The 72089-nt window shown below is 45.0% G+C and overlaps 2 protein-coding genes across 7 annotated transcripts; both read left to right on the forward strand.

Moving 5' to 3' along the window:
- The first annotated feature begins 9228 nt into the window (after window positions 1-9228).
- On the forward strand, window positions 9229-13532 carry LOC146302812 (uncharacterized). The gene is made up of 12 exons (XM_084698442.1): window positions 9229-9408; window positions 9504-9575; window positions 10125-10214; window positions 10488-10586; window positions 10740-10787; window positions 10913-10996; window positions 11187-11809; window positions 12404-12488; window positions 12624-12722; window positions 12871-12957; window positions 13130-13231; window positions 13347-13532. The coding sequence occupies exons 1-12, from the start codon at window positions 9343-9345 to the stop codon at window positions 13530-13532; spliced, it is 1641 nt and encodes a 546-aa protein (XP_084554568.1). The 5' UTR covers window positions 9229-9342.
- A 25388-nt stretch (window positions 13533-38920) lies between these two features.
- On the forward strand, window positions 38921-48601 carry ccdc142 (coiled-coil domain containing 142). 6 transcript variants are annotated; one of them, XM_084697280.1, is made up of 14 exons: window positions 38921-39749; window positions 40781-40843; window positions 41013-41068; window positions 41176-41239; window positions 41736-43242; window positions 43390-43667; window positions 43776-43862; window positions 43956-44123; window positions 45005-45174; window positions 45568-45708; window positions 46572-46740; window positions 46864-47041; window positions 47337-47548; window positions 47696-48601. In XM_084697280.1, exons 2-14 carry the CDS (start codon window positions 40804-40806, stop codon window positions 47950-47952), a joined length of 3327 nt encoding a protein of 1108 aa, XP_084553406.1. In that variant the 5' UTR covers window positions 38921-39749; window positions 40781-40803; the 3' UTR covers window positions 47953-48601. The 6 variants fall into 6 exon arrangements, with proteins under 6 accessions (XP_084553406.1, XP_084553401.1, XP_084553400.1 ...); XM_084697275.1 differs by having other exon boundaries at window positions 38923-39682; window positions 40609-40843; XM_084697274.1 differs by having other exon boundaries at window positions 38923-39682; window positions 40628-40843.
- The last annotated feature ends 23488 nt before the right edge of the window (window positions 48602-72089 follow it).

A 72089-nucleotide genomic window follows, 5' to 3' on the forward strand; every position in this document is an offset into this window, starting at 1 on the left:
ACATTCGTTCAGAAGGACAGGGGGTCACACTGCCTTGTGTTAGTTACACTGTTGACCCTGCTGGGACTTCTTGGAGAACACCTTACGGGACAATTAAAGCAGACATTCCATCCAAGAGCCCACCTCAGACCTCCAGCCCCAGGCCCCAGAGAAGAGGGGAGATGTACATGATGGATGGAAGAGAGAACACCAACTACTCCTTGGTCATCCCATCACTGGAGCTCAACCACTCAGGATTGTATTCATGCAAAACATATGTAACCTCTTTATCCTATATACTGCTGGTCTGCCCAGAGTCTACCTCTGTCACTGTGTTCTTCTCAGAGGGGTCAGAGGTCAGTCTCAGCTGTGACCCAGACTCAGTGGAAGGACACATTGAGTGGTTCAGAAACACTGATGAATATATCATACTGGACTCAGAATATGACGATGATATCACCATGAGGAACTTGGACCAGAGATACGTTTCTCCCAGTTTCACCTCTGTGACGATCTCCAACCTCTCCCAAGAGGACAGTGGGGAGTACTGGTGCGTGAGATACACAGACAGGGGTAACAATACTTCTACATGTGAATCTTTAGCCAAGACTAACTTAGTCTATCAGGGGAAACCCTCTCCTGGCTCTGTGTCCCATGCAGTGAGAGATGCAGTGGGGAGCTGTGCTCTCATTGGAACAGTCTGTGCTGGGGTCACTGTCATTCTGAGGAGCTGGAGAAGAGAGCGGGACTCACTGTAGACCCTAAAAGAGAGAGAGGGAGGGAGGGCGGGAGGGAGGCAGGGAGGGGGAGGGGGAGGGGGAGGGGGAGAGAGACAGGGAGGGGGACAGGGAGAGAGAGAGGGCCCTATTATGACCCCCATCCTACTATAGGGAAGTAGTGAGATATAGGGACAACAATGACCCACAACAACAAAAAAATCCAAAATGACATTGAGAACTTACAAACGGATGTCAGAAAATATGTAGTTGCATTTTCCTACATCAGAACACAATAAATAATGCCAGCAGGGGTTGACTGTGTTTCTTCTTAAAGCACATCTAGTTACAAAAAACAGTGAAATCCTGATTTAATAATTATTTCAAATATTAAGCACTGGTGAGCAACAAGAGATCCCTAGAGAAGGCTTTCCAAGGATCTCCACATGTTCATATTGAGGTAAAAGGCCAAATTACAGTTGTTGCCTTCATAAAAAAGTCAACATATAAACCTTCATCCATTGGACAGTGACCATTTTCAATAGAATTGCAATTTGTGAGAAAGTATAAGTTTCCTTGTAATTGTAACTTTCCTGGAATGGTTACAAGTACTTCTTTAATAAAAAAATATATGTTTTGTCTACAGAAAAAGAAACGTGTCTGATAAAATAATTAAAGGTTGAGTTTTAAACATAAATACTATTTTCAAGTGTTTACTTTAGAAAGATGTATTTCTCCTGTAATGTTAAATGAGAATTGTTTGTGTGTCTGTGACATCCTGTTCAGTTAGAGATGCTGTAGATTTGACAGTCATGTGTTTAGCTGTGCTGGCATCTGGTGAAGCATCGCTAGATGTGAAATAGTACAACGATTTTAATTAACTCTACGTATGATATGTAGATCTGTTATTAAACTATTTGAAATTGTTGCCGTGTCCGATATCCATGTTGGTGATTGTGTGGGTTTGTGCATGTGTGATGTGTGCAGTTCAAATTGAAAGTGCTGTTGTCATCACAAGGTGGTACCCTAACACCATTTATGATTCACAGCAAAGAGAAGTGACCTAAAGATACATTCACATTCCCTTTTACCAAAAGAAACAATTTCAGTATATCCGGGGGCCTGTTCCTTAAATATAGTTGACCAAATAAGCCAGTCTATTGTCAGGGAAAGTAACTGACATAAGCCTGGCTTATTTGGTAAACTCACTTCATGGAACAGGCCCCAGCTCTCAAGTTTAGTTCTCAAGTTGAGCTGGTTATTGATTCTGGTTACTAACACATTATCCCTAAGATGTGTGACTACAGTTACAAACACAATGTCCCTTAATCAGTTTTACCCTGGTAATAACATAACTACATCACAAAACTCTGGTTATACCATAACTACACCACAGTTCTCTGGCTATTTCATAACTACGTATACTATAGTACTCTGGTTATACTATAACTACACTAGATTACTATGGTTATAACATACGTGAATTACAGTGCTTGGTGATATCACAACTACACTAAAATACTCTGATTATAACATAACTACCTTAGTACTCTGGTCATATCATAACTACATTACAGTATTATGGTTTAAACCTACATGTTTCCGGTACAAACACATTGTGATGGACCAAACAGTGAAGCACGAGGAACTGTAGGTAGAATGATCACTTTATTGCTTCCAAAACAGGCACATGCCTGGACGCACAACCAAACTGAATGAACCGACCCCTCTACTGAGACCAGGAAGGATATATTTATCAACAGGTTCAACCAAAACAGACACGTGGGGGAAGACGAACGTCAAAACCCTTCAGGTGTATCAAGCATTTCTCTAACTAAACAAATACTATAGTATAACCCACCTCTGCCCTTCTTAGGGGCCTGGTACATTCCCATCCCCTCCCCCTGCTCATTAGGCCCACCCATTCACACCACTAGTCCCTTGATCCAAACCAGGAAGGGTGCCATGCTCAGACCAACAAACAAACACGCAAGACAAAGAAAATAAAGAAACAGATCTAAGCCTGTGTCATGTCATTACATGATTTGTGTGTGCGTGCATTATGTATGCAAATGCATAAGGCCAAAATAATAACAGAAAGTTACATTTGGGAAAGGTTAAAGTAGTGTTGGGGTTATCAATGTCAATGCTGCTGTGCTGCATGAGGAGCGGCTGTCACACACATTATCCTTGTAACATCATGTAAAGATGAACGTTTCCATTCTTCCATCTTTGTTTGTGTTTATACTGTGTGGACCTGAAGGGCTCTGAAGAGTGATGCAAAACAATTCTGCTAACGTTGCTAAAATCAAAACAATGTACGTCCAAATGTGACAGATGTAACACACTGATGAACATATTATACTGAACTCAGGATGTGACAGATACTGTCCTGAGGATTCAGATAAATCTTCAATATCCTTATAGTATCTCCCCCTTACTACCTGTCTCCACCCCACGTCAGGAAGACCCTGGAAGGGCTAGTGCTCTCACACCTCAGGCCCCTGGCCAGCACCTTCAAGGGCCCCTGTCATTACCAGCCAGTCACTGGAGTGTACAACACCGTCATTGACCTGCTCAGGAGGGCCTACTCCCTCCTGGATGGAGCTGGGTGAACAGTGAGAATCCTGTGGTTTGACTTCTCCAGTGTCTTCAACAGCATTCAGCCTTGGATGCTGGGGGAGAAGATGAGGCAGGTGGAAGCCCCCTTGGTCTGCTGGGTGGTCGACTGTCTGAAAGACCACAGTGTGAGTGGTTGTAGAGGTGTGTCTAACCTTGTGAAGATCAGCACAGAGGTTCCCCAAGGGATGGTACTGTGCCCTTTGCTGTTCACTGTCTATTCTAACCATCTTTTTCCCACCTCCTTGTACCTCAAATAAACCATGAACATCAAACCGTTGCAATTTTTACTGTACAATTCAAATGAAGATGTAACTGGAATGAAATAGGGACATGTGTTTGTATCACGTGTTTGTATCTGTGTGTCTGTGTAAACTTGTGTATATTATCTTTTTCTGAGAGGAGTGTGGTGAGTGAAATCAACCCATCAGCCATTTTATCTTCTTAGTGCAGCATGAGCTACTATCTATTATGGTGGTTGTAGTCTTGTCATGACAACATCCTTCATTCCAGGCCATTCATTACTAACCTGTTTGGTTAACAACTAATGAGCCTCAAGATATTTCCTAACATTCAAGAATAACTGTGTTAACAACAACAAAACATTTGAATCCACAGATGGACATCTGAAACTCATAACACTTTGTTTACAGACAAAAGCAATCAGTATCTTTAATCAAGACATTATGCAACTTCTTTGCTACTAATGTTGCTTGGTTGTTGTGCAATTCTTGTCACGATATAAGATACCTCAAAATGTTAAACCATAAGTTGACAGGGAACATTTTTACTTCTGACATAGCTGGATAACAGTCGTGTAACATCCATCCAGAAATGGCTTCAGCCCCAAAACTCATCATTCTGCTGACTTTTCTCATGCAAAATATCAATGGAGAACAAGAGACCCACAAATTACAAATTCAAGGAGACACGTATGAAATACATGTCCTTTCTCTTACCCAGAATGCAGACTTCTGTTTGGTGTCCAGATCCATGGCTGATGGAGAACTGCTCCTGTGGAACACGTCTGACTCTTCCCCTGTCAACTCTACTCTGCATGGAGAACTGACAGATAGGCTGAGAGTAAGGAACATTTCTAAAGACTTATATTTAGACATCATCCAAGTATCTCTGTCAGACTCTGGACGTTACAGGATTGAATGCAGGACAGGCAGCAAAGTGACATACCAGAAGAACTTCACTCTTACAGTGTGCGATTGGAATTCTAAGGGCATATTTGTAAATGGCATAAACGCTGAGCTGCCATGTGATATTGCAGCAGAAGCAGGCCTCAGCCCAACTATCACCTGGTTCAGGTTAACAGGAGGAACGTGGAGGACAGTGTTTGTAGATGGGAGTGAAACCCTGGATTCAGGGATGAAAGACCTTCAGGGCCGAGTTCAGGTGACACAGAACAACTCTCTTCTGATCTCCAACTTCACTGAAATGGATGGCTTTTTATTTGTCTGTGTGGCCCTGCAGAAATGTGGCAGTATTGTCGAAGGTTCAACAGACATGCCGTTTTATTATTTCCGATTTGAGAAACAGGATATCACACTGCCTTGTGTTAGTTTCACTGTTGACCCTGCAGGGACTTTTTGGAGCACACCTTACGGGACAATTAAAGCAGACATTCCATCCAAGAACCCATCTGAGACCTCAAGCCCCAGGCCCCAGAGAAGAGGGGAGATGTACATGATGGATGGAAGAGAGAACAAAAACTACTCCTTGGTCATCCCATTACTGGAGCTCAACCACTCAGGATTGTATTGGTGCGAGACAGATGAACTCTCTATATCCCATAGACTGCTGGTCTGCCCAGAGTCGACCTCTCTCACTGTGTTCTTCTCAGAGGGGTCAGAGGTCAGTCTCAGCTGTGACCCAGACTCAGTGGATGGATACATTGTGTGGGTCAGAAACACAGATAAACAAATTATACTGGAATCAGATTATATCATAATTAAGAACTTGGACCAGAGATACAATGTTTCTCTCAGTTTCACCTCTTTGACAATTTCTAACCTCTCCCAAGAGGACAGTGGGGAGTACTGGTGCGTGAGATACACAGACAGAGGTAACGATACCTTAGTATGTGAATCTTTAGCCAAGACTAACTTAGTCTATCAGGGGAAACCCTCTCTTGGCTCTGTGTTCCATGCAGTGAGAGATGCAGTGGGGAGCTGTGCTGTCGTTGGAACAGTCTGTGCTGTGGTCACTGTCATTCTGAGGAGCTGGAAAAGAGACCAGGACTCACTGTAGACCCTAAAAGAAAGAGAGAGAGAGAGAGAGCAAGAGAGAGCGAGATAAAGAGAGAGGGGGAGAGAGAGGGCCCTATTATGACCCCCATCCTATTACTGTCAAGTGAAATATAGGGACCACAATGACCCACAACGAAATTAGTTTCCAAAAATGACATTGAGAAATTACAAATGGAGAAAATACCTAGTTGCAGTTTCATACATCAGAACACAGTAAATAATGCCAGCAGGGTATGACTTCCTAAACCACATCCGGTTACAAAAAACAGTGATATTCTGATTTAATATCCAACAGGGTGACCAACATTCTTTCAAATATGAAGCACTGGTGAGCTACAAGAGATCACTAGAAAAGGCTTTCCTAGTACATCTTGTTTTACTCCACTGGTGGCTCTCCTTACGTTCATAATGAGGTAGAAGGCCAAATTACAATTGTTGCCGAAACAAAGAAGTTGACATATAAACCTCCATCCATTGGACAGCGACCATTTTCCATTGACTTCCCATTTTTGGGACTGAGAAAGTATGTAATTTTCCTTGTAAGTGTAACTTTCCTGGAATGGTTAGAAATGTTTCTGTAATTAGAAAATATATGTTTTGTCTACATAAAAAAAAAAACATTAAAAAGTAATAGAAAGGTTAAGAGTTTTATACATAAATACTATTTTAAAGTGTTGACTTAGAAAGACCCATTTCTTCTGTAATGGTAAATGAGAATTGTTTGTGTGCCTTTGACTTCCTGTTCTGTAGAGATGCTGTAGATTTGACAGTCATGTGTTTAGCTGTGCTCGGAATCTGGTGAAGCATTGCTGGACGTGAAATAGGACAAAGATTTTAATGAATTGTTTGTATGATATGTAGATCTATTATTTCACATAAACCATTTAAAGATGTTGTTGTGTCAGAAAGCTATGTTTGTGATTGCGTGGGTTTATGCATGTGTGTGATGTGTGCATTTCAAATTGAAATTGCTGTTGTCAGCACTAGGTGACGACCTAACACCATTTATGATTCACAGCAAAGAGAATGGCCCTAAAGAATCAGAATCAGAATCAGAAAGGGATTGATTTGCCATGAAAGTTTGCACAGACAAGGAATTTGCTTTGGCAGGAAGGTGCATACAATAAACATATAGGAATCTTAAATTTAAATATGTGGTCTAACTATACTAAGGATACATAACTAGCAATACTAAGTGGAATACAATTAAAATAAAATATACAATAAAATAAAATATAAGTTGCCATAAAATATAAGTTGCCAATTTACAATATAAAATACAAATATTACAGGAATTGAATGTAGTGCAAATTGCAAATAGTTTTAGACATGAAGTCATTAAAGTCAGAGTGAACTCTTGGCCTTGTTGAGGAGACCAACAGCAGAAGGGAAGAAACTGTTTGTGTGGCGTGAGGTTTTGGTCCTGATGGACCGCAGCCTTCTGCCGGAGGGGAGTGGCTGAAACAGGGAGTGTCCAGGGTGGGAGGAGTCCGCCACAATCTTCTTCGCTCGTCTCAGGGTCCTCGAGGTGTGCAGGTCTTCGAGGGAAGGCAGATTGCTACCAATCACCTTCTCCGCAGTGCGGATGATATGCTGCAGTCTGCTCTTGTCCTTGGCAGTGGCAGCAGTGTACCAGATGGTGATGGAGGAGGTGAAGATGGACTCAATGATGGCTGTGTAGAAGTGCACCATCATTGTCTTTGGCAGGTTGAATTTCTTCAGCTGCCGCAGGAAGTACATCCTCTGTTGTGCTTTCTTGGTGAGGGAGCTGATGTTCAGTTCCCACTTGAGGTCCTGGGAGAGGATAGTGCCCAGGAAGCGGAAGGACTCCACATTGTTGACTGGGGAGGGTGGTGTCGTCCTCAAACTTCAGGAGTTTGACGGACGGATGACTGGAGGTGCAGCTGTTGGTGTACAGGGAGAAGAGCAGAGGAGAAAGGACGCAGCCCTGGGGAGATCCAGTGCTGATGGACCGGGAATCAGAGACTTGTGTTCCCAGCTTAACGCACTGCTTCCTGTCAGACAGGAAGTCTGTGATCCACCTGCAGGTGAAATCAGGCACATTCAGCTGGGAGAGCTTGTCCTGAAGCAGAGCGGGGATGATGGTATTAAAGGCAGAGCTGAAGTCCACAAACAGGATCCTGGCGTAGGATGCTGGGGAGTCAAGGTGCTGTAGGGTGAAGTGGAGGGCCATATTAACTGCATCGTCCAGAGACCTGTTGGCTCTGTAGGCAAACTGCAGGGGGTCCAGTAGAGGGTCTGTACTTGGATGTCTGGCTGTGAATGTCTGGCTACAAATTCATCAGGAACCAGGAAATCCAATTTCCAATGCCTCTCTCATATGAGAGGAGGTTCCTACACCATATATTGTCTTTTTATGGCCCTTTTCACCGGCTTCCTTTCATTCTTCCTCTCTCCCTCTACCCTTTTTCATAACTGCCCTTGAGTCATGTGTGTAGTACTCTACATTAAGACTTCATCAGAGCTGTCGTGGAGCTCATTCATTCATCTCCTGGTCGTGGAAAAGGGGGAGCGTGGCAAAAGAAAGAACTGCATAGGGGACAGTGAAGGGAAGGGAAGTGTGTGTATGTGTGCGTTTGTGTCCAAGTGTGTGTACTGGGGTCTGGAGCAACATGAACTTAGTTCATGGGGCATGCAAAATTCATTGAACTTCATGTTGATCTACAATACAGTATAGGTATACATGATTGCAACATCCTGTTTCCAGAAGATGGTTCTAGATAGATAAAAACATATAGTTATATTGTGGAATTACAGCAGCGCAGTGAAAAACAAGACCGGAACATCACAAGAATAGCACACCGCATTGTGACATCACGGCGCCGTGGTTACCCCGTGATGTCACAGTGACCCCGGAGGGTGTTCTAGCAGGTGAACACAGCCGCGCAATTTAGAAGAAGCTGGACGTTGAATGAAGAAAGCAGCACTAAAGATATCTAACAAAGACAAGAAAAAGACCTAGCTTAGCTGAGGGAGATGAGCTCTCTGTGGGGGAGCCGTGCGGGGGTCTGCAGGCTGCAGGCCTCCACCTGCCTGGCCGGAGGAGTGGTTGGCCTCGCCACCATGACCGCTGGGTACTACCTGTACAACAGGTACCAGGCGTCTGACCCAACGCCCTCTAATCACCTACAAGGTAGGGAGGAGAATATGTATGAGGCCAGTCCAGCCACTTATATGGTGAGCACACACTTTAATTGAAGTTTGGAGTGAATGTAATTTCTGGTGGTCCTGTTGGATTGGTTGTTTTTTGTGTTGGCGCTTGGGACATATCTCAAGATATTTGGGGCTTTTTAGAAACAAAGAAAATAGATTAGTTTGGACTTTTTAGACACTTTAACAAAAATCAAGTTTCTAATATAAAGTCAAACAATATAAAAACGGGCGCAATCAACACAGAGAATATGAATATAATAATGCATAAATTGAGTTACGAATGTAAAGTATTTTGAGTAGTAGAGGATAGTGTGGATGGACAAGTCTGACTAGGTGGAGATCAATAGTTCAACAGGTACATGCCCTAGGGGGGAACAAACTGTCCAGAAACCTGTTGGTTTTGGTCCAGATACTCCTGTACTGTCGCCTCAGAGGGGTAGCATGACAAACACATGTTGATTAAACATGTTTACAGACCCTGCCCTTCAGGGAAATAGGAGCCAAGGGTTGACTCTGGAAAGAGGGACTCTTTCTGCTCCAGCCTCTGATCTGGGCCTGGGCCTGGGCCTGGGCCTGGGCCTGGGCCTGGGCTGGGCATGGCCTCATTTATCCTGAACGCAGACCTGGAGCTTGTGGCTGTGCAGGCCCTGGACCCTGCTGAGGTAACCCACCCACACTCTCTCTAGGCCCCTTGGAGAGCCTTCATTTTGACAGACCTTCATGGTCATTGTGGTTCTCTGTGTGTTATGTGTTGCAGGTGTTCAGTGGACCCTTGCTACCTTGGGAATACAGCCCCCTTTACTGTGGTCCTGTGGCCGTTTGGACCTGGGTAAAAGCAACAACTTCACACACATATGAACACACACAGTTTATCTTTAATCCAATACACTATTAGGCTTGGTGGACGTTTTTGCTGGAATTGTGGTTTGCTGCAAATTTGCCTCAAAATTCCAGATTGTTCAGACTTGATAATTTGATGATGTCATAAACTGGGGGTGAAGTGGGTGTGTTCTGTTTTGAGTTGGTTTCCATGGAAACACAGTGGTGTGCAGAGGCTAATTTAATTCAATTGAAGGTAGTTTTACTCATAGATATATATCTATGGTTTTACTTAAAACATGATAAGTGTTCCATGTTCTTGAGTCCATTTACCTTCTCTCATAATTATGATTATGAGTTGCATGTCAGGCAGCCATGCAAAGTGTGCTTTTTCAAGTGAATAAAATAAATTATGCTGTTATACATTATATCAGAACTATTTTTCTCAGTTTAACCCATAAAACATTGGTAAAGTCAAGTCAAGTTAGGGTTTGGCTCCACGAGTCTTGAAGCGGTTGTAGAACACTCCTTCTCTCCCTTTTCCTCCTGACGTTGTTAGACAAGCTACTGTGGAGAAGCTCTGATGAGCTCTGAGAGAAACCACACCTTCAAGTTCTCCTGGACCTCCACCAGAGGATCTGCTTCTAAGGTAACTGAGACAACCTGCACACAAACACCTACACAAACTGTCCCAGCGCAGAGAAAACACTTCACAGAGTCGGGGCTGAGGGAAGTCTTGCACGTCATTTACACTTCTACATCCGGGGTCTAATCAACCCTCGCTGGGTCATCCTGGACAGTTTGCTGCCAGGCTATCAAGTGTCAACCACATGGCACGTGGATTCTATCTATTATTGCTTATCATTATTGTTATGTATGACCTGACCTGGTTGCCCTACCCCACACCCACCCCCCTCCCCAGAAGACAGAGATCCAGATGCGCAGCATCTGTATGGTGAGGGGGACTGACACCAGGCTGTGGTGGGCCATGTCACAGCAGAAATCCAGGCTCACTCCAAATGTAAGCTAACACACACACACACACACAGGTGCACGCCCACTCACTTATACACACACACACACACACAGGTGCACGCCCACTCACTTATACACACTCACTCACTCACACACACAAGGTTTGTCTGACAAAGTGCTGTCCTGTGTTGGTCTGCAGGGATTCCCTTATGTGGTTACCACCTTTATGGCAGTGAGCGGAGTTCAGGTGAGATGAATCTTGTGAGATAACCAGTGGGAAGTCCTGTCCGGGTGCACATGAAGCTGGACCAGATCAGTTATTCAGCGCTCTGTTGCTCATCCTTTTCCCTGTCTCTCCTCCTGTCCTCGCAGCTCATTGGCGGCCGGGTGAGGCAGTTCCAGTCTCACGTGTGCACCAAGACGGATGTGGACATCCCGTTTTTCGCTGAGCGCAGGGTAAGAGCTGATGACAGATCACAACCTCCACGTTCTTCATGAAGCTGATTCAGGCGTATATGAAGACTGCGAACCTCCTGGTGTTTCAGTCCTTGTTCATTTCAATGGAAGCGTGTGTGAACGGGTGTGTGTGTGTGTGTTAACGTGTGTGAGTGTGTGTTAACGTGTGTGTGTGTCTCCTCTCCACCAGCAAACTGATGTCTCAGGCATGGAGGCCAGCCTGGTGGTGGGTCCAGACGGCATCTTGCGCACCACGGCTAGAACCTTCTGGATCGCGAAGAACACCCGGACCCGCGGGGAGGAGTCCTCCCAGGACGACGACTCCTCTGATGATGACGATGATGAGGACGATGATGACTATGATGAGGATGAGGAGGAGGAATGGGATGAGGACCGCCACCGAAACTGGGCCCAGGACCAGGACAATGTCAACAATGAGGATGTTGACAATGATGAGGATGATATCTGCAATGATGAGGATGATATCTGCAATGACAATGAGGTTGTTGCCCATGATGATGACGTTGATAACGAGGAAGATGACATCGACAACGATGATGTCAGCAATGATGATGATGATGTCGCCAATGATAATAATGGCGTTGGCAGTGATTATGATGATGTCGCCAATGATGACCCAAACGTTGGCAATAATGATGTCAGCAATGATGATGATGACGTCGGCAATGATAATGATGACGTCGGCAGCGATTATGATGATATTGCCAGTGATGACAACGATGTCGACAATGACGATGATGAAGACGGCATAGCCGATTTGACTGCTGAGGAACTTGAGATTCCGTGTCTGAAGTTAGTCCTGACCTTGATTGGATAACTGAAATCGTTCCATTTGACACCAAACCATCCTGTATTCCGTGTAAAGTGAATGTGCTTTAGCAAGCTTTCCCTCATTGCTCCAGGAACTGTCCAGGTTATTCACTTGACTGAGGTATCTCTTTCTCCACAGCTACCACTTCACCAGCAGAGGCTTCATTGACCTCCCTTACAGGTTGACTGCCCTAAGACAGGCCTTCACTGTGAGTACCCATTAGCTACCAACCTACTTAACTAGCTCAAGGGAGTCAGGTGGCTGAGCGGTGAGGGAATCGGGCTAGTATTCAGAAGGTTGCCAGTACGATTCCCGGCTGTGCCAAATGACGTTGTGTCCTTGGGCAAGGCACTTCACCCACTCCACTTGCCTCAGGGGAATGTCCCTGTACTTACTGTAAGTCGCTCTGGATAAGAGCGTCTGCTAAATGACTAAATGTAAGCTAGCCTGACAGTGTACTGTGGGCACCTCTCGGTGTTAGAGCTCGCAGTGCTACCGGGCACCTCTGTTCTCTGTGTGAAGTGGCTAACTAGCTATGTTGATGTCCTCTCGTTTTCCTCCCTGTTTGTCACCAGACGCTCCTCGCCAACCCCGTCAGCAGGAGCTCCCTTTGTGAGGCAGGGCCTCCTGCTGGGAGGACTGGCAACAGCAGCAAACAAGGTGACCGATCGATTCCACTTGAGAGTTTCCAGTGTTTTGGGCTACGTATGTGAGCTCGCGTGGGACTGTACTCTGGGTGAGCTTGTTTTGACGTCACCGTGAGACGGGTGTCGTGACTCTGTTGTCGTTCTCCAGGAGGAGGAGCAGCTGTATCTCCGTTACGACGGACTGTTGGCCTACGTCTCAGAGCACGCTCGTCGAAGCTCCATCGCCCAGGAGCTGGCACTGGAGGAGGTGAGGGGAGGGGGAGGAAAACGCGCCTGACTGACTTTGTCGTCGAAACGGAGCACAGGCTTGAAGCCTCTCCTTAGGTCTCAAATGACATCCTTAGACTCCGACTTCCTAGATCCTGAAAGGCGACTGTTGTGGTGAATGTTTTCAGATCCGTCACCTGAACGTCATAGATGTGGTATATGAGCTGGTCTTGCTGGGCATGATGGAGGAGGGTCGTCGCCGGCCAGCCGTCACTGTGAGTGCCCCCCCCCCTCGGCATCTCCGTGTTGCGGTGACATTGTGATCTGTAGACACTGTAGATAAGGACATTAAAGTCAATGCTATCGTTTGACCCAGCGGTCCTCTCCTCCTGCTCCCGCCTCCCTCCCAACTGCCTCTCCCACACCCCCACACTTCCCCCCCCACAGGTTTCAGGAGGGTTCATGGCCCAGCTGTATGGCCTGCTGGAAGCCGTCCTCCCCCGGGACGCAGAGGAAGCCCGGGGCCAGACATACCGGAAGAATCTAAAGGTGAGGAGCTCTCTCTCTCGCTCTCTTTCTCCCACTCTGTCCTCCTCCTCCCCTCCTCCTTTCAGTGTACGTGTGGGGCCTCAGCATTGGGGTCTGTGCTGTCCTCTCCTTCCAGAAAATGCTCATGGACTTTCTGGAAGCCGTATTCAGCCTGCCTGCCGACCTCTACTCCTCCCAGCATCACCTGGTGGCCGGTGGAGCGCCACCTACAGGTCATGATCACCAGCCTGCTCAACGTCTAGGAGGACCGCGCCACCCCCCCGGGGGGGACGTTCCGTATCCCTCCGCCTTCCCTTTTTAAGGACGGACGTACCTCTCGTTTCTCCTCCCTCTTCCTCTCTGCTCTCTTTTCATCATAAAAGAAATTAAAAGAGAGAGGAAACGTTTGTTTTTAGACGGCATGTTTTCTCCGGGGTTTGATGCCTGGATGTAGGTAGAGGTGTGGACGATACAGTATCTAGACAGACGATTGGCTTAGAGAGCTTCCTGCTGAACTGACTCACGTGAGCCATGTAGCCTTGCAGGTCTCCCCCACGCACCCAGGGAGAGCCGCGTGTTTGTTGTCATTCTGGAGATTCTTTGACACATTTTACAGTTTTTTACAGTCGCTAGGACCCATTTCTCAATACTTAAGTCACTTTTTCAAAACTCTTCACACAGTTCTCCTAACCAACTTTCAACTCGGCACAGCAGTTAATTTCACATTCAAAATGCACTAAAACTTCCAAATCAATTCATACAAATCTCAAATCAACTCATTCTTCCATAACACTAGCCAAGGTTGACAGTCAACAAACATACTTTGTCACCCACAAAACAATGACCTAAAAATCACTAACACCAGGTAGCATTATACAATGTTGTCTTATGCAAAACAAGGACACCTCTCTACTGTTTAGAATTCACTGCAATATATGTTACTGGAATGAATCAGACATGATGCAGTATGCTTCAATATGTTGTATATCTTTTTTCTCACTAATTCCAGAATTCAACAATGTGTATACACTAGTGCTGTCAAACGATTAAAATATTTAATCGCGATTAATCGCATTAATGTCATAGTTAACTCGCGATTAATCACAATTAATCGCACATATTTATCTATTCTAAATGTCCCTGAATTCTTTTTGTCCCATTCTTTTTTCAAATTTTAATGCTCTTATCAACATAGAAAAGTGGTTCGGATTGCTTTGTGCAAATATTTTTTTTATTGAAAACAACATTGCAATCGCCTGGCTTTGACGAGGGGACAGAGAATTCGCATCAGCTGTGTGCTTGGCCATCAAGTGGTATTTCAGACTGGACGTGCTGCGATGATAGCTCAGTTTACAACGACAAAACACACAGATCACTGGTCTTGTCTATAGAACCATTTGGCAACTTTTTAAAAGCAAACTTTCCATTCAGAATCTTATTGGCATCCATTTCGGCATCTCGCGCTCGTCATCCACTCAAAACGTAACGTTAGCCTACTACCAGAGAATGTCTAATATCCGTAAACGGGCTCTGCTACTACTCTTTAGCCAGCTCGCAAGCCAAACGAGTGTTTGGCGTGCATTTTGTTTTGTTTCCGGTCTAGCTAGATCCGGTGTGGTGTTGTAGTTTTTCTAACGTCGGTAGTTGTTGCAACAGCATGTGAAAAAAACTACAAAGTTTGCTAGGCCAAATCGCGCGATAAAATAATTGACGCCGTTAATTGGGGTGTGCTTGCCTTCGGCGAGCACAAACCATTGTTATCTCACATATATATTATTTATTATTTATTGTTTCTTTTCGCCCCCCTAAGGATGCCTCAATATTTGGACTACATAGACAACGGCGATGTCAAAAGGTTTGTCTCGGTAGCGATTGCGTTGGTTGTATTGGGATTTACGTTCCATTGCACGGTTTAAGTAGAAATTACGTTTTTGTGGCGAAAAGTGAAGCTAACGGTGGCTAACTTGCTAGCCACAGTCACTGACGCCACTAACGTCACTAACGTCACGAAACTCGCGTGACTATCTCTAGCAGAACATTAGTTTCGCATCTGTTAACTTGGGGGATACTAGTCTGCAAGGCAGCTGCAGAAACGCCACAAACAAAGAGGCCAGGGTGATATTTAATCATTTTACTTTGTGATGTGAAACATAATTGTGAAATGTAATGTACAAAATTAGCTGATATTTATTAAGTAAGTAGGCCCACATCTACTTTCGGAAACGGTAGTCTACTATTTCACTGAAGCATTAGCATCATGACATTAGCCTCTGTTGCTTGGGCAACACATACTACAGTGGTCATGATGCATCTGTTTTTAATCGTTGAAATAAACATTCCTCACAAATACGTTTTTGTTGTAGGATTTATTTTGACATTAATAAACGATTTGTTGGTGAAATGACCATTACCTGTGGTTTCATATCAGTGTGGCGGCTCACTGCAACGCTGTAGCCTACCCGAGACACTAATGAGTAGCTAACAAAAACATCTCCACAGCTGTTTAGGAAGTCAAACGGCGACGGAACATGTTCGGCTTTCCCCTTACTCAAAAGTTTTTCAATAGGTGAAAGTATCTGACTACTAACCTGAATTTTATTGCCACAGCCTAAACTTTGTCAATGTCAAAACTTTGTCTGTTCATGAAAATAATTAATGTCAGCCTGCTTCAGCCTTGCTTTGCTGTGCTACATTGCTTTGCTACATTTCACTAGGTCTTGCAGCGCTGCTTGATTTACTGAAATTATTATGAAATGTTATGTTTTACTAGCCATTTGCCTTCTTAAGCAAATCACAGTATTTCCCACCCCTCATAGTGTAACTGAGACGACCGTAAATAGCCTAAGTCATCTTTCAAGTAATAAGCCCCCGTTGAAGTGTTGAGCAGGAAATTAGCTGGTCTGTAGAGATCTTGGGTTGGTGGTTTTACTGATGCAGAATTCGCTCAAATAAAATCGATAGACGTAATGAGTGGCACATAACGTGAAGTAGGCCTAACATTGCATTTTATTTTGTTTGAGTTTTAATAACTTGTCCAGTGCATTGGGGCAAGTAGCACTAGCCTAAATTGATCTTCCAGACTTGCCGTACAAAAAAAATCCACTCTTCCCGGACAAGCCTTAGCTACATGGCTAGACTGTTGACACAGATCAGAATCCATCATATCTTGGACACTCAAAATCAGCAAATCTTGCAGCCAAATCAAGTAGCCTATATATATAGGCCTTTATATGGCTACAAACTTCTGGTCGGTTTCTAGCTGGCTACTTGTTACCAAGTTACAACTTTGTTGCAGGGGCATTCTTTGTCCACATTGCGAGCTAACAGTGTCCGGTAATGATGTTGCTATAAATAATGATGTTAAACCGAGACCACTAAGCTCTCAAAGAAAATGTAAGGTCAAAGAAACAAAAGAAAGGTTTGAGGTTACTCTGAAAATTATTAATAAAATAGGCTTCTAATAATAAAACTGCTAAATCCTTCTCTAACTAGGCTCCTCTATCATGCATAATGAAACTTAACGTTTTTTAAGTAATCAATAAGCCTGCGCTTGCCCTCATTACTCAAATGATGCCGTTCAGGGCGTTCAAATTACATAATAGGACGATAATAGGAGGATAATAGGACATAATAGGGCAACCAACAAGTTGTTTATATCTGATTACAATTTAATAAGTTATCTAGCGCTGCATCTTCATGAGCTACATTTGGCCTCCTTCTCTTCCAACCAACCAGTATCACCTCTCCTCCATCTGAGTGATGCATGTCATTTTTACAAACTTATTATCAAGGGAACACAATGGTCAGAACTGTAGTCATACACTTAAATGCTTTTTGAAATATGTAAACACCAGGAGAGTATGGGCAGCTGGGGCAGCCGCAAGCACACCCTCACAATTTCCCCAGAACTTGTATGCTCTCTAGTTTGGGTTTGCGTTAACGCCGTTAATAACGCGTTAAACTGACAGCACTAGTATACACATCATCCACTGATACAGATACAATAGGAATGCTACTGTAATTTTCTGCATTTGGCCATAGGTTTCTCATCCACATCACATCTTATGTCATCAAAGGCAATACACCTAGGAACGAATATGCCTGATCCATCCCTGGCAATGTCCAGGCATTCAGCATTCATTGCGTCCAGAAGGGACATTTGATCATGTGGATGGTGGTCATAAACCTTTCACCTCCATAAGGAAAATAATGATTCTATGGGGTTGAGGAATGGGGATTACAGTAAGGTGGGAAGAAAAGTGACACCATTCTGGAATGGGCTGCAAACCGCTCGGTGACTGCACAGGAGTGGTGAAATGCCACATTGTCCCATACAAATGTTGGCTGATTTCTTCTCTCTGCATCCCTTTCCTCACCTGGCACAACCCTTCCATAGAGAACATTTTATAGCATTTAATTTTTTGATTCAAAATATATATTTCATTACAATTTTACTGTAGAAATGTAGCAAATTTCTGTCTTATTCAATTTTGTATTATATGTTATTGTTTTGAACTGAAGTTTAACAGTTTTGAAAACAGTATGTAAGCATGTGCAAATTGGCCTGTAGGTACATAGTTTTGGCAATTGTTGTTTTGAAGTGAGAAAAGAATGAATATAATTTGAAAGATGTAGTCATTGAATGCATTTTGTGCCAAAGCAATGATAAATGATCCTCAGTTTAGCCCACATATACTTATGTTGTGCTCACTGTGTTTAGAGTTTTGAAGAATCGACGCCATTCGTGGAGTTGTCATGTTACTGTAAACGGACCCTTCTGAGGCCCTGTCCTCATGGATGGTAGATGGTTAATGATTGGGCAGCCATACGTGGGCGCTCTCCCAACAGATACTGATGTAATGTCACTATCAGTGTGAAGCGATTGCACCTTTGCTAGCTCCACAACAAAAGGCAGTCACACAACAAACAGTTGCACTTGGCAGTCCCCCTAGGCGCCCCCGGAAATAACAAGCGCACACACACACATACATAAACACACCCCACACACCTAACCTCACCCAAGTGTGGTTCCAAAAACACGAGGGAGGAACAAGTTGAAATGTATGATGGAAAACAGTAGTTGTGTGTATTTGTGTGTGTATTTTAGGAGTTGTGTACCTTTGTGCGTGTGTGCGTGTGTGCGAATGTCTTTGTAAGTGTGTGTTTCCATGTGTGATTTTGTGCTTTGATGTGTGTGTGTGGGTGGGTGGGTGCGTGAGCTTTTGCAAGGGTGTGTGTGTGTGTGTGTGTGTGCATCAGTCTGAATGTGTGAGTATGGAGATCAGGCAGGCACGTACTGGCAGAGCCAAGAACAGAAAGATCTACATGGTCTGTAAGCTTTCTTCTACCCGGGTCACATTTACATGCTGATGGAACGGTAGATTTATGGGATAAAGAAGCAGAAAATCAATCTATTTCAGGGGATATCAAACACGGCTTGTGAAGAATGCTGGAAAAACACATTTCAGACCAAAGCCAAATTCATCCAATCGATAGCATATCATCAGAAAACATTGCGAGTGGATGTTTTGGGTGCAGGCTTGCTCAGGCTGTTGTTTGTGTTGTGGTGTGTTCGACACCTGGATGAAGAGGGCAGGTCCTTTCAGCCAGGAATATGTCCTCATCCACCAGTTATTATTCACAATAAATCTGCATTGCCATTACTCTCGGAGAAACAAGCAGAAATAGCAACCAAACGGAACCAACTAAAAACACCCTTGGGGGGGTGATTTGCATCCTGACACATTCTAACATATTCTCTCTCTGCTTCCCAAACTAAGGGGCCAAATGAAGGCAATTATAGTTGGATGAAACAGAGCTCCATTTATCAATTCACAACCTTGACGTTGTTCTTCACAATTAAAGACAAGAGTCTTGAATATTTCAATTAGAGCAGGAGTTAAGAAGGCTCACTCCTAGGTGCATTCCAATGGTGTCAGGAGCAAGATTTCTCTCCCTCTGTCCCTCTCTCCCTCTGATTAGTTTCACCTGACCCAGACTTTACCCCGTGCACTGCAAGAAATACACACACACACACACACACACAGACCTGCATCAGCACAGGGAACTGCAGTCAAAACACAATGCACAACCACGGCCCTGCCATCTGCGAGATCACAAAAGCAATATTCAATTCCGCTGAGGAGAAGGGGACGTGTTTGTGTGTGTGTGTGTGTGTGTGTGTGTGTGTGTGTGTGTGTGTGAGGTGCTGGAGAGGAGCGGTGTCATTCCTCTGGAAAGATTCGAAAACGCTCTTCCAGTCCTCAGAAAACAAACAACACACTGGGAGAGTGGGGACAGAGACACACATTCACATGGACACTGAGGCACACCACCAGACAGACAACATGGAAGTGCACAACACATGAGATACATTCTGCCACACCCACAGCCTACATACACAGAACCACAGGGAATGGTTTAATAACAGACACCGCCGTACTCTTTGAAGTATTCACTGTGAGAATGAGAATGACAGAATGACAGTGACCCCAGCACAGACTGTTCCAACGACAGCACAGCTCCCCACTGCATCTCTCACTGCATGGAACACAGAGCCAAGAGAGGGTTTCCCCTGATAGACTAAGTTAGACATGGCTAAAGATTCACATGTAAAAGTATGGTTACCTTTGTCTGTGTATCTCACACACCAGTACTCCTGATGAAGAAAGTGTTTTGTCCGTCTCTTCATAAACGGAGTGACTAAGTTCAGTTGAGTTCTGGATTTTAATAAGTATTTATCAATCTGCAGATTGGGAGAGAAAACCAGACCTCTGACAATAAATGACAACACAACACCAGGCTTAGGTCTCAATCATGTCTCTCTCCGCTCTGAAGGCTGGAGGACCATCTTTTATAGGGCACAAGAATGTAAACATAGATAGTGACAGTCAGGCAGTAATGACGTTACAACAGTCTCAGAGAAAGAGATTCACAGCTCCCAACACATGACCACTCAGACTAAAGAGTTCATAGTTGGAGCTCTCCTTATAGTCAAGACAAGGACCATTTAGCCAGTACTTTCTCCTGATCTCAAACATCTATTAACCCTGACACATAGACACAATCTACTCTTATTAATAGCAAGCTTACATGAGAACATACTAACAAGTATCCAATGACTAGTTCTCTTGATTATGAATAATGTAAGCACACAGGAAATCTAAATGTCTTCCACACTCCCCACTGTCCTCTTGGGAGAGGATAGAAATCGTCAAAAAGGTGAAACTAAGAGAAACATTGTATCTCTCGTCCCAGGTCTTAATTTTGAAATATTCTGATTCCAGTATAATGTTTATCAGTGTATCTGAACCACACAAACATATCCATCCACTGAGTCTGGGTCACAGCTGAGACTGACCTCTGACCCCTCTGAGAAGAACACAGTGACAGAGGTAGACTCTGGGCAGACCAGCAGTATATAGGATTTTAAAAAAATTGAAGAAACCTTGGGAGGAGCAATTCAGAGAGGGATCCCCTCCTCCAGAGACGTTTGGTAAGAGAGTGGAGCAGAACACAAGCTAAACATAGTCATACAGTGTCAATGGGTTTTGAAACACCAAAATCCAATGTTCGCTTTATAAACATTGGATGGGACCGGGAAACTCGCTGTTGGCCGTCATGAAGACTGGGTTCCGGAAGACGACCTGGTCCAGCGTTGGTAGACCGACAACCAGGCAGGTCCTGACAGCTCAAACCCCCCATACCAAAGGGGATGTGTGGGGGGACAGAGAGAGGAGAGCAGGGATTACAGAATGCCAGGAGCAGCTAACAGCTAACAGCTAACAAAATGTTCCCTGCAAGCTTATGGTTTATCATTTTGAGGTATCTTATATCTTGACATGAACTGAGCAACAACCAAGCAACATTAACAGCAAAAGAGTTGCACAATGTCTCGATTAAATATACAGATTCTTTAGTCTATGAAGGAAAAGTGTTATGAGTTTCCAATGCCCATCTGTGGACTAAAATGTTTTGTTAAAGTTAACACAGTTCTTCATAAATGTTAGAACGTGTCTTTAAGCTCATTAGTTGGTATTAACCAAACAAGTTAGTAATGAATGACCTGAAATGAAGGATGTTGTCATGACAAGACTACAGCCACCATGATAGATGGTGACTCATCCTGCAGCAAGAAGATAAGACTCTGCTGATGGGTTGATTTCACTCACCACACTCCTCTCAGCAAAGGATAAAATACACAAGTTTACACAGACACACAGATACAAACAAATGTCCCTATTTCATTCCAGATTTCCGTCTTGATTTGAATCATACAGTCAAAATAACATTCACATAGTATTGCAAATAATGGTACCATCAGAACACAGGTGAGACCCAAATGCATAAAAGGAGGTGTATAGTGTGGTTCCATATTCATGGTTTATGTGATGTACAAGGAGGGGGGTAAAACATCAGTCAGGGTGGTCAAAGGTCGTAATCCACAAGACAGACTGTCTCAAACCCAGTCCCCAAGATGTAAACAGGGGTGGAGGAGGCCTTAGTCGTCATGTTCACAAACATTTTCTCCATTGAGATGTAGAGCTGCAGGTAGTTCTTCTCAGAACAACCAACAATGTCCTCCACCAGGCCCCTGCACACACCACAACAGCAGAGTCATCAGAGAACTTGTGTAGATGCCAAGTGTCCGAGTTTTATGTGAAGACAGTGAACAGCAAAGGCAGACACCCAGAGAGATTGTATGCCATGTAACAGCGGTAACAATTGAATTTAATGGACCAGAAAGAGGAGTCAATAGCAGGCTCACAACACCAGTTTGCATAAAGGGATGACAAGCAAACCCAATAACGGAGGAACAAATCATTGCTTTCACACGTTCAATTCATAAGGTGGAATGTGTTTACATGCTTTTACCTCGACTTCCCTAAACGGAGAAAGGGAGAGAAGGAAGAGGGAAAGACAAAGAGAGGCAAGAGAGAGTGGGGGGGAGAGAGAGACTGGGGAGGAAATGTAGTGAGTGAGTGAGTGTAAGAGAGAGAGAGTGAAAGTGAGAAAGGTAGAGAGAGAGACTGATGGACTGAAGGACTTAGTACAACATGCTAGAAGGTTTTGAGTTTAAATCAGGTGCAGACCAAGAGACACACAGGGAAGCCAACATTTCTTCTGGAAACCCATTTGACATACCATACAGTACCTGTGCCTTCAACTCTGTTGATATTCATCATTGAAACTCACACCTTGTTCCCACCACTTTATCTACACAGTACAGGACAGCAGGGGAGGAAACCACCACCACCCCCCCACACCCAACCCCCCACCCTCATGTCTCCCCTCCCTCCCATCTCTTCTCTTCCACTCCCTCAAGCAGCACCTTCCTTCACTCGACACCTCCGCTCAGCTGAGAGGCCTGGTCGATGGCAGGCCCACGGGCTGCCAGAGAGAGGAGGGTCTGATCGATAGAGAAGTCCCACAGACCCACTCATGTGTCTGTTGGCCCTTTGAGTGGCTGCGTGGTGACCTGCCACGACCTGGGACGTGTCGCAGGTCCTCCCCACCACCAGGGGGACTGTAGTGTAGTCATGATACAACTAGATTACTAATGTAGTTATGAATTAACAAGTGCACTGTTATGTTATGACCAAAGCACTGAAATTTAGTTATGATATCCCCAGAGAACTGTAACGTAGTAACTTTGATATAACCAGGTTGATGTAGTGTATTTATGTTATAACCAGGGTGATGTAGTGTAGTTATGTTATAACCAGGGTAATGTGATGTAGTTATTAAAGTAATAGAAATGTTAAAGGTTTTATACATGAAAACTATTTAAAAGTGTTTACTTTAGAATAACCTATTTCTCCTTGAATGTTAAATGAGAATAGTTTGTGTGTCTGTGACCTCCTGTTCTGTAGAGATGCTGTAGATTTGACAGTCATGTGTTTAGCTGTGCTCCGCATCTGGTGATGCATTGCTGGATGTGAAATAGAACAAAGATTTTAATGAATTCTATGTATAATATGTAGATCTGTTATTTCAATAAAACCATTTGAAGATGTTGTCGTGTCAGACACCCATGTTTGTGATTGTGTGGGTTTGTGCATGTGTTGTGTGTGCAGTTTCAATTGAAAGTGCTGTTGTCATCATGAGGTGGTACCCTAACACCATTTATGATTCACAGCAAAGAGAATTGACCTAAAGATAAATTATAATTTCCTTTTACCAAAATAAACAACTTCAGATCATCCTGGGGCCTGTTCCTTAAATCTAGTTTACCGAATAAGCCAGTCTATTGTCAGGGAAAGTAACTGACTTAAGCCTGGCTTATTTGGTAAACTCACTTCATGGAACAGGCCCCAGCTCTCAAGTTGAGCTGGTTATTGATTCTGGTTACCAACACATTATCCCTAAGATGTGTGACTAAAGTTACAAACACAATGTCTCTTAACCAGTTTTACCCTGGTAATAACATAACTACATCACAAAATTCTGGTTATACCATAACGATACTACAGTTCTCTGGTTATTTCATAACTATGCTATAGTACTTTGGTTATAATATAACTGCACTAGATTATTCTGGTTATAACATAAGTGAATTACAGTGCTTGGTGATATCACAACTACAGTACAATACTCTGATTATGACATAACTACCTTAGTACTCTGGTCATATCATAACTACATTACAGTATTCTGGTTTAAACCTACATGTTTCCGGTACAAACACCTTGTGATGGACCCAACAGTGAAGCACGAGGAACTGTTGGTAGAATTATCACTTTATTGCTTCCAAAACAGGCACATGCCTGGACGCACAACCAAACTGAATGAACCGACCCCTCTACTGAGACCAGGGGCCCGTTCGTCGTAGGGGTTGAAGATAAGTTAATCAATTGTCCCTTTAGCCCGTTAACATTAGCGAGCTAACTGAGAACCGCAAATATCGGTTCGTCGACGGCTGATCCGCATCCAAATCATGCGGTTAATTTCAATCAGGCTAAACTTATCAGGGCAAGTGCACGAGCACGTCCTACTTCAAAAGGCAGGAAAGGTCGATCACCAAAACCGTGATTTTGTAACGATGGCGGAAAAGACGAAAGAGAGAGCGGTGATATTCTCGCCATCTGAGCAAACTATTATAATGAGTCTACGAAGACAATAAGCATATTATTATGGCTAAATCAAACACCGCCACCGCTGCCAGAGCAAGCTTGGCAAAAAAATTGCCGATAAACTAAATGCGTATTTTGGTAAAATGTATATGCTCATCTTTAGTGGCTTATTACCCCGATTAATCAGATCACATTTCTTTAAATGTGCCTGCTGGCAGTAGGCTTAATGGAAATTAATCATCGAATGAGATCTTGCTAGCGAAAATAATGATATAAACTCTTTCAGAATAAGTATAAAAACAAGGCCAAAGAGTATCTAATTGAGACGAATTAATAGACACTTATGAGGATATATGTAGGCCTAGCCTACTGAAAGCGCATGTATTAGGGTGATATCAGGTAAAATGGGCCACTTAAATCGTTTGGGACCATAATAGGCTACAATACCATACCTTTTCCATGTGTTTTTATGATCACTAATGACTGTTTTTAATAATCTTTTGTTGAAATGATGTAATAAAATTATTTAGGCCCTACAGTTCTTGAAACATCAGCTGTGCCAACTTTTTTTGCACAAGCAGTTTCAGGTAAAATGAACCAGCTGTTCAGGTAAAATGGGCCAGTGAAACTGCAAAGGGATATAGTAATTTATCATCAATTTTAATTTTAAACACAGTTGCTTATACAGCCACATAACATTTAAACTGCATTAAACAAACATGTTCATATGTACCATAATTTAAAAAATGACCCTGAAGCCCAGACTTGTCACTGTTCCATATATATGTGACGGTGTGCCCTCAATACAGCAGCCCATGCTGCAGACAGGACCTCTGGTTTGCGCATCCCAAGCTCTGGGTTGCGCTATAGAAAATTCTTAAACCAGTAAAATCCGGCCCTCCCTGCTGTCTTGGAGAAACCGGATATGTTGTTCTTGGCTGCAAAATCAAAGGCCACTTGCTGGACATCACATTTTGTGAAGGGAAACCCCCTATGCGCCAATGTGTTGAGGGTGGCAGCAAGCTCCCTTTCCGCCTCCTGTGGAAGGTAGGGCTTCCGCCCTGACACATGTTCACTGCCAGTCACCTTTCCACTGATGCGTCTTTGCAGTGTGGATTGCGGCACACCCCATGCTCTTGATAAGAGGTGCACACTCACTGTAATTCCTTTCTTCTCTCCCTCCATGTATTCATCTAAGGCCCCCTTCATCCTCTCCTCTTTCCACAGATTGTAATTGTTTGGCCTTCCTTTCCATCCCTGTTTTATCTTTGTATCCTTTCCTCTCTGGTCCTTGCTCCTCCTCTCTTTTCTCTCCCTCTCGCCTCTCACTTCCTTCTTGTTCGCCATACTCACTATACATAAAATATCTACTACCATTATTACTGTTGGGGGGGTCATGGTGTGACACAAAAAGACACCCTCACACACACATGTGTATGTGTGTTTGTGAGGGACACAGATGATGGCTCATTTTACCTCAGTGGGTTAAGGTAAATTGGGCCACCAAGAAAAACATCACTTTTGCAAAAAATATGTTAACATACCAAACTAACAACATTATTTCTGATTGATGCCATCAAGACAGATATTACGCATAGTTTTTTTATGTGCATGTTTTTTTTTTAAATAAATGTATCATCCTTATAATAGTTAACTTAGATTTGGTATGCCAGGCTACTTACCATGGAGCTTTCTGGTGCAGTCTTGTTTGAATTATTGGCCCGCCCACCATAGCAACCATAAAGCAATCAAATCCCCTGTTACTTGTCAGGGCTGGGACCCCCAAACCTTAAATGGCCCATTTTACCTGATGGCCCATTTGACCTGATATCATATGCATGTAGGCCTATGTGTAAATCCCTCTTTGATTTCATTGACTGGGACACGGCCAGGGAATATGAATTGATTCCTCAGCTGTTTAAGCGCCAATAGCGTACACTTTTCTTACAGCAACGCATGCTGCGGCTTTGCCAATGTTTTCTGCATCACCTATACTGTATAAAAATGTAGCCTACCTGACGCGAAAAACCTCAAGGCTATGCATAGAATCTGAAGCACAGTAAAAGTTTCAAGTAGCTTTATTGTCAATTTCTTCACGTCAAGACATAAAAAGGAATCGATATGACGTTTCCCACTCTCCCACAGTGAAACATAAAAAGCACAGGCACAACAGATGAGACATTTCTTGAAACATAGCGTTATTCACATACAGCAGCATAAGCTCATGCATAGCTTGCTGCGGCGTGTGATATTTGCTATGTAGGCCTACGGCCCGAGAAGGTCTTGCAAATAAATTAGTCCTTGTCGGATGAATCGATATCGCTCAAACAAGAACTCATCCGTGTGAAATAAAGGATCTTGGCGATCGCTAAGGTAATTTATCCTTTTGATTGATGCAGTAGTAGATGCATCTTGTTGAGATAAATAGTTTGTGAGTGGACCTGAAATTCCTGCCGAGTGTTGAGAGCTAGCTGGACGAGAAGGGACCCCTTAATCTGCGATTCATTGTTACTAGCTCTAATCAGATGTAGGGGAGACCGGGGCTGGTTGTCACACGGGTTGGTTGTCACAGAGCCAATTACAGCCACACTAGGGGGCGCTGTGTAAAATGGCTCTCATCAAATGTTTTCCCGCTCTTTTTGAGCTCATTCCTGTCAGCTTGGAAAAAGAGCAATCATTCCTGACACAAGAGAGATATTTCACATTTTAATAGGTAATAGTAATTTATTTTTGTTTAAAACTTCTTCTGTAACTTAGTACATTTAGCCTATCTTAATTCTGAAACTTTTGTTTAAGAATGGAAGGAAATAGCTAGAGTTTCAGTAAATGTATCAGATGCTAGGTCAAGCTATGTGGTTGCTAGCCAAACTTTTACCCCAGAAGTTCAGATGGGGCTGGTTGTCACATTAGTATGGGGGTTGGTTGTCACAGTGTGACAGTGTGACATAGTATTTCAATGGAGGTTTTTGAAAGCATAGTCACACTTTACTTGATTTTTGTTGGCAGAAAAATGGTGAGGAAGTTTTAAAAAAAGACCACAAGAGGGGAGACTACCCCAGATGTTATGCTGGAGGCAGTGAGACAGGTGAAGCAGCAGGGGAGAAGTATCCGAAGTACAGCAGCAGTGTTTGATATAAATTACAGAACGCTGGCTCGATACTGCAAAACCATGAGCAGTGAAGACATAGAAGGGAGGCATGACAAACCTGTTCGTGTAAGTTACCTAAAAAATAGGCAGATTTTCACAGACCACCAAGAGGAGCAAATAGCTACATATTTAATACGGGCATGTGAAATATACTACGGTCTCTCACCAAAGGAAGTTCGAAAACTTGCATATCAATATGCAGTTGCTCAGAACATTAAAATACCACAGCCATGGAGTGAGTGCAGTATTGCAGGTGCAGATTGGTTTTCAGGCTTTTTGAAACACCACCCAAGCCTCTCCATTCGTGCCCCACAGCCTACAAGCCTTGCACGAGCAACCAGCTTCAATAAGGTGAATGTTGAGTCTTTCTTCAATAACCTGACAGAGGTCATGAAAAGACATCAGTTTGGACCAAATGATATTTGGAACATGGACGAGACAGGTGTGACCACTGTTCACAAGCCAGACAAGGTAGTGGCTCAAAGAGGTCACAAACAAGTGGGATCTCTCACGTCTGGAGAGAGGGGAACACTTGTGACCGTAGCTTGTGCTGTGTCAGCAATAGGAAACAGCATTCCCCCCTACTTTGTGTTTCCAAGAGTCAACTTCAGGGACCACTTCATCAACAATGGCCCACCTGGATGCAAAGGAGGTGCAAACCCATCCGGTTGGATGAAATAAGAGAATTTTCTGGAGTTCTTGACCCACTTTGTTACACAAACAAAATGTAGCAAGGAAAAAACCAGCATTACTGACCTTAGATAACCATAACTCTCATTTATCAATCGACGGCCTAGACTACGCCAAAAGAAATGGCTTGGTGATTCTGTCCTTCCCCCCTCACTGCTCCCACAAACTGTAGCCACTGGACCGGACAGTGTATGGGCCCTTCAAAAATCATATAAATTCAGCGAGTGATGCATGGATGGTAAGAAATCCTGGCAAGACAATGACTATTTATGATTCCTGGAATTGTTGCCCTTGCTTATCCAGTTGCTGCATCACCTGTGAATATTCAGGCAGGTTTTAGAGTCACTGGCATCCATCCCTTTAATAGGGATGTTTTTGACGAGTCTGAGTTTTTGCCATCATTTGTCACAGACCGTCCTGTGCCCATCCAGCCAGCTTTGCCCCCTATCAGCAGCACACAGCCCCCAGACCATCCTGGACCTTCCACACAGCCCCCAGACCATCCTGGACCTTCCACACAGCACCCACACCATCCCGGACCTTCCACACAGCCGTCAGACCAGCCTGGTCCGTCTCTGGCTCAAAGTCCAGAGGAAATCCGCCCTCATCCGAAAGCTGGACCAAGGAAAACAGCACAAAAGAGAAAAAGGAAAACTATGATTTTAACAGACACACCAGTTAAGGATGACCTTGAGAGGGAGAAAGCCACTGCACAGGCAAAAAAGAGAATCTTCCCACAAAAAAGGTCAAAAAAATCAAATGTTCAGTTTTCCACTAGTGTGGAGAAGGGAAAAAAGAAGGCCAAACAAATGGCAAAGCTTCTTGAATCCTCTGATGAAGAGGAATGTTTTTGTCTTGTGTGTATCGAGCCCTTTTCTAACAGCCGACCGAAAGAAACATGGCTACAGTGCGTTATGTGCAAGAATTGGGCACACAAAGAGTGCACCCCTTATGGAGTCTCCAACTACATCTGCCAAAACTGTGATTCTGACTAAGATACACATTTACTAGCCTAATTTTAAAAACATTCAAATTAGTAAACCTAAAGCTGCCTACAGACATGTGATTTCACAAAGATACAAAGCTAATTTACTCTAAAGCACTTACTTAGAAGAAACCAGGCTATTGTTTGAAAATGTAAATAACTGTGTTCATACATAAAACTTGTTTTGAATAGACTGTTTTCTTTCTTTAGGGCTGTAATACAAATAATACACAATTTGAATGAAATTAATTGGTTGCGTTTTGTAATCCATTTATTACCAAAGTTGTTCACATTTTATAATATTAAAAGCCTTAATATTTCCATGCCTGCCTCTTAGAGTCTATCTGTGGATAAACACAATGGGATTGAAACACATTTTGCAGAAACACATTACACCTTGTGTTAAGAATATTTGTAATTGTTTTGTGTGAAAAGGTTAAGAACATATTAATTTATTGTTGCAAATATCATTGCAATTGACTGTGACAACCAACGCCACCCACACTTTCTCAGAGTGTATTTTGTGGCTTATTACTTCATGTAAAAACATGTTATGCCAATAAAAGTGAAATTAATTCACACCCAAGACCTTAAGCTTTGGACCAATAATAACATGTGGCTTCTATAGTTTACTGGTGCTGAGAAATACTGGCAAGAGTAAAAAGTGTGACAACCAGCCCCGGTCTCCCCTACTGGCTAATAAGAGAAGACTAACTTTGTATGCCAACAAACACCGATAGCGAGAACTAATTTGAAAGACTACAAACCAACGGACTTCTGGTTATGATACACATGCTCTCTAGCTAGCTACAGTAAAAGTCTTGCTTAGCTGTAAGTTAGATCAGGGGTTTTCAAAGTGGGTGCCGCGGCACCCTGGGGTGGCGTGATGCATGCTCAGGGGTGCCACGGAATGGCCCAAGGCTTGATCATAAAACTTTTTTTTCACTTTATTGATATTATACATATAAAAAATGTAGGCTATTTGCGGCACAAACAACAATCGGCTACAGTTCACAGTTGATTCAGGGCTTAACGTCAACAACAGTTCTTTCATTGATTTAGTTTGTTATTCCATATTGACAGCATCTAGGCTACTAGGCCTACTGCATTAATCAAAAGGATAAATTACCTTGTGATAAGATCATCAGCACAAGTGTGGATGATGAGAGTAAAAAGAAAGTAGGCTATAACTGCATGGAGACGATAACTTTAATGATTATTATCGAAACAGCAACAAGGTATTGTCAGGCTGGTGGAGAGATGACCAGGGGCCTGTACTACGAATCAAGATTTGGTGTTAGCGAGGTAACTTCAGGTTCAAACCAGGGTTTTCTGTACTACGGCAGTGGGTCACTTGTTACCGGGGTCGATCACCATGGTAACACATGCTGAACGGCTAACCTGGTCGGGAGCAGGTTAAGTTGGAGATCAGAGATCAACCGGTATAAAAACCCCGCACACTAACTCATTCTTGACGATAATTGGCAGTTGGCGCCGATAATGGCTGCCTAGGTAGGCTCTCCTGCCAAAGAAAATTCCTTGTCTGTGCAAACTTTCATGGCGAATAAACACCAATTCTGATTCTGATAATGTCGTCACCGTTCATAGAAGAAATATAATATTTAGAGACTGACAAAACCCTTTTGCATTCCCTCATGAGTATCTTCCTGAAAGATATAGGTTCTTAGCAGAGGGAATTACGTATATTGCCAGCTTCTTGAGCCGTATGTTGCCAATGCGACACATTGAAGCTGTGCACTCACAGTCCCACAGACTGTATGCATAGCGTTTCGTTATTTCGCTATGGGTACTTTTATAGTGTGGGTGATGCAAGGGCATAGGTTTGGTCTCAGACTTGGTGGGGACATCCACCTATCACCCCCCCCCCCCCCCCCCCCCCCCGGAGCGTAAATCAAAATGACATTCGGTATACTAGGCTATCCTTAAAGAGCTAGAAATTGCACTCTCCAAAAAAAGAGACTGTGATAATGAGACTGTAATGCTGAACAACAAAATGTTTTATTATCACAAACCTCACTTGAAGCCCTGATGCTGTTTCCTCAGCCTGCTCTACATCTGGAGTGTTTTCATCATTCGTCTTTCCTGTATACAAAATGATTCATTCATTTTGTAGCCTATCCTATGGCTAGCAAGTTTAACCCTCCTACCATATTGTATACAGTGTTATTTGGACATTAATAATCAAATAATGATTCATTATATTTGAATAACCAACAGTGTTAACTTATTCACATTGCCAACTGTTTTTTCCAGCACCTGTCTAGCAATGCAGTGACAGTCCATCAACTGTGAATTTGTCCGAGGCTAGACTCCTAACCTTGGTTGACAGATTAGCTACAAAAGCTAGGTTTAGCTCTAACAATACCCTGGGTAACATATAATATCACCAGTTAATAAATGCTTAAATGTTAATACTTTTTCCACAGTAGAATCTGCATTTGAAAGCCTGGTCACTACCACTGCTAGTATGGCTTGTTATTTCGCCTGACTTATACTGCTTTTTGAAAAAGCTTCGTATGTCCCCTTTCTTCTTCTTGGGTGGAGGCATTTCTACAAAGCACAAAAAGGGCAAACATGTACATGCTGAAGGGCAAAGGGAATATTAAAATGTGTTACTCTGGCCTTTTATATATGTATTGTTGGCAGACAGCCCTAATAAGTTAGCTGTACCGTTGTCGCCGACACACCCACTAGCTTGTCAGCGACTGCAAGTACAAGCAAGCAAAGTAGCATGTGCTCCCTCCCTTTTTGTAGGTCCAATCAGCGAACTAGGGAGTGGCTGAGAACGATGACGTTGATGTTGTCCGCTAGTTTGAGTTGTAGTTCAGTCATGGCGGCGGAGAAAGATGTGAGCGAAGCTATTCGGTCCGTTGTGGCAAAGCTGCCGAATATCCATAAATTAAAGTCGGAGCAAGAACAATCCTTGCTGAGTTTTGTTGGTGGCCATGACGTTGTGGCCCTCCTCCCCACGGGGTTCGGGAAAAGTTTGATTTTCCAGCTATGGCAGCTAGCTTCGTCACAGTAGGGGTGAAAGAGTTGGCTAAGACGAACGCTTGCGATTGGTTATGGCAGATCAGAGTGGCTCTGGGCAGATCCAATAGTTTTAAACTTCAACAGAGGACCCGCCTTCAAGGAAGTTAACGTTTGTCAATGGAGCGATCCCAGACCCTCTGTACAAATGAAATGTACGAGGGTCTGGTTAGGACCAGGCTAGATGCAGAGAACCTGAGCAAGAACTCGGTCTGCCACGCAATTTGCAACAGATTTTCTTTAATGGCTGTTGCCACCATATTCTGATTAATGTAGTGATTAGATGATAGTGATAGTGATAGATTTCCAAAGTGCCCTTTGTAAAAACTTTGGACTCTAATATGTTGTCCATTTGACTATTACAAGGTTCATTAGTTATACCTTGTGTCTTTGTCTTGGCTTTGAAGTGGAGGCTCTAGGCTCAGGGGGAGGAAGACATTCCTATTCCTGCTGAGTTTAACACCATAGCAATTTAATCAATTAAGTCATATTTGAAATTAGCACTTTAAGGACTTGTGTATTATGTTGGAGACCACCACCATCAGTTAGTCACCACAGACACTTCAATTACAGCCACACGTTGACACACTCTCACCATCTGTGTTGCAAGTGGTAAACACAATAATTGTTGAATGAACATGGTCACATTACTTGATTACTTGAAACATACATATGCCTGGGCTTCCAACCTGCTGCCACCAGGGTCTGAAGAAATTCCCCCTTCCACTCCTTCCATCAGGGGCGGTTTTAGGCACGGGCAGACCGGGCAGCCGGATGGGGCGGCATTTTTTCATGTCACGTGGGGGGCGCACGAGCATGAAAAAAAAAGAAATCTCTGCGCGGTTTTCTCTTATCGATCATTTCAGTTTGTGGGGAATTGGCATATTGGCGCCCCCTTCAGGCAGCTGCAGGAACCCCTGCTTGCCGTGCAGCAGTTTCGTTTTCGTTTGTCGCAGCCAGGTAGTAGCGGTGCTCGTTCTGAGGACGCTGTCGGGGGGTGGCTGACGGGGTAGGGGGCGGCACACTGCCACTGCCTTCCATCATGGGGTGACCCTGATAGATATCCTAAAAAAGGGACTAGTTCAGGCAATTCAGCCTTGTACCTGTTGGCCTTAAAATAAGTATTGGCTTACCATTTTGAATTATGTTTTTATTTTTTATTTGCTCCCACAATCATTTGCCACTGCACGGTTGCAACTAAAATAACACAGCAGCAAAAGTTTAATGTTGTGGAATGCACACGTGTAATTATGATCACATCTTCAATAAGTCATGTAGCTTACGCATTTACAGCGTCTGCTATTTTCTGCCAGATTGGCAGCAGCGACTTTGTTGAATTTTGCCTATATTATGTCTGTATTCCTGATATACTTGTATTTCACGCTGGAGGATTAAACAAAGTTTGTAAGATTATTGTCTGCTCCTCCTGCGTGAAATATGCGGCTCTTGTTTCTTCCATGTTTGCGATTGGACATACGGTGCAATCACCGCCCCTTTATGTGAACGCGCACGTCTCTATATTGGAAAGATCTGGGTTGAATTAGAGAATTGATAACCGCCGTCGTAGTAGGCTACTGCTTATCGTGATTGCGATTGTTAGGCTTCGCGTAGCCGGGTAACTGAAAGTAATCCAGAGCATGTTGATCTTGATTCGTAGTACAGGCCCCAGGTTGATGTTGCATTGACATGGCTGGTAAGTGGGTCTGTGGAGAGTTGGAGAGGCTGTAATAAACAATTATATGGAATGTCAATTCTCCCAAATTACAGATTTTTTTATAAATATTTTCAGTTAAGTAGCACCCGTTTGTTTAATTTTTACATTAAACACATTATATGAACTTACTGTTTGTGTAAGAGTGATGGTGAGGCTAGTGGAGTGATGCAGCTAGTGATGCAAAGGAGAGGCTTGTGGTGTTTGCCGTTCCTGTAAGCGGTGGAGTGATGACGGAGCTGGTTAGTGGGGCTATTGATGGTGAGGCTGTAAGATAAGGATAGAATGATGTCGGATATTAGTATGTAAATTGACAGTTACCACAAACAAACAATTTTGCATTTTCTGAAGTAGATGAAGCAGATATGTTGACCTTGGTCCTGGGAATCCACATACCTATAGAAGCTGAAATCAAGGTAGGTTGTGGGACATTTGTTGATGCAAAAGTCAGACCGAGTACCTCCATGGCAACGATAAAAGTGTTTGATGGTGGCCTGGTTGTTGTAGGCCTAGATGTTGCTTGGCTTTGCTGGTTCTTCTTTGCTCTTTTTGTCTGGCTTTTGCTTCCAAGATGACCGTCTTTTAAGAGCCCTTTTTCTTTCAGTCCGTATGTGCTTTGCTGCGATTCTCAACCTCAGCCTGATGTATCTGTTGGTAAGTTTTTTTTTGTACATCATGACAGGAGGGAAGCCTGCAGTCAATCACCATAGCTTCCTACTCCAGCACATCCATAATTTTGGAGATCCATGAGGGAGGCACTGGTCCTGGTTCGGAACAGCTCCTCAATTTGCCGGACTAGGTCAAAGGCCTCTTGCGACGGCCGACAAAGTGCACCAGGTTTGAATTCCTTCAGCTTCAGTAAAGTACTCTCCTTCAGGTTTGTCAGCATTGTGATCAATTGCTTTTTTGCATTCATTACAAATGTTGTAGTATTTGTTCACTTGATTTACTATGTATCTTGTCGGATGTCACAGTCTTTGTGACATACTAAAAATTATCTAACCTTTATTGGTCCTCTTTTTGTTGTCCACCATGGGATCTCAAAGCTGTGTTTGAGTTTTTACACTTCAGCAGTCTAATGTGGAGTCACAAGGCTCCAGAAAATGAGGTTCTGCTGTGTGCTCTTATTCCATTCTCATACAGTCCGGGTTGTCATTGAAAAACTTATTATGGATGCGACAAATTTGCAGAATTTGCACTGCATGCAACTGAAGGAGCAAGAAGTAAACCAATTGGTTGAACAATTCGAGCTAAGCTTACCTCTATGTAGACTTTTGAAATTAGCTAGCTAGATAATTATATTAAAACAAAATGGCACTAGCTAAATTAGCTAAGCAGAGCTAGAGCTTGCATTGTGAGGAGCATCGGCTAACTTTGGATGTGTTAGCTAATGTTATGTTAACTGTTCAAACTATAATAGTTAGGAGTAATATAGAAGCATTTTGTAACTCAATTAATGGCTCCTCTTGCTGGCGATCAGTGAAATTGTGATTCAAAGTGAAATTATTAATTCCGGAGGTTTGTGTGGTGTGTTTTTTGTGAGGACGGACTAGGTATTAGGGTTACAGCCTGTGTGAATTCCAATAGCGGATTTAAAAACACCCCTTCCTCTAATGTTTTCATGTTGACTGTGAACGGTCTTCAATAACTAACGGTGATTTTGAATAGATGGCTCAAACATATAAGGTCCTTTCTAAATAGCGGCAACGCAGTTTTATATAGCCCCATTGCTTTGCATTCCATGACCGACCGTCTCAAAACCTGATCAGCCACACGCTAGCTACACAGTCTCAGAAAATTAAGGGAAAAGCTATTTTGGAACAAGTTTTTCACCATTTCAAAATTTATTTTCACTGATTCTTTTGTGGGTGATTTTGGAGACATTAAACGTTGATAGGGAGTCAGGTGGCTGAGCGGGTAGAGCATCGGGCTAGTAATCTGAAGGTTGCCAGTCCAATTCCCGGCCGGTGCACATGACGTTGTGTCCTTGGGCAAGGCACTTCACCCTACTTGCCTCGGGGAGAATGTCCCTGTACTTACTGTAAGTCGCGCTGGATAGGAGCGTCTGCTAAATGACTAAATGTAAATGTATTCCAATGTCTCTCAGAAGCAGATCCTCCTGCCAAATTCTGACGAAGAATGGAAAAAATATTCTTTACATCTACATGGACTTCACTGAAATAAAAAGATAAACACGCTAGCTCTCTTTTAATCTACACACCAGCTAGAACACTACGATCATCAAATGCAGACCTATTAGAGGTCACCAGAAGCAGTCAGAAGAAGATTGGTGATGCAGCCTTTGTCAATTCTGCCCAAAACTATGGAACAAATTACCCATAAATATTAGGGAAGCAAACACGCTAGACATTTTTAGAAGACAGCTTAAAACATACCTTTTTACCAAAGCATTTAACTAATTTGATCTCAGAATGGTTTTACTACTTTTATTAGTTATATTATTGTTTGCTATTTTTATTATTACTTTTATCACTTGTATTATTGTTTTTATTTATTTTATGTAAAGCACCTTCAGCTGCAATTATTGTATGAAATGTGCTATATATAAATAAAGTCTTGTTAAACAAGATACTTAGTGAACGTCACACAAAAACTGGAGCCTTTTATTTTTACACTTGTCAATCTGACCCTGAGACAGATACATGATGCTCGACTCTTCCATGAAAACCTTCATCTGGAGCTGTGTGTTCATCTCCAGTGTCTGCCACTTGAAACAGAAAAACATAATTAGTGTCCTATGACAGAGAGCAAACCGAAGATCCTCATGAATGTTGGTTGGTAAAAACATTACTGAAGATGAGATACCACAAAGGTTGTATATACAACTCTTGCTTCTGGTGTAATAGGGTTTTCTGAAGCTTGGCTCCGTCAGCTCTTGCCTTAGCAACAGCAGGAGTCCAGACATCAACTGCAAAACTCATAATCAACCTCTTAAATGTTTGATGATGTACACCAACACACAAACATAATTATTTCAATAGTGTATACACTGCTTTTGTAGTTCTGTCTTTATCTCTATATTCCTCTCTCGGTTCCCACTCACGTCCCACAGTGAATGTCCTCATCAGGTGTATCTCTTACCTGCTTGGTGCTAACAGAAGTCCACTTGCAGCAGAGCAGGTGTAGAGATAGAGGACCCTTATTTGATCTTTAGTGAATTCCTTGTCTGTTTAGAAAGTACTGATTAAAGAACATAAGTCAATAAGCAGTTGACTTGAGCGGCCACGACATCCACGGGTTTCCGCAGGCCGCCACACATATTTAAAAAATAAAAGTTTATAGCCTGTTCTTCTATTCTAAAATGGCCACAGGGCAGTAACATGACAGTAAACAAAAGCTGTAAGACACCCAATGCAACTGCCACAAGACACTTGCGTACCACTATCGACAGAACAGTAACTGTCATGTACCAGTGGAGGCACTGGCATGTACTACTAGCTACTTTCACGTACCACTAGCTTCACTGGCACGTACCAGTAGGTGCCAGTAGAGGCACTGTCACCTACCACTAGCTCTGTCATGTACCAGCGAAGGCACTGGCATGTACCACTAGCTACTGGCACGTTCCACTAGCTCCACTGGCCATACCACTGGGTGCCAGTAGAGGCACTGGCACGTACCACTAGCCACTAGCCCATACCACTCCTCCACTGGCACGTACCACTAGCCACTGGCACGAACCACTCGCTCCACTGGCACGTACCACTAGCCACTAGCCCATACCACTCCTCCACTGGCACGTACCACTAGCCACTGGCACGAACCACTCGCTCCACTGGCACGTACCACTAGCCACTGGCACGAACCACTCGCTCCACTGGCATGTACCACTAGCTACAGTACAGTACAGTTTCGGTTCTAACTGCCTCTCCATTGTTTTAGGGGTCGTGGGCTGAAAAGTTTGGGAACCCTTGCTCTAACGTAAGAGTTTGCAAATGTGTCTGTTGACAGATGACAAATAATTACAAGTTCAAAATGGTTTTAAACAGGTTTAATATCCATTGCACCTTTTAAATTAGCCTGGTTCTGCCCTCCTACGTACTTCGGCTCAATTTAGGTTTTACTTCTGTACTAGGTCTGGCCATTCGGTACGTAAGTAAGATTTTGCAAGTTGATTTTCAACCGGCCAATCAGCAAACAATGGGAGTGGTGAGAGCGATTACGTTGATCTTGTGCACTAGTTTGAGTTGTAGTTCAGTAATGGCGGCGGAGTAAGATGCGAGCAAAGCTATTTTGTGGTTGTGGCAACGCTGCCAAATGTCCATAAGCTAAAGCCGCAGCAAAAAAAATCCTTGCTGAGTTTTGTTGGTGGTCATGATGTTGTGGCCCTCCTTCCCACGAGGTTCGGGAAAAGTTAGATTTTCCAGCTACGGCAGCTAGCTCCGTGGTGAAGCAGTTGGTTAAGGCGAACGCTAGCAATTGTTTATGGCAGATCAGAGTGGCTCTGGGCAGATCCAATAGTTTTAAACTTCAACAGAGTACCCGCCTTCAAGGAAGTTAATGCTTGTCAACGGAGCGATCCCAGACCCTCTGTACAAATGAAATGTACGAGGGTCTGGTTAGGACCAGGCTACCTTTAAATATCCTATAAAGTGGAATTGAAAATTAGTTAATCACACCACAGAAGATAACTAGATAATAAGTTAACTACCCATCTAAATTCTAATGGAAAAAAAACAGACAAGTATGTTAAATTAGGCTTTGAAATCGTGAGAAAATCGGCAGTCTTCTCTGCTTGAGAGAGAGGGTCCTATCCTACCAAGGTCTGTGATCTGACATAGAATGTCGTTGTGACATAGATCGGTTGGGTTTTGGCTCCGCCTATACAAAACCTGAGCTGAAAACGGAAGAGAAACGGTCTAACTCCACATTTCAGTGCGACAAAGTTTTCACGCTTTGCACATGCTTTCAGGAACTCATTTCACACATATATAATGTACTGAGAAGCAAATCATGTAATTTGCTTTACAGGATCTTTAATTGTGTTCAGTTAAATGAGTGATTTATTAGCAAGGGGGTTTAGCACTTTTGCAAGGCACTGTATCCATGTCACATTCTCATTGGGGACTGAGCCACCTAAAGGTCTGATCCTATAATCGCCCCTGGTATGCAGTAAACATACAGAATCTTATAAATCGTAAAAAGATGGATTATCAAAGCGTTGGTTCCTCAGATTGTAAATGTATTTTTGAGTCTGCGCCTTCCGAATCCATTTATTCGAGGAATTGCGTTTTTTCTCGCCACACCGGCATGGGATTAAATATGACCAGGTAGACGGACCCACTTCTAAAACGCACATTGCAAATTGTGCAACCCAAGGGACACAGCCGTGGCTCCTCCCCTTAACCATAACAACAAGAGACGCCTTTTCCAATTGGTTGCTTGTCTCTCATGATGTTGCTAGCGTGCTACTAACTACCGTACAGTAGCTGTTCTAAAAATGGACCATGTCTGTTTTTCGTGAGTACTAAAGGATTAACGCCAGCTATCCCTTAAAATAGGATTGGCTAAATAATACGTCTAAAAGGCTGACTGTTACTAATGATAAGTGGGGATGTCAAGAATGCATAAATAGAACTCTTTGTAATCGATGTTATGGTAGATGTTTTTCTGTGGAACTATGCAAGCTAATAAGGCTAATAGGGAAACGTTCGAGATAGCTGCTGTAGATAGACGTTTTATCATGGAGAACAAGGAAGGACGATGTTGTGAAGTTAAGGTGATGAACCATCAAGAAGATACGATTGTTTCCCTTCCCTGGACCCAGGACCATCAAATCGGAGACTAACCTCAGGTATTGGTCTTTACCATTGTTTGGTGAACACAACACTCCCATCTGCTCGTCTCTGCCAAGTTGTAAGGTAATGTTAGTACCAGTACAGAAGTAGCTAGCTCTACCTCAGTACTGTATGGTATGTTGCTAGTTTACCAACGCGTTCACTTTAAATGTTCAAGTAGGTTAACCAGTAAGCTACACTGGTTGATTTATAAGATGTATTATTTGATTTATGTTATATGTTTTAAAGTTTGTTATGTAAATTAGGAATTCGTGGTTCTGTTAACATTTCACTGTCACATGGTTCGTAAAGTCGTAAAATATTATCATGTTGACATCGAGTTTGAAGTGTAGAGGTTTTAAGTGCAGGCTTGTTTAGCAGGCTGTCCACTGAAGCAGCCTATGGGTACTTATACGGGCAAGAACAACAACATCCACAAGGATTGACCCATTACTCTCAGATCATTCAGTTTAAGCTGAGCTAGCTACAACTACTGACGGAGGTACAACTGATCTCGTATCTTAAACAACAAGTCCTGGGTACCTCAAGTGACATTCATAAATATTGCCTGTGAATTTTCTCTCGAGTGGTTACTCGCCCTTTCACGTCTAGCCAGGTAGCGATTAAGACTGCTTGTGATAAGTGTTGGATACAGCTGGGCAAGTATTGACACACTTATGACAGTCACCTACGAAACAGGGTCTATTGAAACTATAGTAAAAGTCTGCAAAAGACATCACGGTATGACATGCTGACACAGGTTTTGGTTTTAATACTCACTTTTGGTTATTGGTTACCAAAACATGGTTATTTTCCATGAGAGTGGGTAGAATACAATATGAGTACTCATACAGAGATTATGATGAGAACAGATGCTTAGTGTTTACAGCCACTGAACTAGGAATACATAAATGCAGATTCATATTGATTCATTTTTCTTTAGCATTATACTTTCTCTCCAGTAAAGTGAGGCCAGTTAGCCCCTGAAGGGCTCCCAGGGGGAGAGCTGTTCCCTTGTTCTGCAGGCCTGGCCCCTGGCACCAGAACCTGTACTGATATGCCTCTCCTCCAAGGTGGTTATGAAGGTATGGCTCAGAAGTCCGTTTTTTCTCCAGACGACAACAAGAGTGGGGCTGCCATGGTAACAGAGGGGCCAGTCAATGAGAACCAGTCTGCAGGTACATCATCCATGGTTGCACATGCTCACAGTCACACACACAAACAGCGGGTGCAAAATACATACTTACTACCTACCTTTGTGACTCTTTTTTACCCATATGGGTAATAACAAACGATGTCTAAAGTGTGTTATGCATCCCCATGAAGTGTGTTTCTGTATTCACCCAGACAGAGCAGAGGGCTGCCCTGTAAATGAAAACAATCAACTCTCAGAGGAGGAACAGGTCAGAAACAGCCTTCCACTCATCAACTCATAATTTTTTAAACTTTTCATTGTGTTGTGTGAAAAATGCTTGATTATTTCTCATCTATCTCATCTTATTCCTTTCAGGGGAGATCCAATGCCTGGTCAGATGGACTGTGTGAAGATCCCCTTTCTAAGGACAGACTAGATGGTATGATATTGAGTCCTTCTCCATATGCTGTCTCTAATGTATCCACATAAATATACATTTGATACCAGTGTTTCCTCTAGGATTTTTTAGCTGGTTAATGTAATAGTCTAATAGCTAATGTAATATTGCACATATTTTTGTCCTATTTCGTCTAAAGCAATAAGGTTAGGCTACTTAAAGAGACCTTCCACTCATAAAGTATGTTGTAAATGGCATTAATGCTGCCAATTAATAATTGACATAACAACGTATTGTAAATGGTCAGTAGCCTATCAATTAAGGTATTCGAAAGCATCTACACTGTCTGCTTCATTTGATCTTGATAGGCTAAACATTCTGTAGCAAGTAATACAAATAAACCCACTATTTATTCATTAAAACTACTTCTGCATAATACGGGCCGCCACAACAAAATCAACATAGAAACACTGTGATACATTTCCTATCAAATATCTGTCTTTGTGAATACCTCTGCTGGTTGACCCTACCACCTCAGCCTCCTGGTCCCAGAACTCCATCTCTAAGTCCCTCCAGAGGGCCGAGGCCCTGTTGAGGACCCGCTTCAACCCCAGCTTGCGCTGGCTGCTTGGTGGCAAGGCCGAAGATGACCCCTGGGACAGCGAGAGTCAGGACACTTTTGTGGCATACCAGAACCTGACCTCCCGCTCCTCACTGCGCTTGCAGCGCTTGGAACAGGGCATGCTGGGAGCTTCCCAGCAGTGCCAGGTAGTGCGGGAACCAGGTACGGGGTTTCCCCAGGGCTGGGTCAGGGGCCTAGGTACAGGAGAGGCAGGAAGTGTTTTCCACCACCCTCCTTCTGCCTCACTCAGCCAACACTACGGCCAGCTACAGAACCTTTTAGAACAACGAGCTCTTCTCCTCTTCCTCCACGAGTACGCCCGCAGGAGCAGGGTAGCCTCAGAGTATGTGGCCCGTCTGGCCGGCTTCCTGGAGGGGGAACTTGGGGAGCTAGGAGACGAAGACAGCCCCTTCCTGGATAGACCCAACTCGGCCTGGAGCCAGGGCCCAGGTCTTGCCAGCCTGTGCCAGGAGCTGAGGATCCACGTCCGCCACTGGGAGGCGCTGTGCATCCGGGCCCGATCCGACCCCTACTTGCGACCTGTCCTGCTCCAGAGGACAGGCCTGCTGGAGGGGATGCGTCGGACCCTGGGCCTCCTGGGCCTGCAGGCGTTGGTTCTGATGCAGCGGTGTGTGGACATTGTCCTGGGCGCCCTCGCCTCGTCCCAGCTGGTCAGGGTTCCCCGGGACACTCTGGAAGACATGCTGGCTGCAGCCGAGCTCTACAACCAGGTGTTGGAGGAGCAGAACGCCCATCACAGTACCAGGGTGTGGAGGAGCCAGGTGCTGCAGGGTTGTGGTTGGCCTGGGCTGCAGGCCAGGCCTCCTGGCTCCAGGGGGAACCACCTTTCTCCCTTCCCTGTGGTGCAGTTGATGAGGATCCTGGCGGAACACAGAGGAAGGATGGCTGCAGAGCAGCTGCATCGGTGGGCTTCCCAGCAGAATGGCCTCACCACCCAGATCCTCCACCCAGGGACCCCAACACCTACCTGGGAACAGCTGCTGCACGATTTTCCTCTGCTACCCCCTCTTTGCTATCACATCCCCCCAGAACCAGACCCTGAGCGACACCCTGTGGAGGAGAAGCCCCAGGCCCAGCTACAACCCCAGCCCCAGCCCTGGTCCCCTGACCTGCCCCTGGGAGCCTTCATCCGGCAGGACCGGAGATCGTTGGAGCTGCTGTTCCAAGCCCTGGTGTCCTCCACAGAGCTCCTGGCCCCACACGTGTCCAACAGACCTGCTCCTGACAGACACACACCAGACTGGAGACTACAAACACCGGACAGAATGGACCGGATACTGTACACACCGGACAGAATCGACCAAATCCTCCACAGAACGGACAGACAAACACCGGACAGAACGGACCGACCAGAAAGGACCCAGGGACCGGAGGGGTCAGCTTCCTCACAGGATGGTCACAGGTAGGGTAAATACAGTGAATAACAGTAGTATAGAGTAAATACAGTAGAATACAAATAAAGATTAAGTCAAAGGACAATGAATGACCAAAAGAAGCATAGACAGGAGGATACAGAAGCCATTAGAACCGAGTCTATTTACTGTTCCAGACCTTCACTTCCTGTGAACGGAGAAACCATACCCCCTGAGCAAGCAAGGCAGGAAGCGAAGCGTCCAAGATCTGTGCAGTGGTTGGATAAAGGCCAGTCAGGAGCGTGTCTACAGCTGTTCGGCCAATACCGGAGTCTTCTGTGGAAGCAGTGTGGGCGGGCCCTGCTCATGATCTTCCAGCATCCGCCACCGGGGGGCACTTTAGGCAGCGTCAACCAGTGGAACGATCAGATGCTGTTTCAGCTGGTACTGTGGCTCAAACAACTCTGCAGAACAGGTGGGACACCTTGCGCAAGCTTATCCAGGATTTCTGATGACTTTTAAGTGTAAACGTATGAAAATAAGTTTGGGTGCTGGTTTGTGTGTGTGTGTATGTGTGTTTCAGAGCTGGTTCCAGAGGAGTGCAAAGGAGTTCTAGATGACTTTACCATTCAGCTCCTGACCAGCACAGCTTTCCGACACTGGGACCATGGTCAGTCCAGTATCTCTGACTAGCAGCTCGTTAATGATTGACTGATTGATTCATTGATTGATTTGTTTCTTCTTCTCTGATGTTTTCTGGCAGTGCTGTGTCTGTCCTTGGGCTCTGGGCTGAAGGACAAGTGTCTCCCGAGTGCGGACCGTGATGGCAGCATGGTGATAACATCTACCATGGAACACTTCCTCCAGCTGACTTCGCCCCTCCTCACCACACTCCGGGCGCTGAGCCACACCTCCAACACACACACACCTGGTAACTCCAACCTCCGCTCCTCCAGTCCATGATCTACGCCCCCAACACACACACAGACACACACAGATACACCTGGTAACGCCAACCTCCACTCGCCCAGTCCTCGACCTTCACCCCCAAAACACACACACCTGGTAATTCAAACTTTGTCCTCCCTGTTACCCGTTCCCAGTGTTACCTTACAAATGAATCCCTGTATCTCTATGGCAACCCTTTCCAACCTTTTCCATTTCGCAACCCACTTGAATAGCTCAAATATTATTGTGGCCCCCCCAACACATCCGTTCACTTAATTTGTGTTTATCACACATGTTTAACAACACCACGGACGACAAACAGTTCTCTTTCACTGCAATTTTCTTTTGAGCAATCAAAGTGTCCATCAGCGCCACAGTAAGCACACATTGTAAAGAGAGGTAACCTGCAGAACTACAGCCATTCCCATAGTTCCATATAACATAACGTTAAATAGCAAACTGCTTGTGTGCTTATACACAATTCAAGTTAATACACAAATGTCAGTAACGCAGAAATTACAGTTGGGATACTGTCAACGTGCCAAGCGTAACTATTGGCGATTGTCATGATGAATAAAAAGGCAAATGTCATTAAAAAATGTATACGAATTTGACAGATATTTTGATACTTAGTTTTAATTGGTTTGGCGGCCCACCTGCATTACCCTCATAGACCAGTAGTGGGCCTCGGCCCACAGATTGGGAATCAATGCTCTGGCAGGGGTTCCCAATCCTGGTCCTCAGGGCCCCCTCCTGTTCTGCATGTTTTAGTCGTTTCCCTGCCACAACACACCAGATTCAAATTAATGGTCGTTATCAGGCTTGGATAACTTGATATTGACCCAATCTTTCCCTTCCCCCCAGGGGCTCCAGGCAAGGCCTTTTCCCACAGGACAGAGCTCCTCCGGGGCAGCACGATGCGAGCGCTGGCCTCTGTCCAGACCTCCACCCTGTGGGTGATGGGGAAGGCCTACCAGTTCCTCTCATCCTGGAGCCTCAACAAGTTCCTGCTGGTCACCCAGGGAGACCTGAAGGTAGGCAGGCTCATGGCTAGCCACAACAGACTCATATCCTCACAAATCCAAAGCCCGCCACAACCTGGCACATTCACAATGTTCCTCAAAACACATGTATTCCGCACTGCCTTATAACCTCTAGTCTTTTGTATCTTTCCCAGTGTATTTGTTTGATCAATCCCCTGGTTTTAGACTTATATTTAACCTCCACAGTTTTTTCACTCACTGTTTAGGCCCATTTTATGTAATATGTCCTTGAGTGCTTTGAAAGGCGTGCCCCAAATAAAACGCCTGTTATTATTGAACCCCCGAATCTAACCTCTCATACTAGCTTCTGTAGACCTGGCAGGATTTGATAGGTGTCAGAATACGATGCTTTCTAGATGTATTTAGCAACCGTGGTGTGTGCAGGTGCTGAGAGCGTCCGTAGAGAGTTTCCTGCAGGAAATGGAAACCCTGGCTGGGGAAGAAGATCCTCCACATCATCCTCTTCCTCCAGTGTTGATGAGGCAGCAGATAGCCCAGCTGCGGCAGGCCATGTCCCACCTGCAGGTGAGGGACAGAGATGGGACATGGGATCAACACACATACCCGTCCAAGTACACTGTGGCCACTTCCAAATGTACATACGTGCGTTTAGAATAGTGGGCTGAGGGCTGGCATGCCTGGGGCTTAATGTACAAAGGTGCATACGCATGAAAACGGGAGTAGAAACAAGTGTTTCTACACAGTTTCAGATTTATGAGAAAATAGGTGGCGTGTGAATCCTTCTGCACACTTTAGAACCCATGCGTACGCTGTTTTGAGATGTGACACTGCGACACAGAGTGATTTATGTTAGTAAATTGTATATGTTATCCAAAGATTATGCCAATTATATCACTTTAGCCTATTTAGACAGAAAAAACCCCATCAATTTTACTCCATCAACTTTCAAATAACTGCCAGCCTAAACAAGATCCTCCTCCTGTTTTGGTAATTAAGATTTCCATTTCACATTCAGTAAAGTTTCTTTTTCACCGTTTTTGTTGTTGCCGTAGCCATTTCTCATTAAGAACCCATTTTCACAATGGGTTAATTGATTGAATCTATGAAGACAAACGTGTAATATCGGTCGTGTATACAGTGTTCATAAATCTGAGAAAAACATTGCGTATAGACAGGGTTTGTACCAGGTGCTTAAAGTGCTTGAATTTGACTTATTAAAGTTCTGGAAAACCCTTGAAAACAGTCATATTAATGATGAGGTACTTGCAAAGCGCTTGAATTATTTAAAGACATTAATTTACAAATTAATTTTGAAGTGTTCATAAAAAAACTAAGATCAGAAGATCAAAAAACAGTATTTGTACGAAACCGGGTACAGAGTTTTCCCCATTTCCTCCATATGCATACTTTTACGGATGAATTTACAGAGTTTGATACATTGGCCCCTGGGCTGGAACTTCTGTAATAATGGATGTCTCCAGGTCTTCTCTGAAATGGTTATGAGGATCTTCTCCATGGACTGCAAGAAGATGTCCGGAGAAATCTTTGAGCAGACCATGCCATCCGCCAAGCACTGGAGGCTAACCTACAGGATGGGTAAGGGTCACACTATCACCACAGCCTGAAACATCCACTGTGTGGTTTTTTCGATCTCAAGTTCTGATGAATACTGGTTGCTCTTCTTTTGTTAAAATTCTTGCTCTCTCCCCCCTCCTGCAGATTTTCCCAGAAGCCCTAGTGAGTATGCGTCGTCGGCAGCTCAGAGTGTGATTGGCCAGGTGCTGGAGGGGGTGCAGCCCCTGCCGGAGGAGGCCAGGGTCCCCGCCCTCACGGAGGCCATGACCGCCTTCATGGAGGCCTGGATGGAGCACATCCTCAAACAGAAGATCAAATTCAGGTACACACACACACACACTGTATACCTCGTATGACTTAAGAAAACAGCACAACGAGGGACAGGATCAGCCCAGGTAAGGGCGTTTATTAAGCAATAAACACAAAACCAAAGTTCAAAAACACCTAAATACTTTCTCGGTGGAGGTAAAGGTCCACAGATGCACATTCGCACAATTCTAGAGGACAATTTCAAGTTAAGGCGCACACACACAAACACACACACACTCATACACCTTCAAACAGAGGGTTCAAGTAAACACAAACCCCACCAACACCCTCACCTCCCCCCCGTTCAGTATCCAGGGTGCTCTGCAGCTGAAGCAGGACTTCGACCTGATCCGGGACCTGATCCGGTCTGAGGAGTACAGCCTGTCAGAGGAGCTGCACCAGCGCCTGCTCTCCCTCAGGGTGTTCCAGCAGGTGGACTCTGCCATCGTCTGTCTGCTCCAGCAGCCCCTGGCCAAGACCTACATGCCCTCCCGAGGCTGGGAGCCTTTCAGACGATGCTGTGAGTCTGCACCCACGCACACTCTTACACATGTACTACAAAACTGTGATAGTATCAGGTCTGCTTGCTTGATGTAGTGCAGAACGCACACACACACACAAACAGGCGCGTGCCGTACACTTACACCGCTCCTCATCTGTCGGCCAGGTCCTAACAGTGCCAGTGTGGTGGACCAGGCAGCAGGCAGCATGAACAACCTGGAGAGCATGGAGATCGGGGCGGTCTGCCAGCAGGCCCTGAACCAGGGGAACAACTCTCTGACCCCTGACCTCCCCACCACCTCTCCCCCAGAGTCTTACCTCGCCTTAGGCCACGCCCAGCAGGAGTGGCTGGACCTGCGCATACACAGCGGCTCTCGGTGGAGACTTCCAGGCTTGCACTGTTTCAGCAACACTGAACCCTGACACACACACTACCCTAGCTACACACACACCACCTTAGCTTTTTTAGGAACATTGAATGATGGGTGGAGAACCGCTGCTTCCTAAACTGCACTGGTTTGACCCGTCATGTCGTGGTGTGTGGGGTCAGTAATGTTTTGGAAATGAATTCTCAGGTTGAACTGTATAGGGAGTCTATAACCCTTTTTTAAATCAAATCAAATACTGTATGTTTGGGAAGTTTTGTTAGCTGTTTGGCTCGAATGTAAGAGATAAGACGTCTGAGTATGGCGTTTGCAGCTTTAGTTATTTTCTTTAAGCATTTATTTACTGTATTACATTACTATTGTTACCAGCACTTTTTTATTTTGCTATTATTATATGATTTTACAGTATTAAGTGGATGTAGCAGCTCTACTATAGTGTTTGATCCTGGACTTGGAATATGTGAACTGGTTCACTAGATCATGCAAGACAGCAAACTCTGTGAACTCGAATGCACCTTGGATCTTTAAAAAATAATATATTATCTACATCAGCCAAATACAGAACAGTCAGCAAGAAAGTGTCACAATAGATGAAAATGGCGTCTCTTGTCTGGACTGAGTTGGTGCTTGCTTTGTGCAGTGTCTGCACTTCGAATATATTACAAAATAAATTGAATCAAATCTTTGCCATGTTGTATGTTTGTCTTAAATCACAAATGTATTTGTCTGTGTGTGCCAGAATAAAAGGAGGAACAAGAGGGTGATTCAGACAACTATAACGTCGACTCTAGTTCATACACTTATTTAATTCTCCACTGGATGGCGCAATAGGACAGACAAACAAATATGGCTCCAACATTTTACTGGCACTCTCCAAAACCAATACACACAGTTACTGGGTGAAAATGTTGTTGAACAACATTTGTTTGTTTTGGAAGGTTAATCTAATGGACAGGCAGAGATAAGTAACTGACAGGCAGAATTAATTACAGGTTACAAACCGATATCATTTCATCTATGAGATCTGGAGATGAGGTCAATATTTGTACACAAAAAAAGATGTGCACATACTATAATGAGGTTAACTAAAATGAAAAATGGAATATAAAATGCCATGAACCGGTGTGGATCTTCTGTCTGCTGTTGCCTCACGTGTGTCTCTCTGTCCTGGCCTGCATTAAGCAGACCTGAACACCATTAAAGTTTTATAGGGACTATTTCCATAATCTCTCAGTTGGCTTGGCGACCATATCCAAAGCCATAAATACCACCCTTCAATTATCTTCATGGGGGGTTCAGGCGTTAAATAAGAGGGTCAAACACCCTGTGAGTGTGTGTGGTGTGTGCCTAGGCTGAAACCTGCTTAGTAAAACAGTGTCCAGGTCAAGCCCTTGTGTGTGTATTAGGTCGAGCCCTCAGTAGAGCAGAGTGTGTGACCTCCCGCAATGACTGTAGTCTCACCCATGGCCTCCCATCAGTCCCTCTTCCCTCCCTCATGCAACCAATCACTGTCCTTCCCTGCCTCCACCGCTCCCAACAATTAATTAATTCAGATTGACCATTAAGTGGGCGTGGGGGGACATTTGATTAATATTTTCAATATCAGCCCTTCTCCTGTATAGGCCTGTCTCACTCTCACCTACCTGGGAAACGTATGATAATGGGTTGGCATCGGCCGGGCGGGGTGTGTGTACGTCTGTGTGTGTGTGTGTGTGTGTGTGGGGGGGTCCGGCTGGCTGAGTTATGGGTGGGGAGTGCACCTCTGTGTGTGCTGCCGTGTAATTTGAATACAGATTAGCCCGGCCCCAGTGTTCCGTTGCCGTGGCGTCGCCATTACGGGGGACAGTCGTTTGACTGATGAACATTCAGGTTATCACAAGGTCATCACCTTCGCCGCCATGGCGATGGGGGCAAGCGGGCCGACCCAGTCTAGGTGGCACAGACTCAGGCAGACAGGAAGTTCTTCGATAGCATAATTAGTGCCGTTAATTAAGGGGCCGTCTGCTGATTGAATAAATCCTGAGGTAATTAAGCAGCCAATCTGCTTCTCCCATCACTCCCACTCTTGTTTCTTCTACCGCCGTCTCTGTCTCTCTTCTGTTTCTTTTTTTTAATCTCCCACTCTCTTTCTATCTCTCTCACTGATTCTCTCTATATAAATATTTTCCCATTTGAAATGTTTCAGTATAAAATGAACCAGTGGTTCAGTCTCTCAGACTCAAGATATTGATATTTCCGGAGGATGTCAGATTAGAGGCTGGTCTCTCAAGAGAACATCAGACTAGAGGCTGGTCTCTCCTAGAGGACGTCAGATCAGTTCGCTCGCCGGTCCCTGGTCTCTTTAGTCCAGAGGATGTAAGATTAGAAAATGGTCCCTCTAGATTATGTCAGATTAGTCTAGTCTCTCTGCAGGAAGTTAGATGAAAGGCTGTCCATTCTGGAGGAAGTCAGATTAGCGCTGATTGCTGTTAGGGAAGGTTAGGTCAGATGACCAGGTGAATGTGAACGTGTGAGAGAAGCAATACCTCTACTCTCTCCTCGGCCCTAGCTGGTTGCAGTGGCCTCGTAATAATACAGCTGTAGGCCCACGCCTTTCTTACCTCTCTGCCCTCTGTGTTTGTGTGGATTTGTGCGTGGGTGTGTGTCGTACTTAGACACCAGACGTGTCTATGGAGGCCTGGCCGTGAAAAACACAGCAGTGTACAAAGTAAATGGGCCGCACATACACATTACAGTTACAGCAGCATTGTCGGTAGGTAAGCTCTCTGTTGTGACACTGACAGCAGAAAGGACAGTTGTCTCGTTAGCTGCTTGTTCCTGTATTCCGCAACCCTCCCTCCCTCTCAAAACGTCCCCTCTCATCTCTCCATCTCCAGGTGTATCTCCCTCTCTATCGTTGCTGCCTCCTGTAGAGGGGAGCACACCTCAGGACTCCCCGTGATCTTTTAATCCCTCAAACATCACTCATCCCTCTGTCGCTCTCTCTGTCTCTCCCTTTCCTCATCTCCGCCGTGCTTTTGTGCCCTACATTCCAGGTCACGCACCCCTTCTGGGTTTTTCCGTCGCCACCACTTGTGTCTCCTCACGCTCCAGCTGGTACACCAATCCCGCGTCCTTCATTTTTACTCTCTCCATCCAGCGTTCGGTAACATTAACATCTTCCATTGTTTTAAGGAGAGCGGGGAAGAAAGATCATTATAATATTTGAACAGTAGCAATCTGGGCATCTTGAAGGAACCTTTATCTCCTGATACCCTCTCCATCCCTCCTGTGCTGCTGATAACAGACGTGTTATCTACTCCCAAATCCACCCACATAATTAAACAGAAATGATCAACCGATAGTTCTGCAAAAAACACAGCATCCTTGAGCTAGTTGCCCTTCAGTGCTCCTGAGATGGTAGTGGTGTGTGGATGTTTGTGTGTGTGTGTGTGTGTGCACGCGCACGCCGTGTTCATCATCTGAGGTGCTACAGCCTATTGTTGCAGTCGTGTGTGTGTGTGTGTGTGAGTGTGTGTGTGTGTGTCAGCTTCATCCTTTTAAGGTGATCCAGTCTATTGTCTGGGGTCATTCTGGACCCAACATTGACAACTCAATTAGAGGATGGAATGAATCTTTCTATGGCTGTCTGGTCTCTCAGACGATTACTATGTGCCAAACTAATTACTCTGCTCACTGGTCCTGCAGAAGGACAGAATTGGCCGACTGCTTACCTTACTCCTGCCTCGCTATTCCACCTCTCAGTCCTTCCTAATCATCTAACCCTCTCCTCCTCCTTCTTAGTCCTACTCCTGCCTCAGTCCTGCATCCTACATCCTACTCCCACCTCCTAACACCTACCTCTCACCCTACCTGCCAACTATGATGATATCTCCAGAATTCTGTAAAATACATGGATGCTTTCCTTGCATAGTTAACTGTGTTAGGAGATTTGCTGGGAGTCAGTCAGTAGGGTAGATCATGGTTGATTGTAGATCTATTGTTCATGGTGAATGGATGGTGTTAGCTATGCAGAGGTGAGTAAATAGTTGATTAGTTAGATAGCTGTAGCCTACTTTATATAGGCCTACTAGGTAGCTAGCAGCTATTTAGTTATGTCGACACTAGATAGCGAGTTGGTTAAGTAGATAGCTCATAGAGAAATTAGTTAGTTAGCTAGCTGGCAGAGCAGCGATTTAGTTCAGCAGAGACATGACTGCGTAGCGCCAAGCGCCGGAGGGAGCTGGGCTCGCATGCAGAGTTATGTTGTGTTTACGGTCGACAGTAAAACGCTCCACTGATTTATCTAACGGCCCACACGCCACATAGGAAACCTCATCTCAATCATCAATGGCAGAACTTGATTTAAGAATTCACTCTTTAATGGACTGGCTGCGGTCAAATTTAAACTTCTTCAATTAATCAGCTAAACATTCAATATCTACCATCTCAAAGTCAGTTAGGCAAACAAAGACCTTTTAATATAAATTTTCCAGGAGATTTCTTTATCGATCAGGTGCAATTTGATTTGTGTGATACATTCTACTGGATCAATAGGCTGAGAGTCAATAGCTGCTATAGAAAAATCATCTCCTTCCTGATTAAGTGTCAGGAACTTTGGCTCTGCGGTGAACCACACGATGACCTGACTATGCTGTTATTGTAAGCATACACATACATGCACATACTCACACACATACTCACACACACACGTACAGCCACACTCACAGACTCTCACACACATTGTCACACCCACACTCGTATGAGAAACTGATGATGCAATAACTTTCCAACTACTGAAACTGATATCTACTACTGATAACATCCCCTGAAGCATTGCTCTGGACTTCAATTTTACACTCTGATACAAAACGGTTTCGTATTGTGCAAACTAGTTGTGATTATGGAAGGGGGAGCTGTCCATGATGCTGAAATGCTCAGCAGGGCTCAGTAAACAATTGAAAATATAATTTTTTTGTTAAATATGTAAATGAGAGAGAGATTGTAAACAAGAAAAGGCGGTTTCTTAACAAATTGATTGCAAGTTTGTTCCAAAAAGCTGAAAGCCATCTTGGATATCACACCCAAAGATGGCCAAAGAAGAAAAGAATGACACAATGAGTAATCTGTCTGTGTGGACAGAGCTTTGGTCATTGCGGTTAGATTCTCATGTTGCAATCCATCTTATTTTAATGCCACGTTGATCTAGGTTATCGCATGTGCTAAGGTGTTTGTTTTTAAGTGACTTGCCATGGCTTTGACACATGATGTTGTGTTCAGATTAATTTAGTCTTGGACACATTATGCTGTACTTTTTCCATACAATTGTGTTCCCTCCTAGTAAATCATTTGGAATGGTGATGCAGAGCATTGAGAAGGAGCAGGAACGCCTTGGGACATTATGCTGTAGAAATGTTGCCTGTGACTTTTAAACCGGAGGCAGTGTTCTGCGTAGAACTGTGTTTTTGTGGGGTTCCACTTCACAGTTTTGGACCGGAGGGAGTCCAGGCCAGTCGGTGGAGTGTGTGTGTGTGTATGTTTGAGAGGGGGGTCTGAGCTGAGAGGCACGTCTCTGTGCTTGGCTGGCTGCAGGGAGGTATGGGAATGTCAGAGGCAAGAGGATGATGAATTGCGTTTGTTTAAGACATCATTACATTGTAGAGTTTTTATGGAGGTCAGTATTTAATAAGAGTCGAGGGTGATGGAGGGGCGCGGGTGTCCAGCAGGCCAGCTAGGGTGACAGGCCATGACTGCCCCAACATGGAGATATTACTGCCTGGCCGCGCTCGGCCCTCAACCCAGTGGCCCCCCCAGACTCAGGATGTTGTCCTAATCTCAGACAATCTGCTGCCTGCTCTTGTGTGTAATGTCCTGTTCAAAACTTTCACTGAGGGAGGACAGGGAGAGAGTGAACAGGAGGAAGGGGGAAAGGACAGGGAGGAAGGGAAGGAGGGCAGTGGGCAGGGTAAGGAGAGAAGGAGAGGGAGGGAGAGGAAGATGAGGGAATGGAGACAGGACAGGGGGGGGGGAGAGGGAGGCAGAGCAGGGAGGCAAAGACAGGCAAAGGGGAGGCAGGAACAAGAAGAGAGAAGGAAGGATACCAGGTAGGAAGGATGGAGGGAGACAGGCAGTGTTAGAGAGACAGGAAGGATGGAGGGAGAGAGGTAAGGTGAGAACGCTCCCAGCTCAGCTCCCAGGGCTAGTTGTTTTAAATTACAGCCGACCGCTGGTCTAAGTGAATAACCTATCCACCCAAGCACTTTATAAATGTGTTGGCAGTGTGTGTGCGTGTCTGTGTGGGTGAGTGTGTGTTTGTGTGTGTGTGGTGACTGGCCAGCTGCAGTCTTTGGGTCAGACGATAAGAAACAGAGAAACAACCAAGCATGCTACTGCTGGTTACCTATCATCATCTGAGGCTGTAGCAGTGATCCCTTACCCTCAACCAGCAAGAGATGGCATTGAACCTTTCACTACTGATCACCAAGTATAAATGAAAACGTCAAAAGGGCTGTAGTATTCAGGACTGGAAACACATTGTGTACAAGTCAAGATGGCTTCACGCAGAAATAGAATACACCATTTACTGTAGTTACACTGGTTGAACTCCTTGCCTGTGCCATCATATTTCCAGCTTCTCAGCAGTAGTAGATGGCTAAAGAGTTATTTGTGAAAGATTGCTGCTTGTGTGCGTTGGTCAATGGGCCCTTATTCAAACCTCAAAGTGGGCAGGTGATAGAAGAAGTAATACTTTATGATGCAATGACACCTGTAACATAGAGGAGCACTTCAAATCACATATGTACCATCCCATTCACCATCATTAAATGAGCTCTTCTAGCATTCTTGATTGAATGCCATAATAACAGGTAAATACAGGGGAATAAATAACAGTGAAGTTTGTTAAATTCTGTAGGTTTCTCAAAGATGTCCCACATGGACAACCATAGAATCCTCAATAGAGACAACGTAAAAAAACGATTATTGCTGATTGGGGAGCCTACTGTCGTGTTTCAGGACACTTTTCCATTCAGAATGAACCATTTAGGATTTGAACAGCAACGCACAGTTTAAAAGTCATGGAACAGTGGCTAGTCTATGGATGGTTCTGGAGGGGTTCTAGATGGTTGTGGGGAGGCAGCCCATTGTGTCCCCAGACAGCCTCCTGCCTTTGGCCCCTTCGGCTCTGGATCAGCGGAGCAGGCTGGGAGTCCTGACAGAACTAATGGAGCCATCACCCACGGCAACACCTGGTGATGCTGTGTCCCCTTAGCAACTGCAGTTCATCACGATTCAACCAGGCCTGGTCTGGGACAGATACGTCAATTTTAAAGACTGGAGAGTAGAGGAGAGAGGACAGGAGAGGAGAGAGGAGAGGAGGACTAACAGAGTCATCACCCTCTGGAGAATGATGTGACCTGGGGGACAGCCTGTCCTGACTCCCCTGCTGCTCCCACACCCATCTGACTCCTCCCAAACACACACACACAACCTCCCTGAAAAAAGCACGCTTGACAGCCATAAACACATACGCACACACACACACACACACACACATACGGAGATATCCCGCGGGGTCAGTGGGGGTCAGGGGCTGATTGGCTGGTTTAGAACAGGAAAGTGGTTCTCCTGGCCTGTCAGACTCCATCAGCGTCTGGGCCGTCTGAAGACCTTAACCAAACACACCCCTCAGGGTCTGAGCACCATAACCAAGCGTACACCCAGGGTCAAGGGTCCTCTACACCTATCACATACTGTTTGTGTGAAGAAATTGGTAATATGATTTTATTTTATGAATACCGCCCTGCCTCTGTTTGTGTTGACATCTTAGCTTGTTTTCAAGAGGAAGAATATAAAGAATGGTTTGTACAGCATGCAGACAATTCTGTTGGTGACATCAAACACCAGCTCAGCTTCATCCTTGTGTGCCAGGAGATTCATAGAACATGAATGTGGTTTTAAAACTGAGCACATGTAAAATAAATTGACAGTTTCAAAGTGATGGATTCCTAAGGACTATAAAGCACAGTTCATGGCACCGTCCTGTCTACATTGCCTTTAGACAGTTAGAAATGTGTGATCTTATGTTGACAATATGTCTACATGTTCCACTGTATGTATGTAATATATGGCTTTAAACATATTATCTGTAGACGTATGGCTGTGAATGCTGTATGTCCTGCTGTAGTGAACGTCTGTGGACAGTATTGTTCAGTAGTAAATTGACAAACACACTACATGACAGATGGCAGTGTGCGTGTCTACGTGATTATGTGTGTGTGTGTTTGTGATTTAGATGTCATCTTGTTCATTCCCCATGGCATCTTCTACAAGATCCATCACTGTTCCATCTGAAACATTACTCTTAACCGACACACACATACAGACACACATACATACACAGTGATACAGCAAACAAACAGGAGTTTGAACAGGAGTTTACTTGGATATGTGTTAGACATATCCAAGTAAACCCCCCCCCCCCCCCCCCCCCCCCCTCCCGTTGTCGTGGTACTCCATCCCCGCACACAGAGGGGCCGGCCTGTGATTTTATCAAAAGCTGGAAATTGAAGCCATCACTGTGTCTGGGAACAAGAGTGTTTGTGGGTGAGGTGGGGGTGGAGGCAGGGGATAGGTTGGGGGGTAGAGGCAGGGCGTGTGGCGGGGGGGTCGAGGCATGGGATGAGGTGGGCAGTAGAGGCAGGGGGTGGGGTGAGAGGGAGAGGCAAGGAATGGGGACTACAGTCAGGAGATGGAGTGGGGGGTAGAGGCAGGGTATGGTGTGGGCGGTAGAGGCAGGGGGTGCGATGTGGGATAGAGGCAGGGAGATAGAGAGTCTACAGCATAGATCAAGGGGTTTTAGAAGAGGTTACGCCATGAAGAGGGAGAGATACTGGAGAGGCCCGGAAAAATCTTCTGTGAGGAATGTTGGGATCAGCGATGAAAGCGACGTCTGCTGGAGGATATTAACTGGTCCTGCCCCCACTTTGTCACCCGTGGTGTGTATGTGCGTGTCTGTGCAACAGGGTTAGCCATGTTGTAAATGTGTTTGTTTCTGTATTTGAACTCTGTCTAGGAGGAAGGTTCTGATGTAATGTGTGATCCGCTGCAATTCTACTGTGGTCAGTTTTGCTGATGTTGGTTACCTATGAAAAAATACTGTAACAGACCTGTAAGAGGTCTCTGTACAACATGTGTCTGTCACAAGGTCAGCGCATATGACTGCATACACTGTACAGCATGTGTATATGAGGTGACGGTCTCTCCTGTGCTCGCCACTCCTGTCCTCCCCGTAGGGAAGGGGAGTGAGGGTAACATTGATTTAACTCTACCACCCCGGTGACCACAACCATAACCCCAACACATACATGTAAATGGATATCAGAGCACTGGTGCATAAAACCACTGTAGAGAAAACAAGTGCACCCACTGTGCAGTGTGCTCAGTGGCGCTGTCGCCAAGCCCGCTTTCCGGAACGTTGCCAAGGAGCGCCATCACCCAGATGGGAATATCATTCTCCCTCAGCCCAGGGAAGAGTGCCCGTCCGCTTGGAACACCACATTTTAAAACATCAATTCCTGTTTGGAATAATACATGGGAATATTCAGATTTATGGATGGAATATTAATTGCAGGGTTTAACTTATTCATCTTTTATGAGGCGGAAAAATAATAACGGAATAGGTTTCCACCTCTGGTGTCATCTCTCCCTGAGGTCAGCTGGTAGAGGGTGCTGTGTCTGGCCATCTGGGTGTTTTCCTTGAGGTAGAGGGTCATGTTTGTCTGTCTGTTGTCTGGTGGAATGTGCTGGAAGAATACTGTGGGAGTGATGCTAAACACTCCACAGACCTCTTTATTAAACACAGAAGGACTAAATCAAAAACAAGCATTGTATTTATTGTGTTGTATATATTTTTGCATTGTATTCACAATGTATTTAAATAAATTAGTTTTATAGGTTAATGTGAAATTAACATGTTTTGAACCTATCAACGACAGGTAATACATCAAAACACGTCATCCTTGCTGCAGGTCCGTGTAAATGTCAGCTGTTCTGTGTGAGAGCAGTGAACAGCTTTTTTGTCTTGGCTGCTGCTTTAAGCCCTAATGATGCCCCATTCGCAGAGACAGGAACAATTAGCAACTGAACGAACGTTATTGACAAATACAGATCAATACACAACAGACACAGAAAAAGACTAAATAGTGTAAAATGCTTAACAGGCCGATTCCAATAGCAATTTTTTTCGTCACAGCCGAGATATTGTTTTTGGTAGTATATGATATTCTGTGTGTTAGATCTGAACTATGCAATGTTTCTTGTGTTTGTGTGTGTAGTGTGTGTGTGTGTGTGTGTCTGGAGTGTATAAGTGTTTGTGCGTCTGGTGTGTGTTTTTGTGTGTCCATTTGTGTAGGTCAGCATTCCTCCTCCACCTGTTATTGTCTTTTAACTTTAATTGCTCCATCAACCACTACTTCACACGCTAACACACATGCACACACACACATACAAGTATGCATACACCATTCAAACACAGACACACACAAACACACACAGGTCTTAAAACGATGTTTAAAAACTGTTAATTTGATCAATACTTAATTTTTTTCCTGACTCCTTTTCTCTGCTGAGGGTTGATAAGAGAGCTGAGGGGCTGGGAGGAGGGGGAGGAGTGGCAGGTGGAGGAGGGGGGGGTCGGATTGTCAGAATGTTTTTGCTTTGTGCAGAGCCCTCCCTGCCATCGGGACTGATGTAATTTATACCACGCTAGTGGCTCTGCAATTACCCTGTCCATGGCTGTCGACAGTATCACACTATCTTTTAAATGGATCCAGGATGACTGGTCCAGCCCGGCTCACAGGCCAAATGATGCCATCCCTCATGCCGGAGGAGCTAAAGAGATAAGTTCCTTAAAGAGGCGGCCATTTATCAGCTGATACAAGCAGGATACCTACAAGCTTTCTCTATTGTTTAGCTCCTTCTGACAGTACTCTTTTTTCTCTCTTGCTCTCCCTCTCTCTCTTTCCCTTTCGCTCTTTTTCTGCAACCCCTCCGTTGGGGTGTTGGTAATGGGGGGAGGTTTGTTTTGAGAGAGGGGAGTCGGGGCTCCGGGAGGGAGGGGTCCCATTGTTGTCACTGATGGAGGGGAACGGGGGAAAAGGGGGGAGGGTATCTGTTCTGACCGGTATGTACTGTCAGCAACAGACTTCAACCACAACAGCTCAACACACAATAACAACAACAACGACAGCAACAACACCCCTACACAGCCCTAACCCCACACATGGCTGTTTACTGCACCCTTTCTTGCCGACTGCAGTAATTCATCAGTTGATGGAGAAGATAGTCATGTTGTAAGAACCACTTGAACGTGTGAACCTGTGATTTATATCAGGGTGTTGACATGTGACATTTCCTCTCCTCTAATCTTCTCCTTTCTTACTCATCCTCCTCTTTCTACATTACAAGACTTAAAACAGGGGTCCAAGTGGCCGTTCACCTCTCCTCATTAACTGGACTATTACACTAATGAATTAAAGGGAGAGATTTCACAACCCGTTAGCAACCAGATGGCTCAAGTACAGCACTTTACCTGGCTGAGAGCAGAGACACCGTCCTCATGATGAGAGCACTATGTACAGATTAATGCTATACTAATATGGACTGACTTCATTGAAACTGTGACTTTATTCCAACTGTGTAAATTTATTAAATGCGGTTTGAAGGTTGCTTTACCTTCTAAAAATTGGTTACACCTCGTTTTTTGAATATCAACACCAGCGTAGAGGAAGAGATATAGCAACAGGGCCAGGGGTTGAGGGTAGGTTAGCACGTGTAAGGGTTTAGCCCAGTCCAACATTACAGTGGCACCCTAGTTTATGTTTAAAAACAATGCACTGTCATCATATTCCCTCCCTTGGACTACAACATTGGTGTTGCCCAGCCTGTGTGTCCTCCATGACAGGCAACCTGGCACTGACAGGAGACACTTTCCATTCCGCCTCAAATTAAACTGTGGCCGGACGCTGTTTAATCCACAGATTAGGACGGTGCTCCATGATAGCCTCTGGTAAGGGCTGTCTCTGGAGCTTCAGTGTTTCAGACACAGCCATCCTTCTTGAGAGGGGTGAAGAGATAGAGCGAGAATGAGAACGAGTCCAGAACCGGAAAGAAAAGGAGAGAGTTGAAAGAGAGAGAGAGCGAGAGAGAGCATAAAGGGTAGAAGGAGAGAGCGAACATGAACAGGGAGAGAGTAGACAGAGGCAGAGTAGACGGAAAGAAAAGATAGAGAGCATAGAGGGAGAGAGATAGATAGAGGGAGAGGTACAGGAACAGGATGTTGTATCCGTCTGAGAGAATGGCCTCTCTCTATTATAGTTAATAGAGTTTGTCCCTGGGTGTCATGGAGGAGAGGCTGTTATCAGGCTGGCCAGAGTGGAGAGGAGAGAAGACTGTCGTGGCAGTACTGGTGTCTGTGTTAATCTTCCTCATCACTCTCCTCCATTTCTTCTAACGTCCCTCTTTCTTCCCAGGAGCACCTGTCTTCCATGTTCCACAGACTTTGTGAGAGTCATATTTTTGATGCCCTACACATGAACGGGGATCTGTGCTTGTCTGTCTGCGAGCGCCACATCGTTCATCCACAGCATGCATGCAATAAAGTATTTGCGCCCACGCACATGCACGCCATTGTGCAGATCAGTGTGGCATAAGCTTTGGCCGCCAGCGCACCGGCGCGCGTCGGCTCCGGAACATGGTTGTCCTGCTAATGAAGAAGCTAATTGAATTAAATGTCTGAGTTAACGAGCAGACGAGCAGCATAAAACCACACAGTCACTTTAAGCTAATTAACATAGCGTCTCGCCTTAATTACAACACTTAGAACACACACACAGCACTGGCTTCCTGCTTTGTTAATTGGTGTGGGGGTGGGGGTTGGATTTATGATAATTGGCTCAATAATAGTTACTAAAGGTGTCGGGGGTGGGGGGGAAAGGGGGTGAGTAGAAGGGGGACATTTTCAAACCCCTCTCGCTATCAGGTCGCTGCTCATAATTAGTACTCTTGGTACGCCAACGGGATTGGCCGATAAGGTTGTTTATGTGTTTATTGATCTGGCGATTGGTTTTAATATTAATAATCCCCTCCCTTGAGAGCTGTTGTTAGATTCTATTATCCTGCTATCACGTATTTCAGGCCCGGTGTGATGTTTACAGCTCCACACAGACTAGCATGAACCATGTTTGTATGTATTGATTATATCATTTAAGGGCTTTCATTGAGCTCAAATTGTTCTGAATCCATTGTGTGTTGTGTTGAGTGTTTACAGGTCGAGATACATGAGAATATCATTCGTTCTTAGGGTTCCTGAAATGCCAGGAAGAAACGGCCGTTAACAAGAGTATTTGTCCAGGTGCGTGTGTCTGTGTCCAGAAACTCTCTTGGTCTTACGACCTGACTCATCTACACCCCCACCCCCAATCTTCCACTCATTTGGTTCCCAATTGAACCCCTTTTTCTTCCTTTACTCTGATGGAGTGATCATTGGTTATGAGTGCTGTTGGAGACCAGTCAGGCAGACAGTGGCTAAATTGGTAGAGATGTTTTATCAGAGCATGTCAGTGTGTATGGGTGCAGAAGTGTGCGTGTGTGTCTCCCATATTATCCAGTCAAGAGTAATTGAGATCTTTTTTTATTCCCAGTGCAGATTAGCCTCCTTTCACTGATGGCACTGTCACATCAAGGCGTTGCGGCTCCATTGGCCCTATATGCACGCCAGGCCTGTTTGGGCCTCGGAGGTAATGGGCTGGTATTACTGAGGCACAAAGAGGATGAAGACATCAGCGTGATCGATAGAAGGAAGATGAAATGAGATCTTTATGACTTCTTTGATCATCAGTTGTGACTGCATGATCTGAGGAGTCAGGTGGATGCTGATTGGCTCTTTATTGGACAGCAGCATTAGTGTAGCACCGTCGAGCAAGGGAAGGGAGGACAGTTAAGGTGGAACCTAATCTACATGCATGTAGACGAAGAGATAGGGGGCTGTCAGAACGACATACAGGCACACCTGCACCCACCTAAACAGACTGTCAGAACCTACATTTTGGCAAAGTAAATTGTTCTATTTTCCAGGTGATGAAAAATACACAAGTTAGGGAAAATTTGCAGCATTAAATAAATAAGAAATAGGAATATTCTTTGCTGGTTTGTGCCTCACATTGTCTTCTGTGCATGCTATTAAGCTATGACAAATACTTGGAAACATGACATTTGTATTGATATTCTAGTGAAACGAGGAGCAGACGGATAGGCTATTTTTATCTCGATGCATGGTTCATCATTGAATTATTCACCAAGGCTACTACAAAACCGAAACACAGACACATGCATGCTCTCATACATAAAGCCTAGCAAACAGACACACACAGACACAGTCATAACCCTAATACATCCATTTCATTGGGAGTGAGTCCACCTTAAACCGTGCTGATTAAATGAAAGATCTGTCTATGCAGATGAGTGCCGAGCTCTTTCCTCTGACAGATACTAATGTCTAAATCAGCCTGGCAGACCGTACAGTCCGACACCCCACGCTGTGTAGAAATGTCACCTGTTCCCAGCCAGCGATTTGCATAATGCAAAGCTTCTCACTCGTAAAATACAGATTAAGAGAGGAAGGGAGGAAGCCGTACGTAGCGCTCACAAGCCCTCTCAGACCTGAAGCTCCAGTGATTAACTCTTAACTCCGTCATGACCGCGGCTAACCCTCTCAGATGTTGGAGCTACAGTATTAATTACCTGCCGACGCTGCGCACACCGCCGAGCGGTGCTCGCTAGCATAGCGTAAAGTGGCGCTAGCAAGGCCAGCAAGCCGTTAATGACCTCTGCTCAACCGCCTGCTTGGTTGGATGTGTCATAATAACCAAGGTGTAATATAGTGGAGTACGGAGGTAGCCTCGGGACGCTTACCTGTCTTTGTTAGTTAGCAAACTGCTGCTTGCAGCTAGTAGTAGTGTGTTAGTGTGCTAGATCCAAACCTAGTCTATAGGAAAACTCCTACTCTGCCTGTTTGATATAGGCTAACTTAGTGCCAGTGAGTGACCATACTTAAACCTGTTGCAATTGTGTTAGCAAGCCTTCTGTAGCAGTTACTCCTGTCAGCATGACTGGATTAGTTTGTTTCATGCTTATAGCTTATATGTAGCTTCTTGCTAACCTCTCAGGGAGGGTGGAAGTGCTTAGAGCAGGAAGTGATGGATGAGGCCCTACACAGAGCAAATAGCAAAGGGAAATGAGATGCAATTCAATATTTCCTCTAATGTCTACCCAGGTAAACGATGTGGAAATATAAAGACTATTAATGATACAAACAAATTTGTTACAAAGCTATGGGTCCTTTGCCAGTTATATGGAACTGACAGGCTTGGCGAAACTATTTTCAAGCTAATGAAATGTATCATGAGAGTCAGAGATAAAGAGAGGCACCTCCTGGTGTTGGTATTTTCTAATATGGATTCAAATAGCATTAGAGTCCTTTACACATTTTTCACAGAGATCAAGTTCCACACTGATACTGTGACTGTGTGCTGAAGCTATTCTATGGTTGGAGTGATTTTGAATGTCTGGAAGGATGAGGGCTGGGGTGGAGAGAGGGATAGTTTAGGGCTGTGACTTTCTGCTTCCAATTGATCTCGAAGTGAGAACAGCTTATAACAAAAAATTATGAAACAGGCTTTTTTACTCCTGTCACAAGTTTAGACAATTAGACGGCAAAACGTGGGAATTGTGGAAAACCTTAAATAAATGATATACCCTATCTAAACCACCTCCTTTAATTCACCTTTCCTCCCAGAGTGAAATGCTGGCCCAAACACAGAGATATCATCTCCCTGTGTGTCTGCAGATGGAGGAGGCCATTAAAGATGAGCTACTCTGTCAGATGTGATCACACCGGCTACCACCAGGGTCATATTCATGCATCACACTCAGGCTTGGCCCCCATTGGTCATGTTGACAGCAGAACAAAGACGTGATCGGGGAAGTCCCTGGCTCCCACGGTAGAGGCAGGAGGACCTGAAGGAAAACCAGGCCCTTGACTGAAGACAAATGAGGATTGGTGCGCTTGGTAAGCACTCCTGGCAGTGCAGGAGTTAAGCAGCCGGGTGGGGCTTGGTGTATACTGACACCTGAACCGCTGAAGTTTCTGGAGTGGTGGTTCTGATTAACGCTCCTTTTCGCCATCCGCCCCCGCACAGCATGCTGGGATAGCTGCCGGCGGGGCGATAAGGGCGCTGGTCTGATAAACTGGAGGGGTAATGGGTTTCTGCTAATGAGAAAAGAGCCTGTGATTATGACGAATAGCTGGGGAGCAGCAGGCTAAGCTGCTACACAGGCCTGTGATTGTTAGCGCTGGTGATTTTAGCATTTCATTACAGCTCCTCTGATGTACTGCCTGCCTGTGCTGCCTGCTTCTTACCTTTCTGCTCTACCTTCCTTTCTGCCTGTCTTCTTGCTTTTCTGGCTGTCTGTTTGTCTATCTGCCTGCCTGTGCTCCCTGTTTCTCTACCTGCCTGTTTGGACTACTTGTCTGTCTGTTTGTCTGCCAGCCTGCCTGCTTGTCTGCTCTCAGTCCTGAACCCTCTACCAGCACTGGTACTGTATTTTGTTCACCATGCCTCCTGTACATAACTGCTCAACCTACTTTAACTAACCTGTCACCTCAGGTTAACAAGTAAACCTACCTATTCAAACCAAATCCAGACTGAAGTGATCAGATTCAAGCTTCTACTACGTCAAAAACAACAGACTAGTGTTCCAACCCTGAATTCTGAATGAGACAAATACTACTTATCTGTGTTCTATTTAACCTATTTATTTACAAGTTAACCATCCAAGATAGTTCTTGGAAGTTTTGGTGATTCCAAGACCAAGATGCCTCAGTTACTCAAGTAACCCATGTACACCTTCTATAAAGGCAAATCACAAAACAAAGGTTCTAGTATATTAATATCATTTAACCCCATGTCACCCCTCCCTCCCGCTCTCTCGCTCTCTCTCTGCTCTCTCCATGCAAGGCTTTTAACCATTCACTGTGCTATAATAAATGGTACCTTTGAGAAATGTGATAAATCAATTAATCATGTGTGGCTGTACACCAATTAATCACCCTGGCACGTCACAATTAATTTAAACTGTATAAATCATTAGAATTATCATTGGAATATGCACACTGGGCCTGACAAATGTTCTCTGGCTGATACCAGTTATACTATAACTGGAGTGGAATGAACATCTAAACTTTGATCAGATTCCAAAAGTTTTCCTACATACACATCTGTTGTAACAGTATGCATTGCTGTGACACATCAGTGATGCCTTTGAGTCCGCTTAGTAAAGTGATGTTATTTATATGTTGTCATTTAATCAATGCTCTAGTCCAAAAAGACATGCAGGAAGGGAACTGATCCAGGTACCACTTGATCTGCCGTTAAATGCTCCAGCACTGAGCTATACCACTGAGCTATACCTAACCTTAACATGTTAAGGTCTTAATTTGTGTACGATAAACACATGAAATATGTGTATGACAATGTGTTACATGGATTCACCTACAGAGCACAGGGACAGTTTTCTTAAAGGCATACACCTGTCGGTCGTCCTACAAGATCAAGCCTGGCAACAAGCCAGAATACCCTACTGTTACAAGTGATCCAGAAAAGAATTATCATGTTACATATGACCACTGTTACAGTACATGCACTAGTCTAGAACTCCTGTTATACTGGGAAAGTGGAGCCGTGGTTTTATACAAGTTATCCCCACGTTTGCCAATTAATTATTTGTATTTTTTCTGCTTGATACAGTACCAGTCACCAGTCGAGGTATTCTATCAATAGCAAGAAGACTGCAATGATCCAAATAAGTCATCAGACCATTGGGCTTAACTATGTATTGATGGTGTTCTCAGGTACTGGGTTAGCCCTGTGTTCCTCTATCTCACAGCCTCTGGATTGGTCCCAGACACTCTAGATCTATTGGAGTTTATGACAGGGGTGTGTGGGTGTGTGGGTGTGTGTGTGTGAGAGAGAGAGTGCGTACAGGTGTAAACGGATTAGAGTACCATTGTTGGAGAGCAGCTCTTTGCCAGGGGTTAAACAAATGGGTGGATTCAAAGAGAGGACCATTCACTTTGGTTAACCAATGCATACATTACACTCTGTGTTTGTGTGAGTGTGTGTATGTGTGTGTGTGTCAGAGGGGTCAGAGGAAAGGTCAGAGCTCATAAGCATCTCTGTGAAAGCGTCTGTAATGGGCTCTGTGAGCTGGAACAGCCTCGTAGCAGCGTACTTATGTAAATAAGGGCCAAACGTTGAAATCCATTATCCAGCTCATTTACATAAGCAGTTTCAAATAGGCTGCCGGGAACCATACCTCCCAAGCCCCGCCCACTTCAAGACACAAGCTTGCACGCACAAACACACACTCAAACACGCACATTCAAACACACTAGCATTCAGACACACATGTCTGTACCAATACATGCATACAAAAGAAACATGTATGAAAGCACTCTCTATACAACTTCTTGCAAACATATACACAAACACAATTAGACACATCTATACGTCCATACAGACATCCATCCATATTGTACATGTATCCAACATACATACATACATACATACATACATACATACATACATGCATACACAGTATGCATACATACCCCCCCAACCCTCCCTTGCAAAGGTCTCTCTTTCTGATTCTCTCTCCTCATCTGGTCTTTCTCTTTCTCCCCTCGGGTCTCTCTTCTGGTCTCTTTCCCCCCTCTGTCTGGTCTCTCCCCCCTCTGCTCTTCCTCTCCCCTCTCTCTCTCCCCCCTCTGCTCTTCCTCTCCCCTCTCTCTCTCCCCCCTCTGCTCTTCCTCTCCCCTTTGTCTCTCCCCCCTCTGCTCTTCCTCTCCCCTCTCTCTCTCCCCCCTCTGCTCTTCCTCTCCCCTCTCTCTCTCCCCCCTCTGCTCTTCCTCTCCCCTCTCTCTCTCCCCCCTCTGCTCTTCCTCTTTCCTCTCTCTCTCCCCCCTCTGCTCTTCCTCTCCCCTCTCTCTCTCCCCCCTCTGCTCTTCCTCTCCCCTCTCTCTCTCCCCCCTCTGCTCTTCCTCTCCCCTCTCTCTCTCCCCCCTCTGCTCTTCCTCTCCCCTCTCTCTCTCCCCCCTCTGCTCTTCCTCTCCCCTCTCTCTCTCCCCCCTCTGCTCTTCCTCTCCCCTCTCTCTCTCCCCCCTCTGCTCTTCCTCTCCCCTCTCTCTCTCCCCCCTCTGCTCTTCCTCTCCCCTCTCTCTCTCCCCCCTCTGCTCTTCCTCTCCCCTCTCTCTCTCCCCCCTCTGCTCTTCCTCTCCCCTCTCTCTCTCCCCCCTCTGCTCTTCCTCTCCCCTCTCTCTCTCCCCCCTCTGCTCTTCCTCTCCCCTCTCTCTCTCCCCCCTCTGCTCTTCCTCTCCCCTCTCTCTCTCCCCCCTCTGCTCTTCCTCTCCCCTCTCTCTCTCCGTCCAGCCCCTCTGGTCTCCCCCTCTCACTTCTCAGCCCTCTCCCTCAAAGCTCCCTGGCACCAGCCCTAATTTGTCTCTCCTCCTGTTCGATCTTCTCCTGTGATCTCTCCCTCCTTGAGTCTCTCTCCCCTTTCTGATCCACCTGATCTCCCTGTGTGATCGGAGCACCCTGTGATCTCTGAATCGTCCAGTCTCTCTGCCTCTGTCAACCGTCTCTAGGGCTGCCACCCACCCACCCCCTAAGGCCCCTCCCCAACTGTGCTAGCCAGTAATCTGTTATGATAGATGGGCCATGGGTAGGTGATAACTGCCACCACACAGGGACACCCCATTAAGGTGCTGTTAATTGATGAGCTCATTAACATCATTATTAGAGAAATTGATTTCAAATAGCCACTTTAATCTGCCTCCCTGGGACATGGTAGGGTAAAGGAGGAGGAGGAGGAGGAGGAGGAGGAAGGGAGAGGTTAAGCTGGAAGGGAGCTGGCACACAATGGCTAAAGGCACATAATAGCGTCTCATCGTTCCTTAGATTAGGTTTTAATTAATAACTGTGGAGATTGTGTTGCTTTGCCCTCTACTATATATGTACCTCTAATGTTTATGTGACCAATCAGCCGGTGGCGCCATCAGCCCAAGGCTGGTAATAGTCGGCCATTGTGTGATTCTGTCTGTAATTCATTAATTAAGCCTAATCGCAGACATTCAGTTAGCGTGCAGAAGTGGGTAATTGAAGGGTTCGCTAAGTGATTATCCCGGGCGTGCCATTGGACCAGGTTTGTTTACCCCCTGGTGATCTGAAACAGATTGAAATTAGATCAGGATTGAATGTTTCTAAAACTGCTTTCACTCTGAAGCTGAGTTGGATTTTTGAGTTCTATTTCTGTCAGTGTGTATGTGTGTGTGTGTATGTGTGTGCATGCATGCGTGCGTGCGTGCGTGTGTGTGATCTCTCAGTTATCTGTGATGGCCAAGTACTGACAGTGTGCCTGAAGAATTGTCCTCTTTGCGTTTATGATGCAAGTTAAGGCTGGACACTGACCATAAATTCCTTTATTGAGGCAATTACACTCTCCTCTGGCCGCTCATTTTCATTTTTTGCAGACCTAATTCACGACGCTGTCTCGAGGTTACTGCAATGTTAGCCTAACACCACACCTACTCTCTGACATTACAGGTCTGTGTTAAAGATGAGAGTTACAGTAGATGTGTTTGTGTGAGGATGGGTGGGTGTGTGTGTGTGCTTGCATGTGTGTGTGTGTACGGGTGTTTGTTTGTGTGGCTGCCTGTATGTGTGCACGTGTCTGTGTGTGGCTGGGTGGGTAGTAGTGTGTGTGTGAGTGCGTATTTGTGGGTGTGTGGGTGTTTGGGGGGGTGTTTGTGTGAGTGTGTGAATGTGAATGTAGGGTGGTTCTCAACTGTGTACTGTGTACTGTGTATCATCTGGAGTTCTTATGGGAGAACTGTTGCCTTAACTCTGCCCTGTGTGTGCGGTGTGTGTGCGTGTGTGCGCTTATGCGTGTGCAGTCTTTGTCCTAGCCTTACCGGTCTTTCACCTTCTCAGACAGCCTATCAAATGTGACCACCGCTAAGCCAGGGAAAGGAAGTCCGTCCGTCTCCAACACTCGCCCCCACGACTGATTCCCTCCGTCCAAATTGGTTCCTGGCTGCATTGATATTTCCCCTCGTCCGTATTGTGCACTGAGGGGGATTACACGTTTAGAGGCAGCCACATAAAGGTGCTTCCTGCCAGCCCAACCCCTTATCAGAGCAGCGGACACTCTGGGGCTTTTCACAACACTCAAATCCCGTTTAATTGAATTTCTTTTTAGACCCGCGATCTCACAGGAGGTGTTGGCATTCAATTTAACTCTGCCCTTGGTGGGTGTTTAACTCCCCCCCCCCCCACCCCCCCCCCCACCCGCCGAACTCGGCCATGAGAGAGAGCCCCACAAAAGAACTTGCAAATACCATATTTATCTAGTTCCTTTTTCTGCCCGCGCTCTTCCCCTCCTCTTGTCACTTATTATATCATTTCAATGAATACTAGTCGGAAATGGGGTTATCTCCACAGAATATATACTTCTTTCACCAGCTGATTTACTGTCTTTAAGAGACGGGGATGGAGGAGGAGAGAGTTGGAAGGGAGAGGAGGAGGAGGAAGAGAGAGACGGCCATTGAAGCCGTCGCTGGCCCTTCAGACAGGAAGCCTATCATAGAGTAGGCCTTTAAATGATGTTATCTAGCGGCTGGTGTAGTTATACAGTGTAGGGATGGGGAGAGGAGAGGGAGGCAGGGTTGGAGAGAGAGAGAGACAGCAAGAGTGCGATAGAGAGATAGGGAGAGAGAGAGAGAGAGAGAGAGAGGGGGGGGGGGAGAGGGGGAGAGAGAGTGGGATCTACTTCTAGATGAATGGCTTTAGGAGAAGGAGTAGAGAGAGTGTCTCAGCCAGGCTGTGATGGTGTCTGTGTGTGAGAGCTGCTTTATTCAGAGCAGAGCTTCTATTCATAACCCGTGTATCAGCAGGTCTCCCGGGCGGGGCACAACATCAGTCCTGCTGCTGCAACACTGATAACACAACATGCAAAACACCCAGGGCCTCATGTACTAATGCTTTTGCGCCCACTTCAGGCATATTTGTTTCGCAATGTGCGCGTAAAAGCATGGCTAGGTATGTACAAACATGCCGCTCTGAGGAAAAAGCACAGACTGCCTGTTGCGGGAACTGAAAATGGCTAATTGCGCTTTTCCGTCTCATGCATATGCATTAATGGGAGGGACAGGGGAAAGTGGGAGTTTCCCATAAATGGATGGGAGAGGATGCATATGTAACGGGAGCAAATGTCATTCATTTGAACACATGTTTGGGGGCGGGACAGCCGATATCGTTCTGTATGTTTGCTGTGTCGGTGTTTGCGTGACATCTCTCTACAGGTGTTCCTTATCGGCGGGCTGATTTGACCACCTACGGGATTGGCTGGGTAAAGGCATAAGAACAAACCAAGATCTCCTCTCAGGGCTCGCACCCGACTACGGACGACAACGGTTTCCACACACGGAGGCGAGATCCGGAGCCAGCCGCCCTCTTCCCCGAGTCCTGGATGATCGGTCAGCACGGTGCCTCCAAGCCCCATCAGATTGTTCAACGCACTCAACTCCACGCCATAAAGGGAAGTAGCCCCGCTATTACTTTATGTGTGTAAGAACAACTGCAACCGTGATCGTTACATTTGGTTGCGTTTAATTATACACCTCCTGCACTTCCCCAGCACACAGAAGAAGCAGACGCCATCAGCAGTGTGGACGACTACCCCGAGACGAACTATTGTTGGTGTGGATTATAGTTTCCTGTTTCCCCAGTCTGAGCTGGGCTGCTAACGCACGGGGGAACAACGTCAGTGCCTCGTAGGCGTGGCCGACAGGCTCGCATCTGTCCCTCAACCTCCTCCTGGACTTCGGTTGGCTAGGCCGTGGGTTGGGCCGTGAGTACTGTCGAACGGTGATTGGCCTTCGAATCCGTTCCCCGTTAGAGTAGGGAATTGTGTATTTTAAATTGTGGTTAGACTTTCCACTGGCTGCCCGCAGTGTCACCATATTTATATCGATTATCTTCATACCTGGGGCTCTGTGTTGTCATACTGGGTGGTGATCTTACCTGTTGGCTCATTTAGCCTCCAGCTGTTTGCATATTGCACATGCTATTATAGTGCCAGATTGTTTGCAGTTTTTGCACGTACGTTTGCAGTGTCATTGTTTACACGCTTTGCACAGACTGATCTCAGTGGGGATCACTGCTTAAACTTTGCACATCTTGACGTTTTCCACTATAGGGTTACCACACGGTCGGTTAGATTACTATAGCCCTCTTTACAGGTTTGCAGATAATACCCATTTCCACTGCCGGCGCCTAGTCTGGCCACCCTGTTCTAACTGTGAATTGATGAGTTGTTTTCTTGTGTTATTTCCTCTGCTAGTATTTTATAGGATGACAGTTTCCTGTTTTAAACTTTGTTAATACCAATAAAACCGTGTTCATAAATACATTGTTGGTATTGTTGTGTATTCAAGGGTCTAACGTTTTTAACCTGTCCGGTTACAAATTTGGCGTAGTCGGCAGGACCCTTGACGTACACAGCAATATGAATAATGGCGGGCAGCCAATGGTAGCGGGGGCACAACCCCAAGTAGTGCCCACAATGATGCCATGGTTCATGAGTGGGCCATGGGTGCCAAAGTATAGCGGGGAAGGAGAACCATCCAAATTTCTAGATTGGCGAACCCAAATTGAGGCTTTTATTCGGGCCCAGGGGCTAAATGACGAACAGCGGGTAGACTTTTTGTTGAGCGTATTGGAAGGGAATGCAAAAAGGGAGGTGGCGCTGTTGGCAGAGGCTGATCGAAATACGGATGTAAAGATTCTGGACGCCCTGGCGAGGCTGTATGGGGGCCAGCAACCAGTAGCCCTGCTGCGAGTACAGTTCTTTAACTGTAAACAAGAACCTGGAGAGGATGTGGGCACGTTCACTCTTCGGCTGCGGGAGCTGCATCACAGGTGGAGAGCAAGAGACCCCCAGGATGCGGGCTCGGATGACGAACTGCTGCGCACCCAGTTTTCCATGGGCCTGAGGCAGGGATTAGCCAAACAAGAACTGCAA

Source organism: Hypomesus nipponensis, chromosome 1 (assembly GCF_054491055.1).
Source record: "Hypomesus nipponensis isolate SF chromosome 1, ASM5449105v1, whole genome shotgun sequence".
Lineage (NCBI taxonomy): Eukaryota > Metazoa > Chordata > Actinopteri > Osmeriformes > Osmeridae > Hypomesus > Hypomesus nipponensis.

Coding starts and splice junctions, on each gene's coding strand:
- ccdc142 (XM_084697275.1), top strand. CDS start 40,723: ATGCCTCTCCTCCAAGGTGGTTATGAAGGTATGGCTCAGAAGTCCGTT. Junction 43,863..43,955: donor TTTCCGACACTGGGACCATG/GTCAGTCCAGTA, acceptor GTTTTCTGGCAG/TGCTGTGTCTGTCCTTGGGC. Junction 47,549..47,695: donor GGAGCCTTTCAGACGATGCT/GTGAGTCTGCAC, acceptor TCTGTCGGCCAG/GTCCTAACAGTGCCAGTGTG.
- LOC146302812 (XM_084698442.1), top strand. CDS start 9,343: ATGGCCTCATTTATCCTGAACGCAGACCTGGAGCTTGTGGCTGTGCAG. Junction 10,997..11,186: donor CGTTTTTCGCTGAGCGCAGG/GTAAGAGCTGAT, acceptor CCTCTCCACCAG/CAAACTGATGTCTCAGGCAT. Junction 11,810..12,403: donor CTTGAGATTCCGTGTCTGAA/GTTAGTCCTGAC, acceptor GTTTGTCACCAG/ACGCTCCTCGCCAACCCCGT.